Genomic DNA, 72,089 nt, shown 5'->3' with positions numbered 1-72,089 from the left:
CCAGCATTGAAATCTGCAACAGTTTGCGGATGGGCTGCGCTTCTGTCACGTTGAACGGTTCACTTCAGTCGTCGTTGGTCCCGTTCTTGTAGGATATTTTTCCGGTCACAGAGATGTTGGAGATTTTATGTTTTACCGGCTTCCTTTTAGTCACGGTACACTCTTCATCGCCACCTCGGAGATGCCGTGTCCCATCGCTCTTGCGCCAACTATAATACCACGCTGAAACTCACTTAAATCGTGATGATCTGCCATTGTAGCAGCAGTAACCGATCTACAGTAACAACTGAACCAGGCGGTTGTTCTCTTATATAGGTGTTGCCGAGTGTAGCGCCATATTCTGCCTGTTTACGTATCTCTGTATTTGAATAAAATGGTTCAAATGGCTCTGAGCACTATGGGACTTAACGTCTGAGGTCATCAGTCCCCTAGAACTTAGAACTACTTAAACCTAACTAACCTAAGGACAACACACACATCCATGCCCGAGGCAGGATTCGAACCTGCGACCGTAGCGGTCGCGCGGTTCCAGACTGTAGCGCTTAGAACCGCTCGGCCACCACGGCCGGCTCTGTATTTGAATACCTCATTGTAATACACAGACCTTTTTGCAAAATCTCTAAAATTCCTTCGTTTTGAGTTAGTGTAATCGTGTTGCAGGGAGCAGGAAAAAGAATGTCTGTCGTTGCGCAAATCGCCTTTCTAAATGGGTGGAGCATATACACAAGAACTTTCACAAGGCTTCAGTAGCAGCGTTCAGAAAATTCTTCTCTATACTTACTTGGAAGTTGTAATTGCGTTTTCCATCACTAAATAGCTAAACTGTTTACAGTAAAAGCACGTAAAACCCTCGTAATTTCGCCTAACGCTACAACACAAGTAAAGCTTCGTCTTACTCCTAGCATGTTACGCTACCAGAGCATTAGCCAATAACAGAGCGTTTTTGATCACGTGACCAAACATTGATACATGAAAACAGATATTTTGTGATAACCGCAAATGCTATTTATATGTTATAATCAACCAGAGTAACTACAATCCGAAACATATTTTTAACATAGAATAGCCTATTGATAATTTTACACCATGAACCACCAGTTGTATATGTGGTGTCACCGCCAGACACCACACTTGCTAGGTGGTAGCTTTAAATCGGCCGCGGTCCATTAGTACATGTCGGACCCGCGTGTCGCCACTGTCAGTGATCGCAGACCGAGCGCCACCACACGGCAGGTCTCGAGAGACTTACTAGCACTCGCCCCAGTTGTACAGCCAACGTTGCTAGCCATGGTTCACTGAGAATTACGCTCTCAATTGCCGAGACGATAGTTAGCATAGCCTTCAGCTAAGTCAATTGCTACGACCTAGCAAGGCGCCATTTATCCTTTGCTATGTATCTAATGAAGCATGTACAGTTAGAAGACCAATGTTCCCCAATTGTGGATTAAAGTTAAGTATTCCAGCAGCTACGTACTTTTCTTTATAGCATTCATTACGTATCCTGTTTCAGACCTCACGCCAGCCTGCGTGAGTTTAAGCGCGTGCCTTTCGGTTACCTGTCACTGTGGACTGGCTGTCTTGTCAGTCCACAACAGTATATTTATCAGTTTCCGTGGAGTGTTCATCGCATAACCGATGTTAAATCATTATATTGTCCTCCTATTTGGAGCTAATGTCATTCATCAACATCAGTATGAGGCATGACCCCTGGTACTGATATGCCCTTGAATTAGTTGTAGCATGCTATTAAACAGCTTCTGAACGTCATGGAGAGGAACTTATTGCCATTCGTTGTCGCGTGCATTCCACAGGGCGCTTGTGATGTGAACTGCAGTGTATGGTCTTGCGTTATCTTACTGGAATATACATCTACATCACACTCCGTAAGTCACCTAATGTTGTATGCCGGAAATCACTTCTGGAACCATTGACTGAGCCCTTTTGCTGTCGCAAATGGCGCGTGGGTAGAATCGTTGTCGGTAAGCCTCTGTATTAGATCTATTGCTCGGTTTTTCCCGTCGTGGTCATTTCACGAGATGTATATGCGAGAACTCTTTCCGAAAATTGCTCTCTCGAAATTTCAATTGTAAACCTCTCCGTGTTGCAGAACGCCTCTCTTACAGTGCCTGCCACTACAATTTACTGAGGATCTCTGTAACGCATCCGCGTCGACTAAACGATCCCGTGACGTAAAGCGCCTGTCTTCGTTGGATCTTCTCTCCCTCTTCTATCAGTGTTCAAATGTGTATGAATTCCTAAGGGACCAAACTGCTGATGTAATGGGTCCCTAGATTTACACACTACTTAAACTAACGTAACCTAAGTTACGCTAAGGACAACACACACATCCATGCTCGAGGAAAGACTCGAACCTCCGGCGAGAGGGGCCGCACGATTCTTGACATGACGCCTCTAACCGCGCGGCTCTTCTATCAGTCCCGCCTGCTAAGGATCCCAGATTGATGAACAGTACTCGAGATACTTCCTCTCTGGATGAATTATATTTGCTTAAGATACTTCCTATGATTCTGAATCTGGCCATCTGCTTTTCCTGCTGTTTGTTTTATGTGATCTTTTCGCTTAAGGTAGTACTGGTTGGTTATTCCATGACATTTTTCGGTGGTTACTGTTTCCAACAACTGGTCACAGTGGTGTTGTACAGAAGTGGATTTATTTTCCTCTGCATGCAGAATATCTTACAGTTACTTACGTACAGGGTTAACTGCCAGAGTCAGCACCATTCAGGTCATTGTGCGGATCGATGCTGCCTTCTGGTGTTTCTGCTCTCCCGTAGACGACCGCATCAGCTGGCAACAGAGAGCTTTCGACGCTTTCTACTAGTTCATTTATGTATATTATAAACAGAAACTTTCTTGGGGTACTCCGGAAATTACCTTTACGTCTCCAGTTTTCATTCCGTTAGGAACGACGTATTGAGTTCTGTCTGCAAGGAAGTCTTGAATTCTGTCACAGATATCTCAGTTGATCCAGTGTGGAATCGGGACAGCGACCAGTCAGACTTTTGCCAAGGAAAATCGCGAAAGAGCCGTATTTTTTCAGTAGCTCTTTTATTTAGATAACAAGTTTCGGTATCTCAGTAATGCCATAGGCAGGCCCCTGTGCAGTTTTGTGCAGAGAATCCGATATATCTATATTTGCATACTGGAGCTATCAATATCTGGATTCCATGAATTATGTCTTCGGTGCGTTTACTTGGAAGACAATTCCATCTGTTGTTGTCAAGTCTTCAGAGTAAACAGTCCAAAGACGAATTCACGGAACCCAGATATTGATGGCTCCAGCATGCCACTATCGATTTATCTGATTGTCTGTACATGGAATGCATTGGGGCCAGAAGATGGCATTATTGAGATACCGAAACTGGTTGTCTAAATGAAATAACTATTGATAACATACTTAGAGAAAGCTTTTGACAATGTTAACTGGAATACTCTCTTTCAAATTCTGAAGGTGGCAGGGGTAAAATACAGGGAGCGAAAGGCTATTTACAATTTGTACAGAAACCAGATGGCAGTTATAAGAGTCGAGGGACACGAAAGGGAAGCAGTAGTTGAGGAGGGAGTGAGACAGGGTTGTAGCCTATCCCCAATGTTATTCAATCAGCGTAATGAGCAAGCAGAAAAGGAAACAAAAGAAAAATTCGGAGTAGGTATTAAAATCCATGGAGAAGAGATAAAAACTTTGAGGGTCGCCGATGACATTGTAATTCTATCAGAGAGAGCAAAGGACTTGGAAGAGCAGTTGAACGGAATGGACAGTGTCTTGAAAGGAGGATATAAGATGAACATCAACAAAAGCAAAACGAGGATAATGGAATGTAGTCAAATTAAATCGGGTGATGCTGAGGGAATTAGATTAGGAAATGAGACACTTAAAGTAGTAACGGAGTTTTGCTATTTGGGGAGTAAAAACAAGTGATGATGGTCGAAGTAGAGAGGATATAAAATGTAGACTGGCAATGGCAAGGAAAGCGTTTCTGAAGAAGAGAAATTTGTTAACATCGAGTATAGATTTAAGTGTCAGGAAGTCGTTTCTGAAAGTATTTGTATGGAGTGTAGCCATGTATGAAAGTGAAACATGGACGATAACTAGTTTGGACAAGAAGAGAATAGAAGCTTTCGAAATGTGGTGCAACAGAAGAATGCTGAAGATAAGGTGGGTAGATCACGTAACTAATGAGGAGGTATTGAATAGGATTGGGGAGAAGAGAAGTTTGTGGCACAACTTGACTAGAAGAAGGGATCGGTTGGTAGGACATGTTTTGAGGCATCAAGGGATCACAAATTTAGCATTGGAGGGCACCGTGGAGGGTAAAAATCGTAGAGGGAGACCAAGAGATGGATACGCCAAGCAGATTCAGAAGGATGTAGGTTGCAGTAGGTACTGGGAGATGAAGAAGCTTGCACGGGATAGAGTAGCATGGAGAGCTGCATCAAACCAGTCTCAGGACTGAAGACCACAACAACAACAACGGCTGTTTATCGATTTTCTTTGTTCAAATGTCACAAATATGGTACAGTCCTCGATAAGCTCGTAATTTTTTACTAAACGGCAGTGGGGAATAGTATCAAGTGCCTTCTTGAAGGAACACAGCATCAATCAGAACTGGGTTAACAGAGCGAATTGAGTTTCGAATTATCTCTGTTTGCGCAATACATGTTTTTTCGTTCTCCAAAAACCTCATAATTCTTGAGCATAAAACATGTTCCATAATTATAAAACAGATTGACGGCAACGATATATGCCGCCGACACTCGTACAACACGGTTGATACTCCGCAAACAACTGACGTGAGTGTCGTTCTGAATGTGCACAGTATTGCTGTATCCATTCTGTTTACAACTCTACTTCTCAAAAATGTAAACAAAGCCACACGAGAGACCGACATGCAGTGTTTACACATAATCATGTCAGTAAGCGGGCCGGAGTGGCCGAGCGGTTCTAGGTGCTACAGTGTTGAACCGCGCGACCGCTACGGTCGCAGGTTCGAATCCTGCGTCGGGCATGGATGTGTGTGATGTCCTTCGGTCAGTTAGGTTTAAGTAGTTCTAAGTTCTAGGGGACTGATGACCTCAAAAGTTAAGTCCCATAGTTCTCAGAGCCATTTGAACGATGTCAGTAGTGGCTGGTAACCACAAAGTCGCAATTATGTAGCATATTCGGGCTTTTTTGCTTGTAGTTTCGTGTACTTTCAGTTGTATGCGTTTACGTCATTATTTATGATACACCCTGTACAACACTCAATATCTGAAAATAAGCTGATACCAGTGTGAACTTTCATCCGCCATCACCTTTAAATGGCCATGGCAGTATAAAAAGAGAACGTATAGAGTATATACAGATGTTTCTCACGCCCTATTCGCTAATGAAAGAGGAATCGGGAAAATGATAGTTGTGGCACTAGAAGTACCGTCTGTCACATATCATAATATGGCTAGCAGAGTAGGGATGTAGCTTTAGAATCATGGGAGTGAGCGTGGTTTATAAGGCTGCCTGCCCGGTTGCAGGACTTAACTCGTGGGAACGGCTTGACGCGGACAGGTATGTTTCGGCCGGTAACCGCGAGGGAGGCCGACCGTGTGCCTTGCGGTAATGAAGGCCCGGTAATCGCTCCCCCGCGTGCTGCGCCGCCTGCTCACTAATTAGGGACTCCGCCACGAGGCGCGCCACGGTCGAGTGGAGCCCAACGGGCATGCGCATCAAGCGATCCGCTTTCTCCTGGCGAAGCATCGTTCGGTCGTGCGAAGCTACCGAGCGTTCATGCATTCTGCCCTCCTCCTACCGCCGAAAGCTAAATAACGATGTACCACATCACATCTCTCCCGCCCCCGCCCCCCCCCCCTCTCTCTCTCTCTCATCCTTACAGACTCATCAACCACTCTGTCGGCCTCGTAGCATATGCACTACACAGGAAAACGTTACAGCCACATCATATGAACTGCTTTGCAAACTAAGCACGCCAGACAAAACATTAATGTGCGTTTACATAGGAGCATATTTTACAGCGTATCTGGTCGCAATAGAGACGCCCTCAATATTGCCACAATGTAGTTGAATACACAGCAGTTTTGGAGTATAGCCAGGCAATATAGCTGTGTTGCAGGCTGTTTTAGGTAGTAGCTGACAAATCGCTGAGGCTGGTGTCGACCACCAAAGGTGGGGAGTATTTTGTATCGATTTGTATCCTTTTCAGTAAATGTCACCCTCTCGCTCTTTGTTTCCTACTGCCCTCACCGACAGTGCTGCTTTGAAGTGCCTGAGTAAAGAGCAATATCGTTTCGCTTTTGTTCGAGAGTTTGCACTGGCTGTCGGTTTGTGTTAGCTTTTTATTGTGTACAGCAATGGAGAAGTGGACAAATGAGAGAACTATGAACTTCTGAAGTGCGATTCATCTGCTATCAGAGCTGTGGGACAACGATAGTAATATGTACATAAAGTCCGGTAATACTCCGTCGTCAGGCCACGAGTGGCCTACCGGGACCATCCGACCGCCGTGTCATCCTCGGTGGAGGATAGAATAGGAGGGGCGTGGGGTCAGCACACTGCTCTCCCGGTCGTAATGATGGTATTCTTGACCGAAGCCGCTACTATTCGGTCGAGTAGCTCCTCAGTTGGCATCACGAGGCTGAGTGCACCCCGCAAAATGGAAACAGCGCATGGCGGCCTGGATGGTCACCCATCCAAGTGCCGACCACGCCCGACAGCGCTTAACTTCGGTGGGCTCACGGGAACCGGTGTATCCACTGCGGCAAGGCCATTGCCCTAATTCCGGCAACACTTTCAATTATTTATTGCACAAGAACTAAACATTGTACGTTTGTCACACATATTGCATTTTGAAGAGAAGCTCTGAAAGTTTTTTTTATTTTTACAAACATTCGATATGCGAACCATGACTGACCCGGCAGACGTCAATACGGTAATCGAATTCTTGCCATAGCATCGAGATCTTTAATGAGTCCCCACAGTAAGAAGTCACACAGAAGAAGATCTGGTGATCGGGGAGGCCATTTTAGGAAACAGCTGTCCCCTTGTGTAGCTCCGCACCTGAACTCGCCATGTTTGCGACTAGCGCTGACTATCGGCAAATTAACAAACTACACTGTGGCGGTATACAAGGAAAAAAAAACTTTCAGGGTTTCTCTTCAGAGTGGCATATGTATGATATCTGAACAATGTTTGGCTCTTGCGCAATAAATAATTTAAAGTGTTCCTGGACTTTATGTGTAACCTGTACAAAGATCGCAGTCTCAAAAAGGGTGGTTGGTAACCTGGTGCCGATGAGCTCTGAATCACACTTGATGAAGCGTGCAAAAATACCGTAGTCTTAGAACCTGCATAGTATGAGTGGAAGCGCAGATGGCTCTTCGTCCACAGGGTTTTCATTTGAGGTCATGAGTTTCATACTGTGTCGACACAGGCCTGAAGCTGGGATTGCTAGTGTAAACAGTGCTGTGTGCTGGTGAACAAAAATTAAATAGAAATGAAAATTGTATTCTGATTTCAAACATACCTTAATGAAATTCTTGATTACTTTCACCAAAGCATTACATACTTCTGGTACCAAGAAGCTTACTGAAGAGGCATAATTCCAGTGCCAAAGAAAGCAGGTGCTGACAGGTGTGAATATTACTGAACTATCAATCAGTTTAATAAATCACAGTTGCAGAATACCAACACAAACCCTCCTACAGAAGAATGGAAAAACTGGTAGAAACTAACCTCGGGGAAGATCACGTTGGATATCGGAGAAGTGTAGGAACACGCAAGGCAATATTGACCCTATGATTTATTCCTGAAGGTAGATCAAGGAACGGCAAACATAAGTTTACAACATTTGTAGATTTGGAGAAAGCTTTTGACGGTGTTGACTAGAAGATGCATTTTGAAATTCTGGAAGTAGCAGGGGTAAAATACAGGGAGCGGAAAGCTATATAGGGTGGGTCACTAACTATTGCCACCAAGAATAACTCCGAAAGTATGATAGGGGCAGAAAAGTTTGTGGGACAAAAGTTGCATGGGACAACGGGGGCCATAATAGGACGTTGATTTTTTGTTGCTAGGTGGGATTGCTTCAGAGATATGGACAACCTTTTTTTTTTGGGATGCTATGGTTTGGTACTTATTTTCTGATAGCGGCTATCGAGACGAATCCGATGATGTGTAACAGTAAGGTCTTTGAAGATCAACGAAGGTCACAAAGGTGGCAGGAACGTCCATTTACAAAAGATGCTCGAAGTGATGACCATTGGTATCAACGCAGTGCTGCAATCATCTTCACATGGATTGAGTGGTATTCCTTATCACTTCGGCACTTACCGAAGCACATGCTCTGACAATTCTCTCTCGCATATCTTCAGATGTAGTTGGAATGTCTTTATAAACAATGTCTTTTACGAATCCCCACAAGAAAAAATTCAGAGGCGTCAAGTCTGGCGAACGAGCCGGCCACGACACATCTCCGCGTCCAATCAAACTATTCGGGAATTGTCTATGCAACTCATTTCTAGCCATCAGCGAAAAATGTGCCGGACACCCATCGTGTTGATACCACATTCTGTGCCTTGTTCCTAAAGGTAAAATGGAAATGAGAGTAGGGCGTCGTTGGCCGGGAGGCTCCTAGTCGGGGATGTTCGGCCGCCGAGTGCAAGTCTTATTTCATCCGACGCCACATTGGGTGACTTGCGCGCTGGTGATGAGGATCAAATGATGTTGGCCACACAACACCCAGTCCCCGAGCGGACTAAATCTCCAGCCGGGCCGGGAATCGAACCTGAGCCCGCTTCCATGGGAGGGTACCACGTTACTACCAAGCTAAGCAGGCGGACTTCCTAAAGGTGTTTCTTGCAATAACAGACCTAATGTTTCTTGCAGGAATGTGGTGTACTTCCTACCATTTCCTTCGATGAAATAGGGGCCTATAATTTTGTCCTCCAGCAACCCACACCATACATTCACCGACCACGGATTTTGGTGTGCAACTTGCCACAACCAACGTGGATTTTCATTTGCCCAATAATGCATATTATCCAAATTAACATTTCCATGGTTCGTGAATGTAGCCTCGTCACTAAATAAAATCATATTAGTAAATGTGTCATCCCTCTGAATCTGAAGTTTAGGCCATCGGTATACAATCCGTACAATGCTTGGTGGAGACTGGTATGGTAAGGATGATACTTATGGCGATGTAGAACACGAACAAAACTACTCTGGCTCATGCCAGATACGATTTGACGCGAACTAACACAAGGATCTCGAACCACATTGGCATAAGTACCAATGTCCGTTTCCTCGTTAGTAACTATCCTTTGCCGGGTATGCTTTCGATGCGTTAATGGTGCAGTTCTCAATTTATCACACACATTTTTAAATGTACGACGTGTAGGGTGAGTACGTTGAGGATATCTTTCAGCGTATAAGTCTCTAGCTCTCACTGAATTTCGTTGGCGTTCTCCGTAAATGAGAAGCATATCGACTTGTTCTTAGAAAGGAATACATCATTCACATTCGCTTGATTCGTGTTGTATTGCGAAACCGTCGAATCGTGTTTACATGTCAATGGCACGTTAGATGGATACGTTGTATTCGGCGAATATTTATTATTTTACGATGTACGAGAGAGAATTGACAGAGTATGTGCTTCGATAAGTGCCGAAATGATAAGGAATACACTCAATCCATGAGAAGATGATTGCAGCACTGCACTGATACCAATGGTCGTCACTTCGAACACCTTCTGTAAATGGACGTTCATGCCACCTTTGTGACCTCCATTGACCTTCAAAGACCTTATTGTTATACATCATTCGATTCGTCTCGATAGCTGCTGTCAAAAAATAAGTACCAAACTATAGCATCCCATTTAAAAAACAAAGTTGACCTTCATATCTCTGAAGCGACCCACAAACTTGTCAGCTACTATCATACTTCCGGAGTTATTCTTGGTGGCAATAGTTAGTGACCCATCCTGTGTATTACGGAGTAGGTCTTGTTAAGATATTGGGCTCTGATCGTGGTCAGCATGTCGTTCCCATATTTATCCTAGGATAATGCTGATGCTGAACAATACCAACACATTGTACAGTACCGTGTAGTGTGTACATTAGAGGGATAGTTCGTAAACAACGATCTGTTGTATCACCATGACAAAGTAGCATCTGTGAGGCAACGGTTTGAGGGCAGTAATATTCCTGGAATGGATTGGCGTGCCCCTCTACCTGAAGCCAAAGGGGCACTTTTGGGGTGAGTAGGGCGTCGACTTCGGCGTACCATCTCTGGTTACGACTCGTGTGGAAGAAAAGGCTGTCGTTCCTGAACATACATTCATACGCCTTCTTGAAAGTGTCCCCAGCAGAGATCCAGCCATCATAAAGGCCACAGTTTGACACACGCCGTATTAATGTCCACCCTTAGGAGCCCGTACACTTTTGATTTGACAGCACGACAGCACTGGGGAACAATTTGTAACTTAACTTCTGTTGACTTCGATTCTTTGGCTGTTTTCGAGGTAAATGGACATGCTGATTCCAAAACTGTAATTAGTTTTTATCCTATCACGTCAAGTTTAGTTTCTACAGTGTTGCGCATGCGATTACGCTTCTGACAGGTAACTTGTTTGTTACAGAAAGCAGTGCTGCACTCTGTCGGCGAACATTAAACCAGGGACGACTGGAGGGGATAGTGACGTCGTGCGACAGGTTTAGATTCATATTGTCTAGACTAATGTGGTCAGTTAAGCATGAGACGCTGTGGTAAACAGGTGTACTTGTCGCTCTGATATAGTGAAGCCGGTTTCCGACGCGTAGTGCAATAATTTGTATTTACACAAGATTAGCAGTATTTGCCTCTTATTTATATATAAACGAAGAGGTTTCTTTATGTCTGCCGCTGGTAGTTCGCGCCGTAAGTGCTTAAACAGCCCCGATTCGTTCTGTCATATATGTGGCAGTTTTACCATTCCCAGTCAACGGACAAATATCAGTAATTTTGTCAGGGAAGCCTATTTTGCTTCTTTTAAAGTAAAAATTGGCGACCAAGATAAATCACGGGCCCCTCACAAAGTCTGCAAGCAGTGTGTGGAGGGTTTGAGAATGTGGACAAAAGGAACACGCGATAAACTTCCGTTTAGTATACCAATGATTTGGCGAGAACCCAAAGACCACTCCAGTGATTGTTACTTTTGTATAGTAAAAACGTCAGGATATAACAAAAAAAGCAAATATAAAATAGATTACCCTACTTTAAAGCCAGCTATACGCTCTTTGCCGCATTCAGCTGAAATTCCAGTGCCCGTGTTTCAAGAATTACCCCCTTTGGAAACACAAGAAGATGCGCCGGGCGAAGATCGAAGTGACCCCAGCGACGAAGATTTTAAAGGTGACGATGATTCTGTTCGTAATCAGCATGACCGAGCGGGGTGGCGCAGTGGTTAGACACTGGACTCACATTCGGGAGGACGACGGTTCAATCCCGCGTCCGGCCATCCTGATTTAGGTTTTCCGTGATTTCCCTAAATCACTCCAGGCAAATGTCGGGATGGTTCCTCTGAAAGGGCACGGCCGACTTCCTTCCCAATCCTTCCCTAATCCGATGAGACCGATGACCACGCTGTCTGGTCTCCTTCCCCAAACCAACCAACCAACCGTAATCAGCATGAGTTAAATGACTTGGTTCGGGATGTGGGACTATCATCAAGACTGCACGAAAAAGACTTGTTAGAAAAAAGGGCTAAAATCACCTACTTCCAATCGAGAGAAAGTGCATTTCTGCAGTTCTTTCGGAGTGCTGATGGATTGGTGTATTGCCACAACAAACCTGGTTTAATGAAGGAATTGGGAATTTCAGACTATAACGCAACCGAATGGCGATTGTTTATAGATAGCTCAAAACGTAGCTTGAAGTGTGTTCTCCTCCACAATGGAAACTTATACGGTTCAGTCCCAATAGGCCATTCAGTTTTCTTGCATGAAAAATACGAAGACGTAAAGAAGGTCATTGATGTGTTGCAATATAACTTGCAGCAATGGATCATCTGTGTTGACCTGAAAGTGGTTTCTTTCCTTCTTGGCCAGCAACGCGGGTATATCAAGTGTCCGTGTTTTCTGTGTATGTGGGACAGCAGAGCTCGTGAGAAGCATTGGGTGCAGTCAGAGTGGCCGCCAAGATCTGACCCGAAACCTGGTGATCCAAACATTGTAAATCATCCACTTGTCGACAAAAAATATTATATTTCCGCCTTTGCATATAAAACTAGGTCTCATGAAGCAATTTGTTAGAGCTCTGTCAACTGAAGGGGGCTGTTCTAAGTATATCATTTCCGCATTTCCTAGCTTGTCATATGAGAAGATGAAGGCTGGTGTCTTTGATGGGCCACAGATTCGGCAACTTATTAAAGATGAACGTTTCATAGAAACAATGACCGAACTTGAAAAGAATGCATGGTTGGCATTCAAAAGTATTGTCAAGGGCTTTCTAGGAAATACACGAGCCCAGAATTACGTCGGAATTGTTCAACAACTCTTGTTGTTGTTGTTGTGGTCTTCAGTCCTGAGACTGGTTTGATGCAGCTCTCCACGCTACTCTATCCTGTGCAAGCTTCTTCATCTCCCAGTACCTACTGCAACCTACATCCTTCTGAATCTGCTTAGTGTATTCATCTCTTGGTCTCCCTCTACGGTTTTTACCCAACACGCTGCCCTCCAATACTAAATTGGTGATCCCTTGATGCCTCAGAACATGTCCTACCAACCGATCCCTTCTTCTAGTCAAGTTGTGCCACAAACGTCTCTTCCCCCCAATCCTATTCAGTACCTCCACATTCGTTATGTGATCTACCCATCTAATCTTCAGCATTCTTCTGTAGCACCACATTTCGAAAGCTTCTATTCTCTTCTTGTCCAAACTATTTATCGTCCATGTTTCACTTCCATACATGGCTACACTCCATACATATACTTTTAGAAACGACTTCCTGACACTCAAATCTATACCCGATGTTAACAAATTTCTCTTCTTCAGAAACGCTTTCCTTGCCATTGCCAGTCTACCATTTATATCCTCTCTACTTCGACCATCATCAGTTATTTTGCTCCCCAAATAGCAAAACTCCTTTACTGCTTTAAGTGTCTCATTTCCTAATCTAATTCCCTCAGCATCACCCGACTTAATTCGACTACATTCCATTACTCTCGTTTTGCTTTTGTTGAAGTTCACCTTATATCCTCCTTTTAAGACAATGTCCATTCCGTTCAACTGCTCTTCCAAGTCCTTTGCTGTCTCTGACAGAATTACAATGTCATCGGCGAACCTAAAAGTTTTTATTTCTTTTCCATGGATTTTAATACCTCCTCCGTATTTTTCTTTTGTTTCCTTTACTGCTTGCTCAATATACAGATTGAATAACATCGGGGAGAGGCTACAACCCTGTCTCACTCCCTTCCCAACCACTGCCCCTCGACTCTTATAACTGCTATCTGGTTTGTGTAGAAATTGTAAATAGCCTTTCGCTCCCTGTATTTTACTCCTGCCACCTTCAGAATTTGAAAGAGTATTCCAATCAACATTGTCAAAAGCTTTCTCTAAGTCTGCAAATGCTAGAAACGTAGGTTTGCCTTTTCTTAATCTAGCTTCTAAGATAAGTCGTAGGGTAAGTATTGCCTCACGTGTTCCAACATTTCCATGGAATCCAAACTGATCTTCCCCGAGGTCGGCTTCTACCAGTTTTTCCATTCGTCTGTAAAAAATTCGCGTTAGTATTTTGCAGCCGTGACTTATTAAACTGATAGTTCGGTAATTTTCACATCTGTCAACACCTGCTTTCTTTGGGATTGGAATTATTATATTCTTCTTGAAGTCTGAGGGTATTTCGCCTGTCTCATACATTTTGCTCACCAGATAGTAGAGTTTTGTCAGGACTGGCTCTCCCAAGACTGTCAGTTCTAATGGAATGTTGTCTACTCCCGGGGCCTTGTTTCGACTCAGGTCTTTCAGTGCTCTGTCAAACTCTTCACGCAGTATCATATCTCCCATTTCATCTTCATCTACATCCTCTTCCATTTCCATAATATTGTCCTCAAGTACATCGCCGTTGTATAGACCCTCTATATACTCCTTCTGCTTTCCCTTCTTTGCTTAGAACTGGGTTTCCATTTGAGCTCTTGATATTCATACAAGTCGTTCTCTTTTCTCCAAAGGTCTCTTTATTTTTCCTGTAGGCAGTATCTATCTTACCTCTAGTTAGATAAGCCTCTATATACTTACATTTGTCCTCTAGCCATGCCTGCTTAGCCATTTTGCACTTCCTGTCGATCTCATTTTTGAGACGTTTGTATCCCTTTTTGCCTGCTTCATTTACTGCATTTTTATATTTTCTCCTTTCGTCAATTAAATTCAGTATTTCTTCTGTCACCCAAGGATTTCTATTAGCCCTCGTCTTTTTACATACTTGATCCTCTGCTGCCTTCACTACTTCATCCCTCAGAGCTACCCATTCGTCTTCTACTGTATTTCTTTCCCCCATTCTTGTCAATTGTTCCCTTATGCTGTCCCTGAAACTCTGTACATACAACCTCTGGTTTAGTCAGTTTATCCAGGTCCCATCTTCTTAAATTCCCACCTTTATGCAGTTTCTTCAGTTTTAATTACAGTTCATAACCAATAGATTGTGGTCAAAGTCCACATCTGCCCCTGGAAATGTCTTACAATTTAAAACCTGATTCCTAAATCTCTGTCTTACCATTATATAATCTATCTGATACCTTTTAGTATCTCCAGGGTTCTTCCATGTATACAACCTTCTTTGATGATTCTTGAACCAAGTGTTACCTGTGATTAAGTTATGCTCTGCGCAAAATTCTACCATGCGGCTTCCTCTTTCATTTCTTATCCCTAATCCATATTTACCTACTACGTTTCCTTCTCTCCCTTTTCCTACTACCGAATTCCAGTCACCCATGACTATTAAATTTTCGTCTCCATTCACTATCTGAATAATTTCTTTTATTTCATCATACATTTCTTCAATTTGTTCGTCATCTGCAGAGCTAGTTGGCATATAGACTTGTACTACTGTAGCAGGCGTGGGCTTCGTGTCTATCTTGGCCACAACAATGCGTTCGCTGTGCTGTTTGTAGTAGCTTACCCGCATTCCTATTGTTTTATTCATTATTAAACCTACTCCTGCATTACCCCTATTTGATTTTGTATTTGTAACCGTGTATTCACCTGACCAAAAGTCTTGTTCCTCCTGCCACCCAACTTCACTAATCCCCACTATATCCAACTTTAACCTATGCATTTCCCTTTTTAAATTTTCTAACCTACCTGCCCGATTAAGGGATCTGACAACTCTTAGGGAGCTTTAAAAAGCTTGGCTGTAACATGAGTATCAAACTGCGTTTCTTACATAGCCATCTTGCTAACTTTCCAGAAAATCTTTGTGCTGTTAGCGATGAGCAGGGTGAGCGATTCCACTAAGATTTGAAGGTCATGGGAGCAAGGTATCAAAGTAGATGGGATGTCGGTATGTTGGAGCATCAAGCGAGAATGTCCCGAGATGGAACATTGCAGTAAAAGTTAGAAGCGAAAATTTGTACCCTAATATTTTTGTTTTTATTGTTTGTATAAACGCAATGTAACTTTGAATATTATAATAACCTTTGAATGAATAAATTATTGCAATATTCTACTACGTTTGGTTAGTACCCACTTCATTTTCCTTTCTATGCCCAGTTTAATGACTTGTAGGGTAAAGAGAGAGTATGCTGTAGTTTAAAAACTTGATGTGACAGAGAAAAAACTGCTAACAGTTTTGAGTTCAGAGACCAAAAATTACACTCCTGGAAATGGAAAAAAGAACACATTGACACCGGTGTGTCAGAGCCACCATACTTGCTCCGGACACTGCGAGAGGGCTGTACAAGCAATGATCACACGCACGGCACAGCGGACACACCAGGAACCGCGGTGTTGGCCGTCGAATGGCGCTAGCTGCGCAGCATTTGTGCACCGCCGCCGTCAGTGTCAGCCAGTTTGCCGTGGCATACGGAGCTCCATCGCAGTCTTTAACACTGGTAGCATGCCGCGACAGCGTGGACGTGAACCGTATGTGCAGTTGACGGACTTTGAGCGAGGGCGTATAGTGGGCATGCGGGAGGCCGGGTGGACGTACCGCCGAATTGCTCAACACGTGGGGCGTGAGGTCTCCACAGTACATCGATGTTGTCGCCAGTGGTCGGCGGAAGGTGCACGTGCCCGTCGACCTGGGACCGGACCGCAGCGACGCACGGATGCACGCCAAGACCGTAGGATCCTACGCAGTGCCGTAGGGGACCGCACCGCCACTTCCCAGCAAATTAGGGACACTGTTGCTCCTGGGGTATCGGCGAGGACCATTCGCAACCGTCTCCATGAAGCTGGGCTACGGTCCCGCACACCGTTAGGCCGTCTTCCGCTCACGCCCCAACATCGTGCAGCCCGCCTCCAGTGGTGTCGCGACAGGCGTGAATGGAGGGACGAATGGAGACGTGTCGTCTTCAGCGATGAGAGTCGCTTCTGCCTTGGTGCCAATGATGGTCGTATGCGTGTTTGGCGCCGTGCAGGTGAGCGCCACAATCAGGACTGCATACGACCGAGGCACACAGGGCCAACACCCGGCATCATGGTGTGGGGAGCGATCTCCTACACCGGCCGTACACCACTGGTGATCGTCGAGGGGACACTGAATAGTGCACGGTACATCCAAACCGTCATCGAACCCATCGTTCTACCATTCCTAGACCGGCAAGAGAACTTGCTGTTCCAACAGGACAATGCACGTCCACATGTATCCCGTGCCACCCAACGTGCTCTAGAAGGTGTAAGTCAACTACCCTGGCCAGCAAGATCTCCGGATCTGTCCCCCATTGAGCATGTTTGGAACTGGATGAAGCGTCGTCTCACGCGGTCGGCACGTCCAGCACGAACGCTGGTCCAACTGAGGCGCCAGGTGGAAATGGCATGGCAAGCCGTTCCACAGGACTACATCCAGCATCTCTACGATCGTCTCCATGGGAGAATAGCAGCCTGCATTGCTGCGAAAGGTGGATATACACTGTACTAGTGCCGACATTGTGCATGCTCTGTTGCCTGTGTCTATGTGGCTGTGGTTCTGTCAGTGTGATCATGTGATGTATCTGACCCCAGGAATGTGTCAATAAAGTTTCCCCTTCCTGGGACAATGAATTCACGGTGTTCTTATTTCAATTTCCAGGAGTGTACTTAAGAACAAGTCTCAGATCTAGGACAACAAAATGGCTGTTCCCCAGTGTAGTCACTTGAATCAGCAGTTGTCTTGTGACAGCCAGAGCGAGAGCACCAGCAGCAGCGAGTACTGTTTGTATAAAGCGTTTATTTTGCATTTTGTTTACGACCTTCCACTAAGGAAGGGATTCTATTTGTGTTTATCTGCTCTGCATAGTAACTAACAGTTCTTGATAAAACTTTACGTAGTTTTCGTGTTAGATTTCTTAGTGTTTTCTTGATCGTTTAGAACAGAAAGCGCCCTAAAACCGTCTTTTGTTTGTTTCGCGGCCGTTAGCCACTAGTCACTTGAATCAGCAGTTGTCTTGTGACAGCCAGAGCGAGAGCACCAGCAGCAGCGAGTACTGTTTGTATAAAGCGTTTATTTTGCATTTTGTTTACGACCTTCCACTAAGGAAGGGATTCTATTTGTGTTTATCTGCTCTGCATAGTAACTAACAGTTCTTGATAAAACTTTACGTAGTTTTCGTGTTAGATTTCTTAGTGTTTTCTTGATCGTTTAGAACAGAAAGCGCCCTAAAACCGTCTTTTGTTTGTTTCGCGGCCGTTAGCCACTAGTCACTTGAATCAGCAGTTGTCTTGTGACAGCCAGAGCGAGAGCACCAGCAGCAGCGAGTACTGTTTGTATAAAGCGTTTATTTTGCATTTTGTTTACGACCTTCCACTAAGGAAGGGATTCTATTTGTGTTTATCTGCTCTGCATAGTAACTAACAGTTCTTGATAAAACTTTACGTAGTTTTCGTGTTAGATTTCTTAGTGTTTTCTTGATCGTTTAGAACAGAAAGCGCCCTAAAACCGTCTTTTGTTTGTTTCGAGGCCGTTAGCCACTAGTCACTTGAATCAGCAGTTGTCTTGTGACAGCCAGAGCGAGAGCACCAGCAGCAGCGAGTACTGTTTGTATAAAGCGTTTTTGTACTTATTTGCTGCGCTTAGCTTTTAAATAGTTTTTCTGGGAAAACCTAGCGTAGTTTTCGCGTCTCGTATTTCAGTGAGTGTTTCTTGATTATCAGAGTAGCTCATCAGAAGATTATCTTGGGAATTTGTCACCGTATAGAGTAGGGTAAACATAGTCATGTGTAGGGACTGTGGTTGTTGTGAGCGGACGCAAGGAGAATTGGCCACTCTTCGGGGGCAGGTGGAGGCTTTGTCTGTTAGGCTCATCGAGCTCGAGGTGCAGGCGTCGGCTCGTAGTGGCGTTGGGGCAACTGTGGTGAGACCTATGCCTACTTCGGTGGCCTTGGAATCACATGGAACCCCTGATGTCGCTGCGTCTTCCGGCAGTGAGCATCTTACCGGTCAGCCATCACTCCAGGGTGAATGGCGGACAGTGGTGGGCTCGCGCGTGCCTGGCCGAAAGGCGAAGGTGGGATCTGGCCGCGTGGCAGCTGCCTTACCCCTTTCCAACAGGTACGGGGTGCTTCCTAGTGGTGATGACATCGTTTCCGAGCCACCACAGGATGCCTCGCTTGTTGGGCCAGTGGCCGATTCTCCGGCAAGGTCCCGACAGTCACAGAGGGCGGGCCTATTAGTTATAGGGAGCTCCAACGTTAGGCGGGTTATGGAGCCCCTCAGGAAAATAGCGGGTAGGTCGGGGAAGAATGCCAGTGTGCACTCGGTGTGCTTGCCGGGGGGTCTCGTCCGTAATGTGGAGGAGGCCCTTCCGGCAGCTATTGAACGCACTGGGTGTGACCGGCTGCAGATAGTAGCACATGTCGGAACGAATGACGCCTGCCGCTTGGGTTCTGAGGCCATCCTTGGTTCCTTCCGGCGGCTGGCTGATTTGGTGAAGACAACCAGCATCGCACGCGGAGTGCAAGCTGAGCTTAATATCTGCAGCATAGTGCCCAGAGTCGATCGCGGTCCTCTGGTTTGGAGCCGTGTGGAGGGTCTAAACCAGAGGCTCAGACGACTCTGCGACTATAATGGTTGCAAATTCATCGACCTCCGTTATTGGGTGGAGAACTGTAGGGCCCCCCTAGACAGGTCAGGCGTGCACTACACGCCGGAAGCAGCTACTAGGGTAGCAGAGTACGTGTGGCGTGCACACGGGGGTTTTTTAGGTTAGAGGGACCCCCCCTTGGGCGAAACGATAAAATACCTGACGGCTTACCAGAGAGGACATTATCATCGTTGATAAAGAACGTCCGTCCTCAGAGACCAAAAACAGGAAAAGTTAACGTAATATTGGTAAACTGCAGGAGTATCCAGGGCAAGGTTCCTGAATTAGTATCTCTTATTGAAGGAAATAGTGCGCATATAGTATTAGGAACGGAAAGTTGGTTAAAACCGGAAGTGAACAGTAACGAAATCCTAGACACAGAATGGAATATATACCGCAAGGATAGGATAAACGCCAATGGTGGAGGAGTATTTATAGCAGTAAAGAATTCAATAATATCCAGTGAAGTTATTAGCGAATGCGAATGTGAAATAATCTGGGTTAAGTTAAGTATCAAAGGTGGGTCAGATATGATAGTCGGATGCTTCTATAGACCACCTGCATCAGCAACCGTAGTAGTTGAGCGCCTCAGAGAGAACCTGCAGAACGTCGTGAAGAAGTTTCGTGATCATACTATTGTAATAGGGGGAGACTTCAATCTACCAGGTATAGAATGGGATAGTCACACAATCAGAACTGGAGCCAGGGACAGAGACTCTTGTGACATTATCCTGACTGCCTTGTCCGAGAATTACTTCGAGCAGATAGTTAGAGAACCAACTCGTGAAGCTAACGTTTTAGACCTCATAGCAACAAATAGACCGGAACTTTTCGACTCCGTGAATGTAGAAGAGGGTATCAGTGATCATAAGTCAGTGGTTGCATCAATGACTACAAGTGTAATAAGAAATGCCAAGAAAGGAAGGAAAATACACTCCTGGAAATTGAAATAAGAACACCGTGAATTCATTGTCCCAGGAAGGGGAAACTTTATTGACACATTCCTGGGATCAGATACATCACATGATCACACTGACAGAACCACAGGCACATAGACACAGGCAACAGAGCATGCACAATGTCGGCACTAGTACAGTGTATATCCACCTTTCGCAGCAATGCAGGCTGCTATTCTCCCATGGAGACGATCGTAGAGATGCTGGATGTAGTCCTGTGGAACGGCTTGCCATGCCATTTCCACCTGGCGCCTCAGTTGGACCAGCGTTCGTGCTGGACGTGCCGACCGCGTGAGACGACGCTTCATCCAGTTCCAAACATGCTCAATGGGGGACAGATCCGGAGATCTTGCTGGCCAGGGTAGTTGACTTACACCTTCTAGAGCACGTTGGGTGGCACGGGATACATGTGGACGTGCATTGTCCTGTTGGAACAGCAAGTTCTCTTGCCGGTCTAGGAATGGTAGAACGATGGGTTCGATGACGGTTTGGATGTACCGTGCACTATTCAGTGTCCCCTCGACGATCACCAGTGGTGTACGGCCGGTGTAGGAGATCGCTCCCCACACCATGATGCCGGGTGTTGGCCCTGTGTGCCTCGGTCGTATGCAGTCCTGATTGTGGCGCTCACCTGCACGGCGCCAAACACGCATACGACCATCATTGGCACCAAGGCAGAAGCGACTCTCATCGCTGAAGACGACACGTCTCCATTCGTCCCTCCATTCACGCCTGTCGCGACACCACTGGAGGCGGGCTGCACGATGTTGGGGCGTGAGCGGAAGACGGCCTAACGGTGTGCGGGACCGTAGCCCAGCTTCATGGAGACGGTTGCGAATGGTCCTCGCCGATACCCCAGGAGCAACAGTGTCCCTAATTTGCTGGGAAGTGGCGGTGCGGTCCCCTACGGCACTGCGTAGGATCCTACGGTCTTGGCGTGCATCCGTGCGTCGCTGCGGTCCGGTCCCAGGTCGACGGGCACGTGCACCTTCCGCCGACCACTGGCGACAACATCGATGTACTGTGGAGACCTCACGCCCCACGTGTTGAGCAATTCGGCGGTACGTCCACCCGGCCTCCCGCATGCCCACTATACGCCCTCGCTCAAAGTCCGTCAACTGCACATACGGTTCACGTCCACGCTGTCGCGGCATGCTACCAGTGTTAAAGACTGCGATGGAGCTCCGTATGCCACGGCAAACTGGCTGACACTGACGGCGGCGGTGCACAAATGCTGCGCAGCTAGCGCCATTCGACGGCCAACACCGCGGTTCCTGGTGTGTCCGCTGTGCCGTGCGTGTGATCATTGCTTGTACAGCACTCTCGCAGTGTCCGGAGCAAGTATGGTGGGTCGGACACACCGGTGTCAATGTGTTCTTTTTTCCATTTCCAGGAGTGTATATTTGCTTAACAAGAGTGATAGGGCACAAATCGCAGAATATCTGAGTGACCACCATCAAACGTTCATTTCTGAGGAAGTGGATGTGGAACAAAAATGGAAAAAATTCAGAAACATCGTCCAGTACGCCTTAGATAAGTTCGTACCGACTAAGGTCCAAAGCGAGGGGAAAGATCCACCGTGGTATAACAATCATGTACGAAAGGTACTACGGAAACAATGAAAGCTTCATCATAGGTTTAAGAGTAGTCGAATCATAGCTGATAAGGAAAAGCTGAACGAAGCGAAAAAGAGCGTAAAGAGAGCAATGAGAGAAGCATTCAACGAATTCGAACATAAAACATTGGCAAACAATCTAAACAAGAACCCTAAAAAGTTTTGGTCATATGTAAAATCGGTAAGCGGATCTAAATCCCTTATTCAGTCACTCGTTGACCACGATGGCAACGAAACAGAGGACGACCGAAGAAAGGCAGAAATACTGAATTCAGTGTTCCGAAACTGTTTCACTGCGGAAAATCGTAACACGGTCCCTGACTTCAGCCGTCGCACGGACGCCAAAATGGAAAATATTGAAATAAACGATATCGGAATTGAAAAACAACTGCTATCACTTAGTAGCGGAAAAGCATCCGGACCAGACGAGATACCCTTAAGATTCTACAGTGATTATGCTAAAGAACTTGCCCCCTTTCTATCAGCAATTTATCGTAGATCGCTGGAAGAACGTAAAGTACCTAGCGACTGGAAGAAAGCGCAGGTCGTTCCCATTTTCAAGAAGGGTCATAAATCAGATGCGAATAATTATAGGCCTATTTCGCTTACGTCAATCTGTTGTAGAATAATGGAACATGTTTTGTGTTCTCGTATTATGACGTTCTTAGATAATACAAATCTCCTTCATCATAACCAACATGGATTCCGCAAACAGAGATCATGTGAAACTCAGCTCGCCCTATTTGCCCAAGAAATTCACAGTGCCGTAGACACTGGCGAGCAGATTGATGCCGTATTCCTGGACTTCAGGAAGGCATTTGATACGGTTCCGCACTTACGTTTAGTGAAAAAAATACGAGCTTACGGAATATCGGACCAGGTTTGTGATTGGATTCAGGATTTCCTAGAAGAAAGAACACAACATGTCATTCTTAACGGTTCAAAATCTGCAAATGTAGAGGTAATTTCGGGAGTACCGCAGGGAAGCGTGATAGGACCTTTATTGTTTACAATATACATAAATGACTTAGTTGACAACATCGGTAGCTCCGTGAGGCTATTTGCAGATGACACGGTTGTCTACAAGAAAGTAGCAACATCAGAAGACTCGTACGTACTCCAGGAGGACCTGCAGAGGATTAATGCATGGTGCGACAGCTGGCAGCTTTCCCTAAACGTAGATAAATGTAATATAATGCGCATACATAGGGGCAGAAATCCATTCCAGTACGATTATGCCATAGGTGGTAAATCATTGGAAGCGGTAACGACCGTAAAATACTTAGGAGTTACTATCCGGAGCGATCTGAAGTGGAATGATCACATAAAACAAATAGTGGGAAAAGCAGGCGCCAGGTTGAGATTCATAGGAAGAATTCTAAGAAAATGTGACTCATCGACGAAAGAAGTAGCTTACAAAACGCTTGTTCGTCCGATTCTTGAGTATTGCTCATCAGTATGGGACCCTTACCAGGTTGGATTAATAGAAGAGATAGACATGATCCAGCGAAAAGCAGCGCGATTCGTCATGGGGACATTTAGTCAGCGCGAGAGCGTTACGGAGATGCTGAACAAGCTCCAGTGGCGGACACTTCAAGAAAGGCGTTACGCAATACGGAGAGGTTTATTATCGAAATTACGAGAGAGCACATTCCGGGAAGAGATGGGCAACATATTACTACCGCCCACATATATCTCGCGTAATGATCACAACGAAAAGATCCGAGAAATTAGAGCAAATACGGAGACTTACAAGCAGTCGTTCTTCCCACGCACAATTCGTGAATGGAACAGGGAAGGGGGGATCAGATAGTGGTACAATAAGTACCCTCCGCCACACACCGTAAGGTGGCTCGCGGAGTATAGATGTAGATGTAGATGTAGATGTATAAATTTGCTGTTTATGCATCGAAATAAAAAGAAAAATGTAAACTGCTGTAATGCCCTTAAGGTGTCTGTAAAGTTAGACCAGTGAGACCTTTACTGGACCCAGTACAGAACTGTAATCTGACTTCCCCGCCGGTTCATCTTTTGCACCCCAGTAAGTTGCATGACAGGGACCTTCGTTCTCATGACGTTCACCGAACAAGCACGCTTCCATCGGGTCTCCCTATTATAAATCGTGACTCATCATCTGTACCCAAGGCGGCCTACCGTCGTTCCGATCTCATGCTCAAGCGTCACACGAGGCACTGCGTCGATTACGGTAACTGCCCGGTCATGGATGCTAATATGACGCCTTACGCGCCGATTCACAATAGACGTCACGGTATGTCAGTCAAAACATTCCACGATGTATTTCAAATGGCGGCGAACAGTCGGCGGAAGCCGGCCGCGGCGGCCGTGCGGTTCTAGGCGCTGCAGTCCGGAACTGCGGGACTGCTACGGTCGCAGGTTCGAAACCTGCCTCGGGCATGGATGTGTGTGATGTCCTTAGGTTAGTTAGGTTTCAGATGGCTCTGAGCACCTAAGATGTTAAGTCCCATAGTGCTCAGAGCCATTTGAACCGTTTAGTCGGCGGAAGGGATCTTCAACGTCAGCGTCAAGGATTCTGTGCAGGAAAACTTCGACATTGACGGGACAGTGGCGTCGTGTGCTAACGTCTCGAGTCAATTTATTCTTGCTGGAAAAATAGGAAGGAGGTAACATTAGGGGTTAACGTCCCATCAACGAGGAGCTCATCAAAGGTGGGTCACGAACTGGCACTGAGGAGGGATGGGGAAGGTAACCGGCCGTGTCATTTGCAAAGGAACCATACCAGCATTCGCCTTAACTCTTTCAGTACCTGGCTGTAGCTGTAGGTTCCGCAGTAAGTCATAAGAGAAACCGTGGAAATTTGCTGCGTGTCGTTGCTTTGTACCTAGTCTAAAATTGCTTCGTGCAAAATCTGCTTCACACCGTAAAACATGTAGGAGGCTCGTTCGACTCTGGCTGAGACACTCGAGTTTGCATGTAATTATAAGGATCTTGTCGTATGGAAAAGTCTGCCGAAATGTTAAATATTTGTAACCAGGGAACCCGTGCTGCGATACTTGCGCACTTTTATAGTTTTAAATAATGGCAGTATTTGGAATAAGTCCGCGGCTCGTGGTCTCGCGGTAGCGTTCTCGCTTCCCGAGCACGGGGTCCCGGGTTCGATTCCCGGCGGGGTCAGGGATTTTCACCTGACTAGGTGTTGTTATGTCATCTTCATCATCATCATTCATCCCCATTACTGTCGAAGGAAGGCAACGGCAAACCACCTCCATCAGGACCTTGCCTAGTACGGCGGTGCGGGTCTCCCGCATCGTTCCACTACGCTCTGTCAAGAAGCATAGAAATTCATTTCCATTTGGAATAAATGTAATCGCTGAGATAAGGGTAGTTGTGGGAATGAAGAGAAAACATCTTTAAAAAACGAACCGAACGGCGTGACATAATAATCGTGAATTTATGATACATCCTTATATATAAATTTCGATACGCATAATTCTGGACAAAATACTTCACGGAAAATTACGATATTTGACATTAAAGAGTAATCTTAGTGTAGTCATACAATGTAGGCTTTCACGGTCGGTGTGTCTTAAGTTGAAACTTCCGGGCTGAGAGGCCGTGGTCGATGTATAAAATTTCCACCTGACGTCTCGTCTCCATCTATGGGAGACATCTTCTGAGGTCGTCCGGCTACTGCCTGAAGAATCTTAGTGTAGTTTTTGTTTTTCATATTCTTTAAGGCTTAAAGGCTGAGATAATGGACTACCGCAGTGGTGGTACCATCTATGACGTAACTGTGTACAAATTGTCCAGTTAATAAATACTTTAAAACAAATAAAATTATATTTGTAATAAGTTAATATGAAAAGAAGCTCTTTTATTCGTGAGTATTAAGTTAGCTTCGTAAAATACGTGGTATAAAATTGGGCATCCATGACGCCGTTTTTCCTACAGATAGTTAAAAGTCTTTTTCATGTTAACATTTTCCATAAATAGTACGTTATTGCGCGAAATCGGTATCCAGTGTCAGAAGCCCGTTAAAAAACCTTTCTAACGATACCGCATTAATGCCTCTACGATGAGTATATATACAGAAAAGGGGGCGTTGACTTGAGAACGAATACGACCAAAGTGCTTTTCTGAAAATACCTGCATCATAAGTGAAAATGCAGTACTATAATTCATTTCATTATCACTAGGAAAGAGTAGGTCCCGCGTAAAATCCCGGTGTAACCCATACATACCACCCCTCCATACGCTGGAAAACGAATCGGCAGGATTTTTTTTTTTTCAAAGTTTTACTTCTGACGATGAAATTAATTAAAATAACCGTACATTAATATCTCATTCCGAAAAAAAAATCGTAGTGAAAGTGTTAACCAGGTCAACTAAACCACGGAAAACACGAATCTGGATAAGCCGACAGGAGATTTGAGCTGCTGTGATCCCGTATATGAGTCCACTGTGTTACTACTGCGCGGCCCCGCTTGGTATGCGCTCGCCGCAGATACTCACGCTCTACAGGTTGTCCCTTTTATTTTGACCACTCCAAATAAGGCCTTGTCCAGAAGCAAAGTAAAAAATTTAGGTTTTCAGTGATTTTTCTGAGTCGTTCTAGGCAAATGCCGGGATGATTCCTTTGAAAGGGCACAGCCGATTTCCTTCCCCGTCCTTAAGCTTGTGCTCCGACTCTATTGACCTCGATGTCGACGGAACATTTACCCCAGTCTTCCTTCCTGAAGTATAAGTATTGTAATCACTGCGAAACTAGAAATCAGATACGGAACAGTGAAATTCCGTTGAATTCGTCTCTTTTATAACAACGATACTACCAATTTAAATTGCTATACTCTCTATTGATCTGTTGTGGACGTGGGACAGCGGCTGGTTAAATATTTAACCAAGAAATTCGCCAAATATCCGTGAAACTTGAGAACTTCTTTTATTTTATTTTCGCTGTCAGTTTTGGCAATTCATGATGCGATCTTCAGACCCCATACACACCTCTAAAAATAATCGATATTGGCATTACTAAGGCCACTCGTTTCTGGATGTAGTGAATTCTGAAGTGCATCCTTCCAAGACTTGACTGCCGGCCATTGTGACCGATCGGTTCTAGGCGCTTCATTCCGGAACCGCGCTGCTGCTACGGACACAGGTTCGAATCCAGCCTCCGGCATGGATGTGTGTGATGTCCTTAGTTTAGTTAGTTTTAAGTAGTTCTAAATCTAGGGGACTGATGACCTCAGATGTTAAGTCCCACAATGCTTAGAGCTATTTGAACCATTTTTTGAAGACTTGACTACAACATGAATTGCAGTTGATTTGTAGATTTTGAGAAAGCTTTTGAAGTGCTGACTGGAAAACACCCTTTGAAATTCTGAAGGTACCAGGTGTAAAATACAGGCAGTCAAAGGTTATTTACAATTTGTAAAGAAAAACCAGACGGCGGTTATAAGGGTAGATGGGCATGAAAGGGAAGCAGTAATTGAGAAGGGAGTGAGACACGTTTGTAGCCTATCACTGATGTTATTTAATCTTTACATTAAGCAAGCAGTAAACGAAACTAAGGACAAATTTGGGAAAGGAATTAAAGTTCAGGAAGAAAAAATAAAACATTGCGCTTTTATTCAATGACATTGTAATTCTTTCAGAGGTGCCAAGTACTTGGAAAAACAGTCGAACGGAATGGTTCTTGCTAATAGCAAAAAAATAATTTTTGAGAAAGAAGAATTTGTTAAAACCTTATATACATTTAAATTTAGGAAGTGTTTTGTGAAGGTATTTGTCTGGTGTATAACCGTGTATGGGAGTGAAACGGGGACGATAGGCAATCCAAAAAAGAAGAGAATACAAGCTTTTGAAGTATGCTGTTGTAGGAGACTGCTGAAGATTAGATGGTTAGATAGTGTAAGAAATGAGGAGGTAGGGAATTGAGTCGAGGAAAAGTAAATTTATGGCACAGCTTGACTAAGGGATTGGTTCATAGCGTACAATCTAGGCGTCTTGGAATTGCCAGTTGCTAAAGGAAGAAAGTGAGAGTGTGTGAGGTTTATAAATTGAGTACAGTAAGCAGGTTGCAGAATTTATGCAGAGATGAAGAGGCTTGCGCAGGTAAGAGTAGCATGGAGAGCTAGTCTTCGTACTGAAGAATACAACAGTAACAAAATAACATGAGCTTTACACTATAAAAGGTTCCCAAGAATTGCTGACCAAAGTAGTGCAGGAAGCATTATATGACCTGTGTCGTGCAGGATAATTACAAGGGTAGTACCCACCTATGACAACGAACACCTCAGATGGCCTCTGGGGCCATGCCGCTTCAGCCAAGACATGAAAACAGTCGACAGTTGCACAGGTCCATACTCTGGCCTTGAGGAGAAACAGTTGCGCACGTATCTCAGCTTTAGTACCACAGCTTGCTTTGTTGCATTGCATCATGGTCGCGTTGAGTTCGCAAAACGTGTATGACGTCTCTAGAGGCATAAAATATCCGTGGTCGTAACTGCAGGCTAGCAGATAAAACCATTTGATGAGTCAATTGCCAACGGCGGCTAATACCCTAATGGTTAAATTTATGACACAGTTCGTGTACTGTTTCCTATCCCATTTTGCACAGGAAATGAACTCAGAGCGTTCGACGTGTACTTTAATTCTACCTTGTTAAACACTTTGCGCTGAAACTAGCCAGAAAGCACGTACTTACTAGCCAGTTTTATATGGCAGGAACAGAGCGTTACTGGGAGATTTGATAGCGCGTTCACCGCGTCGGCTGACACGGGAAACTTCCCATCACAACCCCCCTCTTCTCAGATTTAATGATAAAATGGCCCAGTGGATAGCCAGTAAAAGAACTGAACACGGATCAAGCATGAAAATAGGAAAAAAGGTGTACTGAACTGTGAAAAAAGAAGCAAAATAGAAACTGAACGCTCCAAACTCAGGATGTGCAATTCCGAGGATCACAGCGTCGTGGTTGTGTGCTAACGTGTCGACTGCAAAGCGGAAGATCTGTGTGCAAATCTCCCTCATGCCCTTTTTTGTCATAAAATTATGAATATTCCATAGCCGTGTCTGTTCTCCTTCTGTAGTCTTGACAGTTACCGTACTATACAGTGGCAGACTATCCACAAGTTCATCAAGGCACTGTTGGTCCAGACTGGCCCATTCCTCAACAGCGATTCGGCATAGATCCCTTAAAATGGTTGATGGGTCACATCGTCCATAAACACTCCTTTTCAATCTATGCCAGTGTTAATGTCTGGAGAACATGCTGGCCACTCCAGTCGAGCGATGTCGTTATACTGAAGGAAGTTCAAAATGGTTCCAATGGCTCTGAGCACTATGCGACTCAACATCTGAGGTCATCTGTCCCGTAGACTTAGAACTACTTAAACATAACTAACCTAAGGACATCACACACACACCAATGCCCGAGGCAGGATTCGAACCTGCGACCGTAGCAGCAGCGTGGTTCCGGAAGGTCATTCACAAGATGTGGACGATGGGGGCGCGAATTGTCGTCCACGAAGACGAATGACTAGCCAATACGCTGCCGATATGGTTGCACTATCTATCGTAGGATGGCATTCACGTATCTTACAGCCGTTACAGCGCCTTCCATGACCACAAGCGGCGTACGTCGGCCCCTCATAATGCCACCCCAAAACAGCAGGGAACCTTCACCTGGCTGCAATCTCCGGACAGTGTATCTAAGGCGTTCAGCTTGACCGGGTTGCCTCCAAAGACGTCTCCGGCGATTGTCTGTTTGAAGGCATATGCGACACTCATCGGTGATGGGAACGTGATGCCAGTCGTGAGCGGTCCATTCAGCATGTTGTTGGGCCCATCTGTATCGCGCTGCATGGTGTCGTGGTTGCAAAGATGGACCTCGCCATGGACGTCGGGAGTGAAGTTGTGCATCATGCAGCCTATTGCGCACAGTCTGAGTCGTAACACGACGTCCTGTGGCTGCACGAAAAGCATTATTCAGCATGGTGGCGTTGCTGTCAGGGTTCCTCCTAGCCATAATCCGTAGGTAGCGGTCATCCACTGCAGTAGTAGCCCTTGGGCGGCCTGAGCGACTCATGTCATCGACAGTTCCTGTCTCCCTGTATCTCCATGTCCGAACAACATCGCTTAGGTTCACTCCGAGGCGCCTGGCACTTCCCTTGTTGGCCGGCCGAAGTGGCCGTGCGGTTAAAGGCGCTGCAGTCTGGAACCGCAAGACCGCTACGGTCGCAGGTTCGAACCCTGCCTCGGGCATGGATGTTTGTGATGTCCTTAGGTTAGTTAGGTTTAACTAGTTCTAAGTTCTAGGGGACTAATGACCTCAGCAGTTGAGTCCCATAGTGCTCAGAGCCATTTGAACCACTTCCCTTGTTGAGAGCCCTTCCTGGCACAAAATAACAATGCGGACGCGATCGAACCGCAGTACTGACTGTCTAGGCATGGTTGAACTACAGACAACACTAGCCGTGTACCTCCTTCTTGGTGGAATGACTGGAACTGATCGGCTGTCGGACCCCCTTCGTTTAATAGGCGCTGCTTATGCGTGGTTGTTTACATCTTTGGGTGGGTATAGTGACATCTCTGAACAGTCAAAGGGACTGTGTCTGTGATACAATATCCACAGTCAACGTCTCTCTTCAGGAGTTCTGGGAACCGGGATGATAAAATTTTTTTTTAATGTGTGTAATTATTTCGCAGCGCAACTTACCCTGAAACACGCTTACAAACGTTTCAGAGGGGTTCTGATCACCCTGTACAGCGTATGCGGTATGCATATAAAGATGTTTAAAAGCACCAGAATATTGAGGATCTCTCGAAAACGCGTCGTTTTGGGTACGATTTGTAGTAATAAAAAGGCAGTAAAGTACATATCGGTAGCTGAACGCATCTTGTATTCGGTACTTCTCGTGTTGTACTGTGGAAGTATACCATATTAGTGCTACGGCACAATTGTGATTTATCAGAAGCGCTTTGTGTATGGTACAATTTGTCCTAAATATGAAATGACATTTGCAGTTACAGCCTTTAACTCATTATGTACCGTGAAACTTAGTGCTTTTGTTTTAAAATTTTATTTTGTGGAAGTCCACATAACCTGAATGGGTTTTGAAAATGAAAACATGGCTCAAGTATGCTCTGTTCTTTTTATTTTCCGTCCACCTGGTCAATTTCAGTCGTGGGTCACCACGGTGGAAATTGGCCAATCGCTCGGGAAATAAAAAGGTCATCACGATTGTAATTGCCTAACTGCATGGAAAATAAAGAGAATGAAGCCTAATTGTACCTTGTTTCCATTCTCAGAACAGTGCTCTCACTCTGGTGTCGTAACGTGGTTGATAGCGTCGTAAACTAGAAAGAGAAATGTTGTATTGGAGTGCCTGTGTTATTCTGATTTACTTTGTAAAGTTGCTTTGGACAGTTTGCCTGGTAATTCACAATAACACAAGCACTGCAATGTAGTATTTATCCGCCGACAACGGGCAAGAGAGACTTTCAAGTAAAATGTCTCGCCTGTACGGACGTATGCATAACGGATGTACGAGTACATGGGAAATCCGGGTTCAAGTCCCGGTCGGATACCAATGTTCATTGTCGTCCCTAAAACATTCTGTGACTGTCCTGTTCATTTAATAGACGTATTGTCTCCAATAGACACTGTTATTCTTTATAAAAGACACTTCCCCAGGATTTTTTTGCTACTATGAAAAGATATACACTATGTGATCTGAAGTATCCGGACACCTGTCTGAAAATGACTTAAAAGTTCGTGGCGCCCTCCATCGGTAATGTTGCAATTCAGTATGGTGTTGGTCCACCCTTAGCGTTAGCTTCCACTCTCGCAGGCATTCATTCAATCAGGTGCTGGAAGGTTTCTTGGGGAGTAGCAGCCCATTCTTCACGGAGAGCTGCACTGACGAGAGTGAGGTCGGTGAGATGTGGCACGAAGTTGGCGTTCCAATTCAGGATTCAGGTCAGGACTCTGTGTCGTGTGACCATTCCGCCACAGAACGTGCATTATGAGCAGGTGCTCGATCGTCTTGAAAGATGCAGTCGCCATCCCCGAATTGCCCTTCAACAGTGGGAAGCAAGAAGGTGCTTAAAACATCAGTGTGCGCCTGTGCTGCTATAGTGCCACACAAAACAACAACGTGTGCAAGGCTCCTCCATGAAGAACACGACCACACCATAACACCACCGCCTCCGAATTTTACTGTTGGCACTACACACGCTGGCAGGTGACATTCACCGGGCATTCGCCATACCCACACCCTGCCATAGGATCGCCACACTGTGTACCTTGATTCCTCAGTCCACACAACGTTTTTCCACTGTTCAATGGTCCAATGTTTACGCTCCTTACACCAAGCGAGGCGTCGTTTGGCATTTATCGGCGTGATGTGTGGTTTATGAGTAGCCACTCAACCATGACATCCAAATTTTCTCAACTTCCGCCTAATTGTCATAGTGCTTGCAGTGGATGCTGATGTAGTTTCTAATTCCCGTGTGATTGTCTGGATAGGTGTCTGCCTACTACACATTACGACCCTCTTCAACTGTCGGCGGTCTCTGTCAGTCAACAGACAAGGTCAGCCTGTGCGCTCACGTTTTCACTTCACATGTCGGGAACAGTGGACCTAGGGATGTTGCGAAACAATTTAAATCACTTAAGAAAGACAAGTCTTCCGGTCCAGATGGTATACAATCAGGTTCCTTTCAGAGTATGCAGACACAATAGGGCCTTTCTTAGCAATCATATACAACCGCTCACTTGAAAGGCCTGTTCCTGAAGACTGGAAAGTAGCACAGGTCACACCAATATTCAAGAAAGGAAATAGGAGTAACCCATTGAATTATAGACCTATATCACTGACCTCAATTTGCAGCAGGCTTTTGGAGCATATACTGTACTCGAACATTATTAATCACCTTGAAGAAAATGACTTATTGATACATAGCCAACACGGATTCAGAAAATATCGTTCTTGTGCAACACAGCTTTATTCCCATGGATTAATGAGTGCTGTCGACAATGGATCTCAGATCGATTCCATATTCCTAGATTTCCAGAAGGCTTTTGATACCGTTCGTCACAAGCTACTATTAATCAAATTGCGTGCATATAGAGTACTGTCTCAGTTGTGTGACTGGATTCGTGAGTTCCTCTCAGAGAGGTGACAGTTCGTAGTGATAGACGGTAAATCATCGAGTAGAAAAGAAGTGATATCTGGTGTTGCGCAAGACAGTTTCATAGGCCCACTGCTGTTCCTAATTTACATAAATGATCTAGGTGATAATCTGAGCAGCCCGCTTAGATTGTTTGCTGATGATGCTGGATGCTGTAGTTTACCGTCTAGTAAAATCATCAGACGATTAATTCCAATTACAAAATGATGTAGAGAGAATTTCTGTATGTTGCGAAAAGTGGCAATTGGCACTAAACAAAGAAAAGTGTGTGGTCATCCACGCAGAAATCTATGCTTTGTTGGCAGAACACTTAGGAGATGCGACAAACCCACTAAAGAGACAGCCTACATTACACTTGTCCGTCGTCTGCTGGAATATTGCTGCGCGGTGTGGGATCCTTGCCAGGTAGGATTGACGGAGGACATCGAAAAAGTGCAAAGAAAGGCTGCCCGTTTTGTGTTATCGCGCAATATGGGTGAGAGTGTCACTGATATGATACGCGAATTGGGGTGGCAGTCACTGAATCAAACTGAAACAAAGAATCACAAAGGCGGTTTTGTTTGCGGCGAGATCTATTTACGAAATTTTTTGACACCCACCTACGTAGGTTCATCAGACGATTAATTCCAATTACAAAATGATCTAGAGAGAATTTCTGTATGTTGCGAAAAGTGGCAATTGGCACTAAACAAAGAAAAGTGCGTGGTCATCCACGCAGAAATCTATGCTTTGTTGGCAGAACACTTAGGAGATGCGACAAACCCACTAAAGAGACAGCCTACATTACACTTGTCCGTCCTCTGCTGGAATATTGCTGCGCGGTGTGGGATCCTTGCCAGGTAGGATTGACGGAGGACATCGAAAAAGTGCAAAGAAAGGCAGCCCGTTTTGTGTTATCGCGCAATATGGGTGAGAGTGTCACTGATATGATACGCGAATTGGGGTGGCAGTCACTGAATCAAACTGAAACAAAGAATCACAAAGGCGGTTTTGTTTGCGGCGAGATCTATTTACGAAATTTTTTGACACCCACCTACGTAGGGAGAAATGATAATCATAATAAAATAAGAGAGATCAGAGCTCGGATGGAAAGATTTAGATGTTCCTTTTTCCCACGCGCCATTCGAGAGTGGAATGGTAAAGAAGTAGTATGAAAATGGTTCGATGAACCCTCTGCCAGGCACTTAAGTGTGAGTTGCAGAGTAAACATGTAAATGTAGATATAGATCTTTAGGAGCGTGGGAATCTCGCGTACAGACGTATGACACAAGTGACACCCAATCACCTGACGATGTTCGAAGTCCGTGAGTTTCGCGGAGCGCCCCATTCAGCTCTCTCATGCTGTCTAATGACTACTGAGGTCGCTCGTATGGAATACCTGGTAGTAGACGGCAGCACAAAGCACCTAATATGAAAAAGCATGTTTTGGGCATGTCCGGATACTTTTGATCACATTAGGTATACCCACCTCTTCGTGTGGTGGACTGCTTGCTGTTTGTATCTTCTCAGTAAATATCTTTCTCAATGGTGGTGAGTAGCTTCGAAAAAAGATGTCCTCCTCCATTAGAGTTAAATTGCGAAACGTTTAAACTTGATGGAACAATTAACCACCATAATTGCGTGTACTGGGCCAGGGTGAATTCATATGTAACCGAGCAAAGGCATGTTAATCTACCAGGAGTAATCTTGAAACTTATGTGGTGAAATACATTAACCGCGCGGCCGCTACGGTCGCAGGTTCGAATCCTGCCTCGGGCATGGATGTGTGTGATGTCCTTAGGTTAGTTAGGTTTAAGTAGTTCTAAGTGCTAGGGGACTGATGACCTGAGATGTTAAGTCCCATAGTGCTCCGAGCCATTTGAACTCTTTGAAGTACATTACTTATGAGTGTTGGTACTGAGTACAGCATCGAGAATATGAATATTATGCATGCGCAAACTGACTTAAGCAAATATATTTCAGCTATATTCAGTTTAAAACCGAAATTGTAAGAGAGATTCAGTTGAGTTAACGTATAAGTTCTACACGTAGGAGTATGTATATTAGATCGTTGGGCAGCATATGTAGCGTTCCTGTATCAGCAATGCTCTGTTCAAGTCATCGACGAGCCCAGAACCTTTTTCAAGAATTTTGCCGCTCTTCTTCAAAAATCACTGACAGAAACGGCAGCTATTTTATGCGCGAAAAAAAAAATAAAAAAAATAAAAAAAAATTCGACGCCAGATGCAACCGGAAACTGCCACTGGAGAGCACTAAGATTGCAAATCGCGATGAGTAGCACGTTAGACGGATCACCCAGAACATTACGACCACCTACGTAATCGCCGGTATGTCGCCTTTTGGCGCGGCAACAGTGCCGATGGGTAGTGTTATGGAAGCAGTGAGGTCCTAGAGGGAGTTGGCACCACATCAGCACCTAACACCCATAAATTCTGGGGAGGCGGCCGATGAGCTCTGACACCACATTCAATCAGATGTATTCGATCGGATTCAGATCTGTGGAGTTGGGGGGAGGGGGGGGGGGCAGCACATCAATTGGATCTCGCCACTGTGCTCCTCGAACCACTCCATCACACCCCTGACCTTGTAACAAGGCGATTTATCTAGTTGAAAAAATGATACTGCGGTAGGGAAACATGAAGGGGTGTACGTGGTCTGCTACCTGTGTACGATACTCCTTGCCCGTCATGGTGAATGGCACGAGCTCCACTGGAACCACCGATGCCCACGTGGATGTTCCCCATGCAGCCGCCGCCAGCTTGTCTCCGTACCGCAGTACGGGTCTCAAGGACCTATTCCCCTGGAAGACGACGGATTCGCGCCCTCCCATCGGTACGATGAAAAATGTATCGGGATTTATCAGACCATGCAACGCTCTGACACTACGCCAACGTCCAGAGCCGATGCTGACGTGCCCATTTCAGTGGTAGTTGCTCATGTCGTAGTGTTAGCATTGGCACAGGCATTGGTGGTCGGCAGCGGAGGCCAATCGTTAGGAGTGTGCGTTGCACTGTGTGTTCAGACACTCTTGTAATCTGTCCAATATTTAAGTCTGATGTTATTTCCGCCACAGTTCGCCGTCTGCTCTGATTTACGTCTGCCCAGTCTACGACGTCCGACATGTATAATGAATGAGGGGTGGTCGCCTAACCCCACGACATCTGGACGTAGTTTTACTTGGTTTCGCCACGTGGTGAAGACACTCACTACAGCACTTCTGGAACACCCAAATCGCGCAGTTTCCGAAATGCCTCCAGGCCATCACAATTTGCCCTCGGTCAAACTATAGGTCGCGCGCCAGCCCCGTTCCACACACGGACAGCACGCTCACTGATACTACAGTACATGCACCTTGCGTGTGTCTCACTAGCAGTCATTTGTCACCATGTAACGTTGCTATCGCCTGGACGTGTTTATATATACAGAGTGTCCCAAAATAATGTATACATTCTTCGAAACTGAAGATCTCTTTATTGAAAGGGGTTATAAATACAGTTTTAGTAATGTCAGGTGCCTCATGGTCCGACTTTAGGTGGTAAACGTCCAAATTGGTGTCCGTCCATCGCAATACACCGTCGACAACGGCCTACGACTGAGCGACATGCCAATTTTCTTGTTGCAACGGAATAGCATCACAGGCTTGCTCAGTTTGCTCTCTAAGATCATCCAGTATGTGTGGTCTCGCAGCGTAAACTTTGTTCTTGAGATTACCACATAGTAAGAAGTCTAGAGGAGTTAAATCTGGAGATCGAGCGGCATACTGCACACTTCCTCTTCGTCCTATCCGTCTGGCAGGGAATGTACGACTCAGAAATGCCCTCACATCCAGATGATAGTGAGGTGGCGTCTCATCCTGTTGGAAGTAATAATCTTCATTTCCAAACACAACGCTAAGACCAGGACTTATCATTTCCAACATTTCCAAGTTCGAGTCGCCCTTGACTGTGTTGTCAAAGAAGTACGGCCCGATTAACCCTCTAGAAGACAGACCACACCAGACTGTTACTCCTGGTAGATTAACATACCTTTGCTCGGTTGCGTATGGATTCTCCCTGGCCCAGTACACGCAATTATGGCGGTTAATTGTTCCTTCAAAATTAAACGTCGCGTCACCTGACCAAAGAATTCGATCTTGGAAACGTTGCTCTTCTTCACATCTGTTAATGAACTACTCACAAAATTCGCTTCGCCTCTCAGCTTGGAGAAGTCTTGGTATGTAGGGCTTAAAGTTTTGAGACCGTAAAATTCTATGAACACTGCTTCTGCAGATCCCAGTCTCACGGCCGGCCTCTGTCGCCGAGCGGTGTTAGGCGCTTCAGTCTACGGTCGCAGGTTCGAATCCTGCCTCGGGCATGGATGTGTGTGAAGTCCTTAGGTTAGTTAGGTTTAAGTAGTTTCAATGTCTTGTAAACAAACGTTGGCGTTTTTATTTTTTTTAAACGCACGTTTTTATTTTTTTCTTACAGAAAAGCAATAGAAATGGATTCTAACTGTGAAAATTTACCATTTGTTATGGTGCGAGATGATGCTTTTGCTCTTTCAGACTCATGATGAACCCATACGCAGGACGGCAAGAGAAAGGCGCTAGAAGAATTGTGAAGAATTTTTTTGTAATATTGTAAGCAGTTTTTCGGTGTTTTAGAACAACTATGCACGTAAGTCCTGAAAAAGCAACATTAGTGACTTCTGCAACTGTGTCATTGCACAGTTTCCTTAGAAGAAATAAAGAAAATGCCACAGTTTACTCACCACTTGGCAGTTTTGATGTGGAACATCCAGAAACAGGCAGGGTTTCGGATGGCAGTTGGAGAATATCTCCGTAAAATAAATGTCTTCAGGGAAAGGGAGGTAACGTAGGAAGAACCGCAAAGAATATAACGGATGAATTTGCAATCTACTTTGTATCGGATGTTGGTAAAGTGGAATGGCGAGAGAAATATGAGTACATAAATATGGAGTGAAAAGACAAATATAAAAACTTCCGAACAAAACCCTTATAGCTTTAGTTATTAACAGTGTAAGACATTAATTTGCAAACTGCTTTGTATCAGATGTTGACAAATTGATATGACAAGAGATATAAATAAATTTCCGGTTAAAATATAGTTGAAATTACAAAATTTCGGACCGAAAGTCTTACAGCTTCAGTTACGCTACTGAATGACATTTTACTTACGATTGTAAATATTTTTCTCCCTGGCTTGTTCACGTCTTCCAGATACTTCATATGCTCGTAAAATATCTATTTCGGAACGTAAATCTCACTTGTTCCGGACCTACTTTTAGTTTTGACCATTTTACAAAGCTCACGATTGTACTGTGTTTTCATATTTGTCCATTTCCTTTTATATCTGCCTTTATATGCAGAATCAGAAGGACCATACAGAGGATTCCTAACTTCAGTTTCTAACAAAAACTGAATTGTTAGATCTGTTGACGACTCGTGAGTTGCCATTGTCGAAAGAAACACAGCAGACGAAGAAAGAAATACAGAAAATGCGCACGCGAAAGTCACAACTATGGCCTTGTTTTTTCACACTGACCATCAGCTATAGACCCGAGACCAAACTTCCCTCAACTAGTTGTTCAGACTCGCGACTTCGTACTACTGTATACAACAGTTGAAATCTAAGTCAAACTTCGAGTTGAAAACAGTTGTCAACCGAGTTTGTTGGAGCTGGTTTTCAGTGTGAATGTACCTTTAGAATAACCGGTAACAACTTTGAAGCAGTAATCGCTTTTTTCATAACACGTCCTGCTAAGATAATTTCTATTCCACAGTGTTCAGTAGGACTCGATAGTTATCTTCGCTCATCCTCACTGAATTCTGAAACAAGTATTCCTCCTCTAGAAGAAGTTGTTTTCGAAGAAATATCAAGTTTTCCCTCTGCTCCCATTTGCTCATCGATTTTTTCGCCCATAAAGACCGTTTACTTCTTTTCGTGTTGCTCACTTTCACGGCATATAACGCTGCAGCAGCAGGGAAAAAATAATTGCTGATTTTCCTTTAGCACTCGATGACAGCTTGCCCTCTGCGCGTGCGGTACTGATTTTCGCTTCGTGGAGCGCCTAACTACACGAGACTTTTCCGATCGCTTTAGCGCGCGATTTGTTGCGCACTTTAGGGAACGCATAAACGGCACTAAAGCGAAATTACGGTAAGACGTATTACGTTACAGCAAGAGAGGCGAAGGTTGTGTCGAGAGTACAGCGGTATCACAACAGTAAGTTGACTGACAGATATGAAGCCATCGACGATATCAGTTCCGCCATTGTCTCTACGGCGGTAACAGCTGTGCGATTAGCTACTGAATATACGCATCCTTTTTAACCTGTCCTACGGTATTCGATTTGCAAGATAGTGATGGCTTTATCACTTTTCTGCGCAATTCATTTGATAGCTTCGGACATCCTGTTGCAAAGAGAAGGAACAAATTCAATACGGAGAAACAAAGCACAGTACGAAAACAAATCACAACAGTTACGCCAGTGGTCGCAGTTATCGTGCGCTACTGACCGAGGTAGCAAACCGACATGCTAACTGTGAACCTCCCGAACAGGCCATGAAGGCCCACTGTTACCGACCAGCCCACAGGCGTCACTGGATGTGGATACGCTCTCCCGGCCGTATGTCAGTTTCCGAGACTGTAACTGTGGACACCTCTAGTAGGACTGAATACGCCAACGAAGTCTGTTATAGTTGTCCTGTAAACAATCAGATGTCGATGACATTCTGATAGTAGTGTAGCAGGAGGTAAAGAACCACCTCTGGCCTTATCTACAGCTTCCACACAGTGCACGTTAAACGCCTCATTAAGCCCTCAGCGCCTCGAAGACAGCCAAAGTAGCATTTTCTGTGCTGTGTGATCCACTGAAAACACGAAGCCTGTCGTGCCGCTCTGTGCAATGGCGTGTTGTGTGCAATCCGCCTGCAAGTGCCAATTCCTCGTGGCTCCCCTCGCAATATGTTCCGGTGTTCATTACGTGTTCCCATCTCTCACCATACGAGCCTACGTCCAGCATTTTAGGCTGTCCGTGTGTTAAAGTATAGGGAGGCATTATGTTGCACGAACCTACTGGCCGCGAAATCTTTGAATGCGGTACAATCAGCTGTCAACGTTATGAAATGTGCGTCATTTCAGAGGTACATTCGGCCCTGAGTTCATTTCTTGCGTTGCTTTCTGAGTGGACTATATTTCTCGAGGATTCTTCCACTGATTGTCAGTTTGGCATCTGGCTTACCTACGGCTATTTTTACTTGGTCTTTCTACTTTAAGCTGCTCTGTAGGCATACTCTATCCTTTGGCACTAGCATTTATGTCCCGTTTGCTGCCTCAGAAGTGTTTCGCGCTACAGTGGACATTACACAAGAAATTCGAGGAGTTCTGTATATGGAATAGGGAGCCGGAATCTCAAATAGAGCCACTGGCGGTTTGTGCCGTGTTTGCCCAGCTAAATTTGCAGGGAGATTACGGAAATGTGTCTGGCGTTGCGCTCGTATCTGACATACAACGAGCTTAAGATAAGATAGGGTAGGAACAGTATGTGGCGTAGAGTTGGTTTGTACGCCTGTGACCCAGAAGCGGCGAAAACCGAATAGAGACTCAAATATTGCCACTATCACCATGTTGACCACAAACCACGTAATGACAAACCGCTACATTATTTTAAGTTGAACGACGTATTTCTAGTATTCACCTACTGAACAAGCGATGTAAAACGATAGCATACCTGAATCAAGCCAATAGTATGCCTGGAAGTGCAGCGATGTAGTATGTAATTGTACCGTTATATTACTTTTGCTGTCATTTTGTGTCTATGAGTATCCAGGCCTACAACTACAACTGTCGTTTTGCCTTGTTTAAGCGCAGGGTGTGGTGTCACCGCCAGACACCACACTTGCTAGGTGGTAGCCTTTAAATCGGCCGCGGTCCGTTAGTATTAGAGATGGGGGATCCGCTCCCGAACTGATTCATAGAGTTGAATCTTTCAAAGGAGTGAACAATCAGTGATTGAGAAAAAAAGAACGGTAGCTCCAAACGTTTCCCACAGCAGAGAGAGAGAGAGAGAGAGAGAGAGAGACGGAGCATATCAGCGGGGTCTCTGCTGGTCAGAGCACACTACACGCCACACAACACAGCCAGCGCCGGCCTCTGCCCTGCTTCTACCTTGGCTGCCTGCATTGTGCAGTGCCCCATTGGGTTTTATGTTTCACATATGCCGTGCCGTCACTGTGCTGCGTGCAGTGTCTGGCGCAGCTTAACTTAGCATCGCACTCCGTCGGCGATCGTTTCAGTCGCACGTCCTGCCCTCTGGGCAGTTGATGCGAGCAACAGGACAGAGAGCTTCCTAGCGGAGAACATAAGAACTACTTGCAACAACCTGCTCGCAAGAGAACGGACGATTTGTCTCGGAGCGAGTGACTGGTGGCCGCTCCTCCCACCCTCGGAACTCGCCCGCTCAACGCTCACCCCACCGTTCTCGACTCTAGCCAGAGCGTTGAGCAAAGCAACTCAGGTGTCACTCTGGTCTCTGTGGTGTTAGCTGACGCAGTAATACAGCTCGCGGCTCGACCTGCTTGACTCAGCGCCTCTGCATCAGAGTTCGTCTCTACTGGATATTGTTCTCCGTAGTAATACCGCTATGTATATTACATTATTATGTTATGTATACATCATTTGTTTTTATTTTATTTTTATTTGTTTAAACTGATCAGATTAGGTTCCTGACGACTCCTCTTACTATAGGATTTTTATTATGGACACTCGAATTTACGCTTTAATTACGAGCGAACAGATAAACGTATCGCAAAATGTGATACACCAATATTTTCCTTTTCTTATTCTGCGTAAGGCTATATGCAACACTTTATTCTAACAGTCAATTTTTTTTTTAATTTCTGGTACGAATTTTGCGATTTTAGGCGTCTTCGAAAGGAAACGTTCACTTTAAAAATATATGGCTTGTGATGTATTTGTACGAGGTTAATGAAATTTTAATACATTCTAGCCAAATATATTGATAATGTAAATCTCAAGTTACAACATTTTCCGATCACCCAAAAAACCACGATAGTGCAAAATAAATCAATAATCAAAAACTTTGTCATATCGTGGAAATTTCAATAAACAATACAAAATTCTTACTCATTATCTGTGTTACTTCAAAATAGGATGAAATAAGATCAAAATAGAGGTATAGTACTGGAATAAACCAAGTTTAAAGGGCAATTTGCCTTCCTTTTATTTTCTATTGTGAATGAGTGGTGAGTCATGAAAAAGAGTTAGTTCATTTCAGGGAGTGAACAGTTCTGATCCGATCTCTGAAAAGAACAGTTTCGCCCATCTCTAGTTAGTATACGTCGGACCCGCGTGTCGCCCCTATCAGTGATTGCAGACCGAGCGCCGCCACACGGCAGGTCTAGAGAGACTTCCTAACACTCGCCCCAGTTGTACAGCCGACTTTGCTAGCGATGGTTCACTGACTACAGACGCTCTCATTTGCCGAGACGATAGTTAGCATAGCCTTCAGCTACGTCATTTGCTACGACCTAGCAAGGCGCCATTGCCAGTTACTATTGATGCTGTAAAACATGTACCGTCAAGAGCGATGTTCACCAATTATGAATTAAAGTTAAGTATTCCACCAGCTACGTCCGTTTTTCTAAAGTCTAATTTCCTTGTCCTGTTCCAGACCTCACGCCAGCCTGCGTGAGCTAAAACGCATGCCTTCCGGCTTCCTCTAGTATACCGGTGTTGGCTCTCCTGCCAACCCACAACACAGGGTACTTCTCGTAATATTATCGTTCCCCCCTCTTTCCTCTTCTATTCGCATACAGGTGTGGGACGAACTATTTGCCGTAACCTCCTGTATGAACTCTAATTTTTTCCATTTTCTCTACCGCTGTCATTTCACGAAATTTAAGTGGAAGAAAATACATCTGCATTTGGATTTACAAAATCACTCCGCAATTCACACTTGAGTGCGAACCCTGATGCATTTTTAAAATTATTATTATGGTCGTTCCTGCGTATGTAGGTGGGAATCAACAAAATATTTTTGCATCCGGAGTAGGAAATTGGTGACTGAAATTTAGTGAAAAGATCTCGCCTTTGCCACCTCAAGTCGCTTATCGTAGCTCTCTCTCCCTTATTTCGGGAGAATACAAAATGAGCTACTTTTCTTTGAGCTTCTTCGATGTTCTTCGTCAGTCCTGTTTGTAAGGATCCCCTACCGCGGAGCATCACCACGGAACAAAACGGACAATTGTAGTGTTGGCAGTCTCTTTACAATTTTTTCTATCTTTTAAATGTTTTCCCAATGAAGCATGTCTTTTATTCATCTTCTCGACGACATTTTCTGTGTGATGGTACTTACTTGAATTTGTTCGGAATTGTAATCCCCAGGTGTGAAACGAGAACCTTTAAATGTGTGGGATTTATCATTTAGCCGAAATTAAACATAATTTTTTAGTAATAATGTGGAAGACATCTCATCTTTTACTTCTTTCCTCGATCTACTCTTGTTTAGCTTTCTTCGTATTCGGATAAAGTGAGTTTATACTTAAAAAACACAGTTTTTCACTGCCGGCAAACAATACCACTTTGCCCTCTTGTGTACGAAGCCTGCTTGTGAAGTTGCAATTATCATCTCAAAAAAATGAAGTTAATTAATTTTTTGTTCGCCTGCAGGTACGTATGCAGCCCTGTAACGCGTGGAAGTCCTTGTACTGCCGAAGCATAACACACTCATACAGTAGGCAAAATAAAATGGCGAAGTCCACTGATAAAGTGGAGGGAGAAGCAAGTGTCTCTAGAAACTTAGTGTGAAGTGATATCGGAAAGACGTGTCTTCCATAAAACTCGCTAGCAGTCAACAAATGAAGAATTCAGGAGTCGCCGTATTAGATTTCGCCGTGCTCGTATTAGGACGTGCATGTTGAGAATGTATGCCGTTTCAAGACGATGGCACATTGAAGATTTATCACAAACACGCCACTCTTCTAACGATTTGTTATCATTAAATGTCAGTTTATGATACAGCGTCAGTAAAAGCCTTCAGGAGATCCTAAGATGAAAGACAATCCTGTTGGACGCTGTACGTGTTCATTGGGGTTTAATAGTTAGATACGCGGAGTCACAGAGTTACAAGAAAATGTTTCGCGACCTTCTGTTAAATTATTTTATGCATCTTCATATATGTGGAAGATACTGTCACATTCTTGTTAGTGAAATTACCTTAGCGCCCGCTGCTTCACCCGCGTAGACTGTATGGTCTGCATAGGTCTTTTTTTTCTTTCATCGAGTTTTTGCGTTGTTCAAAAATTGCATCATCTTCGAAACTTTTCACGATAATTAAGTCCATAGAAGCATGCTCTTTTTCGAATGTGTGATTGTGTATTGAACCGGGGACCTAGAAAAGACGGAGAGGCGTACTCCCCGCCATAGCCCTCAGTGGTTCAGAACCCCACAGCAGGCCACAGGAGTCCACCCACCCCACCGCCGCCCGACGCCCCACTCCCAACCCAGAGTTAGTGTGCGGTTCCGGCCGCAGTGGACAGTCTCGAGTTTTACACGGTTCCCGCGAGGTAGCAGCAGTGTGCGCCCGCTTCAGTTCTATTAAAAATGGTAATTGCCGTGTGGCTAGGGCCTCCCGTCGGGTAGACCGCTCGCCTGGTGCAAGTCTTTCGAGTTGACGTCACTTTGGCGACTTGCGTGATGATGAGGACAACACAACACCCAGTCCCTGAGCGGAAAAATCGTCGACCCAGCCGGGAATCGAACCCGTGCCGTTAGGTATGACATTCCGTCGCGCTGACCACTCAGCTTTCAGGGGCGGACAGTAAAAGTGGTGTCGGGACAACAGAAAGCGTTTAGTGTTCTACGTTTTGGGCAGTGCGGGTCAGCAATAACTGTTCAGCGTAAATTTCGTACTATGGATGGTGTACTCTTACTATGTATGGTGTACTCTTACAGCGCATAACATTAGACGATGGCATGAACAATTCCGAGAAACTGGTTGGTTGTGTAATGACAAATCACCGGGCCGTCCCCGAGTGTCTTAACACAGACGTTGAACGCATCCGCCATGGTTTCACAAGGAATTCGCAGAAATCCGTTCGCTGTGCAGCTCGACAGCTCAACATACCCGCGATGTTCGTCTGGCATGTGCTGCGTCGACGTTTACGCATGCAACCATACAGAATTCAGCTACTGCAAGCTCTCCGTGAAGGTGACAAACAACAACGTGTGGAGTTCTGTAATTTCGTTCTTGGTAAGATGAAGAATGACAGTTTCCTTCCAGGCTTAGTGTGTAGTGGCGAGGCGGCATTTCATTTAAATGGAGAGGTGAACCGTCATAATTTGAGAATATGGGGTACGCAACAACCACTTGAAGTTGTATAACATGAGAGAGACTCTACATAATTTAATGTGTTTTCTGCAGTTTCAGGGGAAAAGGTGTACGGTCCATTTTTCTTTGCCGAGAACACTGTTACAGGAAGCACATATCTCGATATACTTGAGAACTTTCTCTTCCCAAAGCTGGCTACTGTTTCGAAAGACTTCATTTACCGACAGGACGGGGCACTGCCACGCTGGCATCTGGAAGTACGGGAATTTTTAAATAAAGGGATTACTGAACGATGGATCGGTCGCACAGGACCAAGTGATTCACGCTTACATTCCTGGCCTCCAAGGTCACTGGGCCTGACTGTATGTGATTATTTGTGGTGGGGAGATTCTGTTTATGTGCCACTGTTACCAACAACAATGAACGAGCTGAGACATTGCATAACAGCAGCTGTGGAAGTTGTACGAGGTGCATTCAAGTTCTAAGGCCTCCGATTTTTTTTCTAATTAACTACTCACCCGAAATCGATGAAACTGGCGTTGCTTCTCGACGTAATCGCCCTGCAGACGTACACATTTTTCACAACGCTGACGCCATGATTCCATGGCAGCGGCGAAGGCTTCTTTAGGAGTCTGTTTTGACCACTGGAAAATCGCTGAGGCAATAGCAGCACGGCTGGTGAATGTGCGGCCACGGAGAGTGTCTTTCATTGTTGGAAAAAGCCAAAAGTCACTTGGAGCCAGGTCAGGTGAGTAGGGAGCATGAGGAATCACTTCAAAGTTGTTATCACAAGGAAACTGTTGCGTAACGTTAGCTCGATGCGTGGGTGCGTTGTCTTGGTGAAACAGCATATGCGCAGCCCTTCCCGGACGTTTTTGTTGCAGTGCAGGAAGGAATTTGTTCTTCAAAACATTTTCGTAGGATGCACCTGTTACCGTAGTGCCCTTTGGAACGCAATGGGTAAGGATTACGCCATCGCTGTCCCAGAACATGGACACCATCATTTTTTCAGTACTGCCGGTTACCCGAAATTTTTTTGGTGGCGGTGAATCTGTGTGCTTCCATTGAGCTGACTGGCGCTTTGTTTCTAGATTGAAAAATGGCATCCACGTCTCATCCATTGTCACAACCGACGAAAAGAAAGTCCCATTCCTGCTGTCGTTGCGCGTCAACATTGCTCGGCAACATGCCACACGGGCAGCCGTGTGGTCGTCCGTCAGCATTCGTGGCACCCACCTGGATGACACTTTTCGCATTTTCAGGTCGTCATGCAGGATTGTGTGTACAGAACCCACAGAAATGCCAACTCTGGAGGCGATCTGTTCAACAGTCATTCGGCGATCCCCCAAAACAATTCTCTCCACTTTCTCGATCATGTCGTCAGACCGGCTCGTGCGAGCCCGAGGTTGTTTCGGTTTGTTGTCACACGATGTTATGCCTTCATTAAACTGTCGCACCCACGAACGCACTTTCGACACATCCATAACTCCATCACCACATGTCTCCTTCAACTGTCGATGAATTTCAATTGGTTTCACACCACGCAAATTCAGAAAACGAATGATTGCACGCTGTTCAAGTAAGGAAAACGTCGCCATTATAAATATTTAAAACAGTTCTCATTCTCGCCGCTGGCGGTAAAATTCCATCTGCCATACGGTGTTGCCATCCCTGGGATGTAATGAGAATGAACGGGGCCTCATTTTAAAACAATGCGCGTGTTTCTATCTCTTTCCAGTCCGGAGAAAAGAGATCGGAGGCCTTATAACTCGAATGCAGCTCGTAACTGAAGACATGCTCGCTGCAGTGTGTGAACAATCTGAATACCGCACTGACGTATGCCGCGCATCTCAAGGGGGGCATACTGAACACCTATGAAAAGCAGTGAAAAGAAACCTCATTTAGTGTCCCGTTCATCGAAAAACAAAATTCATCATATATGTTTATTAGTTTCAGAAATACAGACGTGCCAAATCGGATGATTCATTTTGATGCACCCTGTATGTAGAGATAGAAAATACTGCGCAATATTCGATGTTATTTACATATAAGAGCGCTCTCACTCAGGAATGAGTTGTTCGGTTTTGTGATTCAGCCTGACTAAAAAAGACGAAAAATGAAATTGCTGCGAGTGAAACGAGCAGCAATGACATTTGTGTTATTTTTCATGATGAATAAAAGCACTCCACTTGTTTGTAAATTCGTGTAAATCCCATCTTCAGGCACTTGATTGCGTATGAGAATATCAGCCCAGTCATGTAAAAGAAAAACATCAAGTTCGCCAAGTAGCGTGCAAGATCCCGTGCAGATAAAGCACGAGAAAGATTTTTACGTCACTTGCCCGGGCTCTCGCATGCTACTTGATAAATTTGCTGGATTTTTTTTATATGACTGGTACCATTTTCTCGTGGGAAATCAAGTGCCTGAAGATGGACTTTACATCCTGAAACCCGGGTCGCGTGTCCAGGTTCATTTGTGATAAACCGTTCTGAAAAATTTTACCAACAGTTGCAGATATCCCCCAAAGAATACTTGTATTCTTGCTTATCACAAATGTTTAGCCGTATTTTCAGAATTTCACAATTCCGAAGGGCCTACCCACAGACCTTACTCCCGTAAAACTCGATGCGACGACGAAACTCGGTAGTTGTCGACAAATGTGGGCAAGTACACGTCATTTTGTAGTCGTTCCTCAGAAAGCTTCGAGTGAAGCTAGCTGCTCCCATAAAGGGAATATATGCTACCCCATATTGTTTTTGCCTCCTCAAAGGGCGTGCTACGGCACTGTGACGAAGGGTCTTCGGCGTGTACCAGTCAGGTATCTATGCAGGTATCTGAAAACAAAGTAACTTTTTTCCCCGAAGTGATAGTCCGCTCGTCCACTGTCGGTAGGTCCAGGATAAAGCCGCACGTAGTACACTGCCGCTAGCAGCTCCTCCCGTGATGGCTGTGAGCGGCGCCTGTGTAATGCTGAGAGGCCGCCTCCGCGTCAAGGTGAACCTCACGGACAGCGACCAGCTGTGTGCGGTCGCAGCCAACTTTCACAGCTGTGCAGCTGCTGCGTTTGTTCCCTCATCTGCTCACGCTGCCACCGTGAATGAAACATAGGCTGCAATAACTTTGCATCGGTGTACCGCGCTGAGAACTCCGAATAAACTCAGCTGAAATGTGCTTAGACGCTCCTTTTTGCGTTTTTTCAGTAAAAGATAAGATTTTTGGCAGCTGGACCATTTTAAAAGGGGCGTTCTAAGTAATATGGCACTTTTTTCTGAAAGCAAGATTGTTTTATTCAGAATTCCAATACACCGTATTGTATTGTATTGTATGGAACTGGGGATCTAGAAACGACGGAGAGGCTTCGTCCCCACCGTAGCCCTCAGTGGTTCACAACAGACTACAGCAGTCCACCCACCCCACCGCCGCCCCACACCGAACCCAAGGTTATTGTGCGGTTCGGCCACCAGTGCCCCCTCCCCCCCCCCCCTCGCCTCTGCCCCCCCCCCTCCCACACACACACACACGGGAACGTCTCACACCAGACGAGTGTAACCTCAATATTTGCGTGGTGGAGTAATTGTGGTGTACGCGTACGTGGAGAAAGTGTTTGCGCAGCAGTCGCTGCGCAGTAACTGAGGTGGAATAACCATCCAGAGACTGACCGGCACACCGGACCTAGACACTAATCCGCCGGGAGGATTCGTGCAGGGGACCGGCACGCCTTCCCGCCCGGAAAGCAGTGCGGCAGACCGCATGGCTAACCTACGCCATATTTTTCCCCACTCTTTTGCCTACAAAACCTTATTTTTCAGCATAATCTCCGTTCAGTGCGACACTTACTGGGATGGCCCGTATTTTTCAACATAATCTCCGTTCAGTGCGACACTTACTGGGAAGGCCTGTATGCCCGCATGGTACCACTCTACTTGTCCCCGGTCGGCCGGAGTGGCCGAGCGGTTCTAGGCGCTACAGTCTGGAACCGCGCGACCGCTACGGTCGCAGGTTCGAATCCTGCCTCGGGCATGGATGTGTGTGATGTCCTTAGGTTAGTTAGGTTTAAGTAGTTCTCAGTTCTAGGGGACTGATGACCGTAGAAGGTAAGTCCCGTACTGCTCAGAGCCATTTGAACCATTTTCTACTCGTCCCCGTCGGAGTCAACGTCTTGTTGCATCAATAACCTCCCCATCGTCCGCGTACTGCTTCTCGCGAAGTGCAGTCATCATTGGGCCAACTCTTTCGAGGATGGTGTGGCGCCACTCCATGGGTTGCCGTTTTGTGTCCGGTTCGAAGTGCCGAATCCATGTTTCATCATCTCTGACGATGTTAGACATAAACTCACACCTCGTAAAGCGCGCAAACAACGCAGCATGTCATTCTCAATGGAGAGAAATCTTCCGAAGTAAGAGTGATTTCAGGTGTGCCGCAGGGGAGTGTCGTAGGAACGCTGCTATTCACGATATACATAAATGACCTTGTGGATGACATCGGAAGTTCACTGAGGCTTTTTGCGGATGATGCTGTCGTATATCGAGAGGTTGTGACAGTGGAAAATTGTACTGAAATGCAGGAGGATCTGCAGCGAATTGACGCATGGTGCAGGGAATGGCAATTGAATCTCAATGTAGACAAGTGTAATGTGCTGGAAGAAAGATCCCTTATCATTTAGCTACAATATAGCAAGTCAGCAACAGGAAGCATTTAATTCCATAAATTATCTGGGAGTGCGCATTAGGAGTGATTTAAAATGGAATGATCATATAAAGTTGATCGTCGGTAAAGCAGATGCCAGACTGAGATTCATTGGAAGAATCCCAAGGAAATGCAATCCGAAAACAAAGGAAGTAGGCTACAGTACACTTGTTCGCCCACTGCTTGAATACTGCTCAGCAGTGTGGGATCCGTACCAGATAGGGCTGATATAAGAGATAGAGAAGATCCAACGGAGAGCAGCGCGCTTCGTTACAGGATCATTTAGTAATCGCGAAAGCGTTATGGAGATTATAGATAAACTCCAGTGGAAGACTGCAGGAGAGACACTCAGTAGCTTGGTACGGGCTTTTGTTGAAGGTTCGAGAACATACCTTCACCGAGAAGTCAAGCAGTATATTGCTCCCTCCTACGTATATCTCGCGAAGAGACCATTAGGATAAAATCAGAGAGATTAGAGCCCACACAGAGGCATACCGACAATCCTTCTTTCCACGAACAATACGAGACTGGAATAGAAGAGAGAACCGATAGAGGTACTCAAGGTACCCTCCGCCACACACCGTCAGGTGGCTGGCGGAGTATGGATGTAGATGGTCCTTCGTTGCTCTTTATGGCCTGCCGCTGTGGCCAAGCGATTTTTGGCGTTTCAGTCCGGAAGCGCGCTGCTGCTACGATCGCATGTTCGAATCTTGTCTCGGGCATGGATGTGTGTGATGTCCTTAGGTTAGCTAGGTTTAAGTACTTCTAAGTCTAGCGGACTAATGACCTCAAATGTTGTCCCATAGTGCTTAGAGCCTTTTTTTTATGGTATTCTGTTAGGCGGCGAGGAACCTAGCGGGCACACACTTTTGGGTACTCCAACTCATGGACGAATGTATCAGCACTATCAATAGAGACGTCCAGTTGTGCAGCGTGGTGTTTGTTTGTGATCCGTCGATCATCTGGAACGAGAGCGTCACACATTCCACTATCCCAGGAGTCACAGCTCTGGGGCTGGCTGGCACGCGGGAGATCGGACAGGTTTGCACGACATTCTTGCCATCATGACAGATGCCCTGCTTGACGACTTACCGTGCTTTTGTTCATTGTCAGGTCTCCGTAGACTACCCCGATGCCCAGGTTATCCGCCTGAAGAAACTCAGTAACAGCTCTGTGCTTGGAACTCACCTCCGTTGCAGATGCTATTTCGAAGGCTACGTACGAGGGCAGTTCAATAAGTAATGCAACACATTTTTTTTCTGAAACAGGGGTTGTTTTATTCAGCATTGGAATACACCAGGTTATTCCCCAATCTTTTAGCTACACAACACTATTTTTCAACGTAATCTCCATTCAATGCTACGGCCTTACGCCACCTTCAAATGAGGGGCTGTATGCCTGCACGGTACCATTCCACTGGTCGACGTCGGAGCCAACGTCGTACTGCATCAATAACTTCTTCATCATCCGCGTAGTGCCTCCCACGGATTGCGTCCTTCATTGGGCCAAACATATGGAAATCCGACGGTGCGAGATCGGGGCTGTAGGGTGCATGAGGAAGAACAGTCCACTGAAGTTTTGTGAGCTCCTCTCGGGTGCGAAGACTTGTGTGAGGTCTTGCGTTGTCATGAAGAAGGAGAAGTTCGTTCAGATTTTTGTGCCTACGAACACGCTGAAGTCGTTTCTTCAATTTCTGAAGAGTAGCACAATACACTTCAGAGTTGATCGTTTGACCATGGGGAAGAACATCGAACAGAATAACCCCTTCAGCGTCCCAGAAGACTGTAACCATGACTTTACCGGCTGAGGGTATGGCTTTAAACTTTTTCTTGGTAGGGGAGTGGGTGTGGCGCCACTCCACTGATTGCCGTTTTGTTTCAGGTTCGAAGTGATGAACCCATGTTTCATTGCCTGTAACAATCTTTGACAAGAAATTGTCACCCTCAGCCACATGACGAGCAAGCAATTCCGCACAGATGGTTCTCCTTTGCTCTTTATGGTGTTCGGTTAGACAACGAGGGACCCAGCGGGAACAAACCTTTGAATATCCCAACTGGTGAACAATTGTGACAGCACTACCAACAGAGATGTCAAGTTGAGCACTTGAGTTGTTTGATGGTGATCCGTCGATCATCTCGAACGAGTGTGTTCGCACGCTCCGCCATTGCAGGAGTCACAGCTGTGCACGGCCGGCCCGCACGCGGGAGATCAGACAGTCTCGCTTGACCTTGCGGCGATGATGACACACGCTTTGCCCAACGACTCACCGTGCTTTTGTCCACTGCCAGATCACCGTAGACATTCTGCAAGCGCCTATGAATATCTGAGATGCCCTGGTTTTCCGCCAAAAGAAACTCGATCACTGCCCGTTGTTTGCGACGCACATGCGTTACAGACGCCATTTTAACAGCTCCGTACAGCGCTGCCACCTGTCGGAAGTCAATGAAACTATACGAGACGAAGCGGGAATGTTTGAAAATATTCCACAAGAAATTTCCGGTTTTTTCAACCAAAATTGGCCGAGAAAAAAAAATGTGTGGCATTACTTATTGAACTGCCCTCGTATAACGCCGCCGCCGCCTATCGGAAATTCATGAAATACAGGGTGATTTTTTCCACCGTGTACAAACTTTAGGGACTGATGAATGAGAGGACACGGAAAAAAAGATATAATGAACTTATGTCCGGAAATGCGTAGTATCCATGCTAGAGACCATGTATTCAATCATACATTGCTACAGGGACTGTGGTGTAATACGCGCTGAACCGTGCAGCTACTGTTACAGTACGTGTTGAAAATGGTTTCCATCTGCATCAACGCATGCACTTACGCGCCGTAGCATGCTCTGTCTCATCGTTCACATCAACCAAGCTGCATCCGAACGGTGTCAAAGGCAATATGAATACTCTGCTCCAGTGTCTCCACATCTGGAATTGGCTCTTCATAGACGATACTTTTGAGATGGCCCCATAACCAGAAATCGCACGGGTTGAGATCCAGTGGACGAGCAGGCCATCCAACTGGATCCCCTCATCCGATCCACCGGCCAGGGGAGACACGATTGAGATGCGTCCGCACATTAACGGCAAAGTCGGCTGGGGCACCATCATGTAGCAGGCACATAACCCTTAGAATCGTCAGTGGCACTTCTTCCAGCAGGGGAGACAATGTTACCCGCAAGAAACGCCGGTAGTTCCGGCCTGTGAGACGACGTGGAAGGAAGACTGGTCCCAAAATACGGTCGCCAATTATCCCGGCCCACACATTTCGGCTGCACCGATGCTGAAGATTAGCTGTCACCATACCATTGCGGCTCTGCATACTCAACAAACGACTGTTACGAAAGTTGACGATACCTATCCACGTAAAGGTGGTCTCATCTGTGAATAGGCTGGATGACGCAAATCCCGGAATAGTCGTTGCCTGGTGAAGAAACCAGTGTCAAAACTGCTACCGATGTGGATAGTCGGTCGCTAGTAAGCCCTGCACTGTAAGTGTGGCTGCTTGGTGTAGCACGTATTAAACCGCAGTGTCTGTTACAAAGTACGATTGAATAAATGGTCTCCATGGAAACCATGCATTTCCGGAAAAGTTCATTAGACCCTTCTTGTTCCGTATGCTCTCATCGATCAGTCTCTAGAGTTTGTACACGGTGGAGAAAAATCACCCTGTATAAGGGCTGGAGTGGGAACATTCCAAGATGTCCCACAACAAATTCCGCATTGTAAAGGTTTTTTAAATTACCGCTACCAGTCACAAACTGTGTCAATTATTGTATTATTTATTTATTTAGCGGCATGTTTCTAGGGAATACCTCATCTTCAGGCCAAATGGCATAACAAAATCAATTTTCCAATAAGTTCATACTGATGTTACATAGTCTTTTTATAAATGCTGTGGTCATCCTGTGGAAGAAGAGAAAAATTAGTAAGAAGCTGGACTGGTGTTTGCACGAAAAGCTTCCAGAGTGACATCGCCTCTTACTAATTTTTCTTTTCTTCCACTGGATGACCACAGTATTTATAAAAAGACTTTGTAACATCAGTATGACCTTATTGTAAAGTTGTTTTTGTAATGCCATTTAACCTGAAGATGAGGTATTCCCTCGAGACAAGTCGTTAAATAAATAAGTAATACAATAGTTGACAAAGTTTGTAACTGGTAGCGGTAATTTAAAAAACCTTTGCATATTTCTTGAGACAGTCACGGTCGAAAAATAGTCAAAATGGCTTCAGATTATTAAATTGCGCATTTTTTCAACCAAAATTACCCGGCAAAAAAAGTGTTGCTTTTCTTATAATATTGAACGCTCCTCGTATCGATGCGAATACCTCGTACTAGCGTGTACCTCATCTGTGCAGCCTGTAGTCTGCAGAGTAGTTATTACCTGGATATACTCATCAGCGCAGACTTGTAGCTATACAAGTTCTGAGGACGATATAAAGGCCACAAACGTCTCCCTTCGAGCTGCCGTAAAGACGCCAGATTTATTTTAGCCGTGGTGAAAGGGAAGCTCTTTGTAACGGTTCAGTGGTTGGGAACCTCTGTGTGGAGAAGAATGGTTCCAGCAGGAGCGGCGCCGTGTTCCCAGCCACGTGGGCCGTGAATGGCCGTACCTGGCGGAGTTTTCCCCGGGAGTTAATAACGCCGCCGCGGGGCAGAAAGCAATTAAAACTTGTCATAAATCTGGCCAACCGCGGCGCGCGCGACAAAGGCGGCCGCGCAGGTCCGAGCTGGGATTATCGCGCGTCCAAAACTCGGCGGGGCGGCCTCCATCCCGACCCCGTGCCGGGCCGCGTAATTTCCCCGGGATCAGCGCGGCTCTCCGTGTTGTACATGGCGAGCCGTATGGCCGCGCGTAGGGGCGACGTGTAGCATCCACGTCTGTACCAACTTCTTCTGCGGCGCCTGGATCAAAAGTCTGGCACATACAAGGCTCAACTTCATAGCACAGTTCTTTATTAAACGTTCCTCATTTCAAAATTTCATCATCAGACGGAAGCTGTGGGATAAAGTGTACAAAGGAATTAACCATAACAGATATACACATCCTAACATACGCATGCATGTTAGTGGCCGATGTATAGACTTTTCAGTTAATATCGAACTTAAATTTAAACCAAACTTAAGTAATAGGTTCACGAAAGTGAGCATATAGACTGAATATAATACAGACCTCAGCACATATAAGCATATTCGACAGTGAAGCAGTGTCAAACTACCTGTGGCGATTGAGCTGTCTGAGAAGTAAATGAAGGCAGGTATGTGGCACTAGCATTGACCGTAGAAATGAAATCAAAGAGTAAATTTACAATGTAACCGTACATAGTGACGAACTACATGTCAGAACATCGTGGACAACATGACAAAGATACATTTGTGCAACTTGTGTAAAGAGAAAACTCCTATTGACATTAGATAGTGTGAATGACGTAACAGAAATACTCGTTAGTCAATAATCTAAACAGAAGATGTATTTGTAACCGCTAACTTGTGCAGTACAGTGTAAACATAAAACCAATGTGGATTACAAAATAAAATAAAAGTTTTGAAGGACCGAGTTTTCAACCGTCACGAGCTAAAATGTTACATGAGTATGACAAAATGCAGTGATATTACAATAGTCAGACATATAATAAATGACATACACTGTGTGATCAAAAATATCCAGACATCACCCAAAACATATCTTTTTCATATTAGGTGCACTGTGCTGCCACCTACTGCCAGGTACTCCATATCAGCGACCTCAGTAGTCATTAGACGGTCTTAGAACGTGGTCAGGTGATTGGGTGTCACTTGTCTGTACGCGAGATTTCCACACTGTTTCCGATGTGATAGTGAAGTGGAAACGTGATGGGGCACGTACAACCCAAAAGGGTACAGACCGACCTCGTCTGTTGACTGACAGAGACCGCCGACAGTTGAAGAGGGTCGTAATGTGTAAATAGACAGACATCTATCCAGACCATCACACAGGAATTCCAAACTGCATCAGGATCCACTGCAAGTACTATGACAGTTTGGCGGGAGGTGAGAAAACTTGGATTTCATGGTCGAGCGGCTGCTCATGAGCCACACATCACGCCGGTAAATGCGCAATGACGCCTCGCGTTGTGTAAGGAGCGTAAACGTTGGACGATTGAACAGTAGAAAAACGTTGTATGGAGTGACGAATCACGGTACAGAATGTGGCGTTCCGATGGCTAGGTGTGGGTATGGCGAATGCCCGGTGAACGTCATCTGCCAGCGTGTGTAGTGCCAACACTAAAATTCGGAGACGGTGGTGTTATGGTTTGGTCGTGTTTTTCATGGAGGGGGCTTGCACCCCTTGTTGTTTTGCGTAGCACTATCACAACACAGACCATTGATGTTTTAAGTACCTTCATGCTTCCCACTGTTGAAGAGGATTTCGGGGATGGCGACTGCATCTTTCAACACGATCGAGCACCTGTTCCTAATGCACGTCCTGTGGCGGAGTGGTTACACGACAGTAACATCCCTGTAATGGACTGGCCTGCACAGAGCCCTGACCTGAATCCCATAAAACAAATGAAATGGCTCCAAGCACTATGACATCTGAGGTCATCAGTCCCCTAGACTGAGAACTACTTGAACCTAACTAACCTAAGGACATCACACATCCATGCCCGGGGCAGGATTCGAACCTGCGACCGTAGCAGCAACGCGGTTCCGGACTGAAGCGCCTACAACCGGCCACAGCGGCTGGCTTCTATAGAATACCTTTGGGATGTTTTGGAACGGTGACTTCGTGCCAGGCCTCACGAACCGACATCGATACCTCTTCTCAGTGCAGCGCTCCGTGAAGAATGGGCTGCCATTCCCCAAGAAACATTCCAGCACCTGATTGAACGTATGCCCGCGAGAGTGGAAGCTGTCATCAGGGCTAAGAGTGGGTCAACACCATATTGAATTGCAGCATTACCGATGGATGGCTCCACGAACTTGTAGGTCATTTTCAACAGATACTTTTGATCACATAATGTACAATGGAAGCAATTACGTAAACGTAGTTTAGTGGCCACTACTTGAATTAAAATAGAAGCTAATATTGCAATAAAAAAGATTTTAATTTTTGGGGGTATATTTAGCAGTGTAATATACAGTATTTGATAGTATATCAGCGTAGCTTGAAATAGATGCTCGAGGACAACCAACATCCAAACATACAGTGTAGAGTGGGCCAAGCGGAGACACCTCTGCATGAAGTTAGGGTAGCTGTTGGAAACCAGTAAAGCGTCTTTGACACTAGTAAAACATTATTAGAGTTCAATCATTTACTCTCAAAGTTTACAAGTAATCCTTCATCCGCACCAGTCTCAGCTGATGCTGCATCCAGCTGCACGTTGTATTCCAGTTGACATCTGTTTAGCCGGCTCAGAATCGGCGTGTCCAGGCAAGGCGCCACGGCGAGCAGGTGCGGCCGTTGCCCAGCGCGAAGTGGTCTCGTGCTGGCTGCTGGAATGTCCCCAGTTCCACTCCGAGTTTTATGATGACCTCATCAGTTAGGTACCTGTGTTTGTTGATCGCCGCACCACCGCCTGGTAGGTTTCTGCACCCGGAGGTGTTGAATGGAAATGTGGACCCCAAGAGCCCCTCGCTGGCTTCCGTGCTTAAGTCAGTGGTGGTGCTCGGAAGCAGCATGACGTTCACCAGTTGAGGACAGTCATCTGAAGTACATCGTTAGCTAGTTCACGGGCTGTGCTGGAGCATCTGTGACAGAGATTCACTACACTGTCGTTGTCATGGAATCGAGTGCTATTGCTGTGAATGCCACCAATCCCAGTGATTGGCACATGGTGAGAGCTGGAACAATGGAGTACTTTATGGGAGCTAGCATGAGGCTGTGACCCGAGGTTCTTAATGACCGCATGTGTCGTCCATACTCTACTATATTCAGCTAACAACCGGTTAATAGCAGTTCCTCGCTACGTACTCTTGTGTAAGAGACAGAGTTTCTTGCACCATGTCTTGCGAGCTAACGAATATGCTTCTCTCATTTCCTTTGCTTTTCTGTTGCAGTCTTCTTTCTGCTGAATGCGTATTCTTGGTTGGAAGACGGTGTCATAATGTGTCGAGGGCTTGAGCCACTTGCGACGTACCGTGTCGTTTCCTGCTTCCATCTCTGTCTCTGGCATGACGTTATCTTACCTGTAGGAATGTTAGTGAACTTAAATAAAAATTTCCAAATGCCTGTCCCCTATTATTAAGTGCCGTAATGAGTGGTTGACAATGCAGAGTTAGTGGTGTAAAGCCTGTTTTTCACGAGCGAGTTTGTGGTCAAAATCGACTACTTGTGATCGCGATTCGCGTGCTTGTGTGAAAATCATCCGTCAACCACATTGCAAGTGTTTGTCAGTGTTCAGTTGACTGTGTGTAATGGGGAACTCTAAAATCTTTCGGATATCACCTGCTGACATCGGATGTAACGTATTCTCGCAGAACTGACTCCTTTTAGGTTAATGGATTTCGCGCTTTTGTGTCCTCTTATTGTATTTATTTATTTATTTATTTTGCTTCCGTGACACGTTGAAAAGGTTGCACATAGTCATAGCATTTTTCCCACCAGTGTTCTCCCACAAGGCAGACGAAATGTAATTAAAAAGTATTTACATTTCACAATGCCTTCACAAAAAAGCATATACTATGTATAAGTAAGAATTTAAATAGATAATTGTTATTAATAAATATTATTTCAATAGTGAAAAGTCATATTTATGTAATAAGAAAAATAATTGTCGATATTATTTGCCTTATAGGTACAACGAGGTATATACAAGTGCTAAATTTACTGCTTTCGAAATATTGTTTGATGTGTTTGTAAGTATAAAGTGTGTCCCAGGAGAACGGTAAATATTCAGTGATATGACAGGAACGAAAATTCGAAGCAAAAAACTCCAGTAAAAATGACTAAAATGCATACCTTAATAGCTATGAGCACTACTTCAACCGAGCGAGATGGCGCAGTAGTTAGACACTGGACTCGCATTCGGGAGGACGACGGTTCAATCCCGCGTACGGCCATCTTGATTTAGGGTTTCCGTGATTTCCCTAAATCGCTCGAGGCAAATGTCGGGATGATTCCTTTGAAAGGGCACGGCCGACTTCCTTCCCCATCCTTCCCTAATCCGATGAGACCGATGACCTCGCTGTCTGGTCTTCTTCCCCAAACAACCGAACCCAAAACACTCCTTTATCTTCGATACTGTGAAACAAATCTCTTCTACTGCGGTCTCCTTTCTTTCCATATTTTGGGACGAAGTAGTATGGACCAAAACGAAGAAAAGTCCCGTAAACAGTGTTCTGAAATGCGTATCTTAAGAGCTATGAGCACTAGTCCAATACAAGAGATGTGTTTCAGCGCATCGAAGATGAACATGTGGTCATAGCTGTTAATCTTTGGACTTTAGACCCCATGTTTACTGCAGGACATTTTTTCTTCTTTTGATGCATATTTTCCTCTCAAAATATGGAATGAGAGCTTGAAGTAGAAGAGATTTGTTTCACAATATCGAAGATGAAAATGGGCTCATAGCTGGTAAGGTACGTATTTTACACCCCAGATGTGTTGGACATTTTTGCTTAGCGTGATCGTTTCCCTCATATCCCCGAATATTGACCATGGCTCCTTGAACATGTTACACAATTTCTCAAGCAAATAAATGTCGATGTTCTGAAGTATTCAGACGACGTTGTTCGTACTCTTTCAATTCTCAGGAGTGTGGAGAACTTATCATACTACCTTTGTCGAGAGCATACACTATGAATTTTGCTTTGGTCGTTAATCGTTGCTTGTTCCTACATTCTGTTACTTTATTCGATTTTTTTGAAGAGGATGGTCCCTCGTAACCTCAATTCCCTCGTTTACATGCCAAATAGCATAGCATAAAGTTCTCGAAACACAAAGAATTGTTGGCACTGACCTGTAAACGGAAACGATGCCTGATGACAGGCGAGACTCAGTACACGAATAAAACGCCAGCAGCGCTGCAGTTGACTCGTAACGAGTATTTGATTGAGGCAAGAGAGTCACCCTCGTAAAAGGCGATTTAAGAGGATGTAAAGAACAACATCTTTGTAGCTCTTGTTGCCGTTTTTTCCGTATTCTCGAATTACTTGTGGCTTTTTACTCAGTCATCTGCAAAAAAAAAAAAAAAACTTTTTCCATTTTAGGGATCGAAAAGTCATTTGCAACTTGTACAGAAACCACACTGCACTTATGTGAGACGAGGGACGTAAAAAGGAAAAGGAAGCACTGAGTGACAATACTGAGACAGCGCAGCCTATCCCCGATGTTGTTCAACCTGTAAATTGAGTTGGCAGTAGCCGGCCGGTGTCGCCGTGCGGTTCTCGGCGCTTCAGACTGGAGCCGCGTGACCGCTACGGTCGCGGGTTCGAATCCTGGCTCGGGCATGGATGTGTATGATGTCCTTAGGTTAGTTAGGTTTAAGTAGTTCTAAGTTCTAGGGGACTGATGACCACAGATGTTAAGTCCCATAGTGGTTGGTTGGTTGGTTGGTTGTTTGGGGGAAGAGACCAAACCACGAGGTCATCGGTCTCATCGGATTAGGGAAGGACGGGGAAGGAAGTCGGCCGTGCCCTTTCAGAGGAACCATCCCGGCATTTGCCTGGAGCGATTTAGGGAAATCACGGAAAACCTAAATCAGGATGGCCGGACGCGGAATTGAACCGTCGTCCTCCCGAATGCGAGTCCAGTGTAGTCGCATAGTGCTCAGAGGCATTTGAACCATTTGAGTTAGCAGTAAAAGAGTCCAAAGAAAGATTTGGAAACTGAATTTAAGTTCAGGGAGAAGAAATAAAAACTTTGAGGCTTTGCCGATGACATTGTTATTGTGTCAGAGACGGAAAAGGACTTGGAAGATCAGTTGAACGGAGTGATAGTGTTTTGGAAAGAGGATATCAGGTGACCGTTAAGTGAAGTGGAAAGATTGTAACTCAATGTGATCGAAATAAATCGGGCGACGCTGAGGGTATTAGATTAGGAAATGAAACACTAAAAGTAGCAGGTGAGTTCTGCTATTTGAGCAGTAAAATAACTGACGATGGTCTAAATAGAAAGAATATAAAAAGCGGAATATCAACAAAACAGAACCATTCCTGAGAAAGAGAAGTTTATGAACATCGCAGTCGGACAGCCACGTCACATACATTGAGGCAGAAATGTGCCTGTTTGCAAGACAAGTATCCACACAGCCAATGCGGCGAGGTTTGTAGCAGTACGGACTGTCAGCACGACCACCTTTGTTACAGCTTCCCGTGATGCGACAGTAAAGAGTGATGGTCTGGGCACCAAACTCGTCTACTTCAAGAATAACCTTGGTTCTGCGTGCAGTATATCTGATGGATGTATTCGAATGTGGTGACTGAGAAGAAACAACGCAGCCATATTCCATTCATCACCGTCATATGTTCGTGGCTTCTCTCGTTAAAGAAAGGAGGTGACAATGGGTACACAAGACGATCGTGATCGTCTCTGGTTCGCATAGGCGGTAACGTATAGAGCAGCCATTATACACTTGTAAGCCAAAAACATTATGACCACTCCCCACCGCGATGTTGAATCCTGCCTGATGGCGTTGCGGACACGGGACGCGGTAGCAAAAGTATGTCAGCATAGCAGACATGCACGAGGGATCACCCAGCGAAGATGTGGTCTGCGAATGGTTCAAATGGCTCTGAGCACTATGGGACTTAACTTCTGAGGTCATCAGTCCCCTAGGACTTAGAGCTACTTAAACCTAACTAACCTAAGGACATCACACACATCCATGCCCGAGGCAGGATTCGAACCTGCGACCGTAGCGGTCGCGCGGTTCCAGACTGTAGCGCCTAGAACCGCTCGGCTACTCCGGCCGGCACGGTCTGCGAATTGGGAAATTCATTGAGATAATCGACTTTGACAAACAGCAGATTATTATAAACAGAGCCTGTGAACGAGTATCTCGCAAACGGCGAAGATTGTCGAATGTTCACCAGCTACTGTTGTGAGCATCTACAGAAACACCTAGAACGACATTGAAACTTTTATTTTCACAAGTCCGTCTTGATCACATTAATTTCTTTACACCTTATGATCTGTTTCGGCTTATCGCCATCTTCAGATCGTTAAAATATTCTGCATAAATCATAAAGTGTAAAGAAATTAATGTGATCAAGACGGACTTGTGAAAATAAAAGTAATAAAAATAAAATGATCGCGGACTAATACACAGACTTCGTGTCTTCAGTTGACATGACATTGAAACTAACACTGGGCGCCCGCGACTCTTCACAGAACATGCGGTTCGGCGCGGATTGTCTGCTCAGTAAAGTAGGATAGAAGGTGGTCTGTGTCATATCTGCCGAAAGAGCACAATGGTGGTGCACGCAGAAGTGTCTCGGAGCACGCCGTTCATCTTCCATTGTTAAACATAGAGCTGCGCAGAACATCTCTACATATTCACATTTTGATTCAACGACACCGACTGCATTGGGCACGTGACCATCGAGATTCGACCGTCGATCAATGGAAACGTGTCGGTTCTTCGGGTGAACCGCAGTTTTCCTACATTAGGTGTACAGTCGTCTCCACGAATGCCGCAACTGGGATGAACGGCATTTACGCGAAATACACTCCTGGAAATTGAAATAAGAACACCGTGAATTCATTGTCCCAGGAAGGGCAAACTTTATTGACACATTCCTGGGGTCAGATACATCACATGATCACACTGACAGAACCACAGGCACATAGACACAGGCAACAGAGCATGCACAATGTCGGCACTAGTACAGTGTATATCCACCTTTCGCAGCAATGCAGGCTGCTATTCTCCCATGGAGACGATCGTAGAGATGCTGGATGTAGTCCTGTGGAACGGCTTGCCATGCCATTTCCACCTGGCGCCTCAGTTGGACCAGCGTTTGTGCTGGACGTGCAGACCGCGTGAGACGACGCTTCATCCAGTCCCAAACATGCTCAATGGGGGACAGATCCGGAGATCTTGCTGGCCAGGGTAGTTGACTTACACCTTCTAGAGCACGTTGGGTGGCACGGGATACATGCGGACGTGCATTGTCCTGTTGGAACAGCAAGTTCCCTTGCCGGTCTAGGAATGGTAGAACGATGGGTTCGATGACGGTTTGGATGTACCGTGCACTATTCAGTGTCCCCTCGACGATCACCAGTGGTGTACGGCCAGTGTAGGAGATCGCTCCCCACACCATGATGCCGGGTGTTGGCCCTGTGTGCCTCGGTCGTATGCAGTCCTGATTGTGGCGCTCACCTGCACGGCGCCAAACACGCATACGACCATCATTGGCACCAAGGCAGAAGCGACTCTCATCGCTGAAGACTACACGTCTCCATTCGTCCCTCTATTCACGCCTGTCGCGACACCACTGGAGGCGGGCTGCACGATGTTGGGGCGTGAGCGGAAGACGGCCTAACGGTGTGCGGGACCGTAGCCCAGCTTCATGGAGACGGTTGCGAATGGTCCTCGCCGATACCCCAGGAGCAACAGTGTCCCTAATTTGCTGGGAAGTGGCGGTGCGGTCCCCTGCGGCACTGCGTAGGATCCTACGGTCTTGGCGTGCATCCGTGCGTCGCTGCGGTCCGGTCCCAGGTCGACGGGCACGTGCACCTTCCGCCGACCACTGGCGACAACATCGATGTACTGTGGAGACCTCACGCCCCACGTGTTGAGCAATTCGGCGGTACGTCCACCCGGCCTCCCGCATGCCCACTATACGCCCTCTCTCAAAGTCCGTCAACTGCACATACAGTTCACGTCCACGCTGTCGCGGCATGCTACCAGTGTTAAAGACTGCGATGGAGCTCCGTATGCCACGGCAAACTGGCTGACACTGACGGCGGCGGTGCACAAATGCTGCGCAGCTAGCGCCATTCGACGGCCAACACCGCGGTTCCTGGTGTGTCCGCTGTGCCGTGCGTGTGATCATTGCTTGTACAGCCCTCTCGCAGTGTCCGGAGCAAGTATTGTGGGTCTGACACACCGGTGTCAATGTGTTCTTTTTTCCATTTCCAGGAGTGTACATGACCTATGCGTAGACGAACTGTCGGATCCCTGATACGCAGAATCAGTGAGGTATTTCGTTGAAAGGCGGAAAATCAACCTATCAAGCACGTGGTCATAATGTTTTGACTCAGCAATGTGTTTCTGACCTGTTAAGACCTGGGGTTGTTGCCCATTTCAGAGATCTCCGTGACGTTATCTTTTCTCAAGATAACGCACAATCGCATGTTGCCCCCGTTGTCCTGCCCTATCTCGATACAGAGGGTAGTTGAGTGTAACCCTAGTCAGCACATTCTCACCCACTGAAAACATCTGATAGTAGGTTGCCGAGACACTGACATGCCATCTCCCGCCAACCAATGCATAGAACCAGCAGCAGGGAATGACATATCCTTATCTGTCATCCACCTTAACTTCGACACGATTCCCAGCTGAGTTAGAGCCATATCATGTGCAAATTTAATCATATATTATTCATACCTCTGGATATCACCACAGTAACAGATCCGTCACGCTCATTTCAACCCATCTGAAGCTCCGATGTCGACTGCTAGTGATGTGATTGCGACGTTGAAACGCGAAAGAACAATTACAACTAAACCAAGATCAGGCAGACCTCACGAGTTGAAGGACAGGAGCTATCGAGCCATAAAAAACTGTGTGAAATCAGCGGAAGGAGGTAGCCGTGAATGTCAGAGTGTTACTAGCAGTTCAAGTATCACAGTGACAGTGCGTAGAGAGATACACTCCTGGAAATGGAAAAAAGAACACATTGACACCGGTGTGTCAGAACCACCATACTTGCTCCGGACACTGCGAGAGGGCTGTACAAGCAATGATCACACGCACGGCACAGCGGACACACCAGGAACCGCGGTGTTGGCCGTCGAATGGCGCTAGCTGCGCAGCATTTGTGCACCGCCGCCGTCAGTGTCAGCCAGTTTGCCGTGGCATACGGAGCTCCATCGCAGTCTTTAACACTGGTAGCATGCCGCGACAGCGTGGACGTGAACCGTATGTGCAGTTGACGGACTTTGAGCGAGGGCGTATAGTGGGCATGCGGGAGGCCGGGTGGACGTACCGCCGAATTGCTCAACACGTGGGGCGTGAGGTCTCCACAGTACATCGATGTTGTCGCCAGTGGTCGGCGGAAGGTACACGTGCCCGTCGACCTGGGACCGGACCGCAGCGACGCACGGATGCACGCCAAGACCGTAGGATCCTACGCAGTGCCGTAGGGGACCGCACCGCCACTTCCCAGCAAATTAGGGACACTGTTGCTCCTGGGGTATCGGCGAGGACCATTCGCAACCGTCTCCATGAAGCTGGGCTACGGTCCCGCACACCGTTAGGCCGTCTTCCGCTCACGCCCCAACATCGTGCAGCCCGCCTCCAGTGGTGTCGCGACAGGCGTGAATGGAGGGACGAATGGAGACGTGTCGTCTTCAGCGATGAGAGTCGCTTCTGCCTTGGTGCCAATGATGGTCGTATGCGCGTTTGGCGCCGTGCAGGTGAGCGCCACAATCAGGACTGCATACGACCGAGGCACACAGGGCCAACACCCGGCATCATGGTGTGGGGAGCGATCTCCTACACTGGCCGTACACCACTGGTGATCGTCGAGGGGACACTGAATAGTGCACGGTACATCCAAACCGTCATCGAACCCATCGTTCTACCATTCCTAGACCGGCAAGGGAACTTGCTGTTCCAACAGGACAATGCACGTCCGCATGTATCCCGTGCCACCCAACGTGCTCTAGAAGGTGTAAGTCAACTACCCTGGCCAGCAAGATCTCCGGATCTGTCCCCCATTGAGCATGTTTGGGACTGGATGAAGCGTCGTCTCACGCGGTCTGCACGTCCAGCACGAACGCTGGTCCAACTGAGGCGCCAGGTGGAAATGACATGGCAAGCCGTTCCACAGGACTACATCGAGCATCTCTACGATCGTCTCCATGGGAGAATAGCAGCCTGCATTGCTGCGAAAGGTGGATATACACTGTACTAGTGCCGACATTGTGCATGCTCTGTTGCCTGTGTCTATGTGCCTGTGGTTCTGTCAGTGTGATCATGTGATGTATCTGACCCCAGGAATGTGTCAATAAAGTTTCCCCTTCCTGGGACAATGAATTCATGGTGTTCTTATTTCAATTTCCAGGAGTGTATAAATAATGGGATAGGTGGCCGAGCAGTTCCTTGTAAGCCACCCATTTCAGGGGTCAGTGCTGAGAAGCACTTGGGTTTGCCACTGGACAGTGGATAACTGGAAACGAGTGATGTGAAGTGATGACTCACTCTATACTCAATGCGATGGAAAGGTTTTGGTTCCGTAAGTGCCTGGAGAACATTACCCGCCTTTATTTCTAGTGCCTAAATTTAAGTACGGAGAAGCTTGGTGTTACGATATTTTTTGTTGTTAGGATGTGGTCCTATTATTGCGCTTGATAAAACGCTAAATGCGGAAGGATATGAACACATTTTACAGCGTTATGTACGAGAGGGGAACGATTGGCAGACGATGATTATGTCAGCATGGTAACATACCGTCAGAAGGCAGCATCTATGACACAATGATTCGTGGTCAGTAACATAAGATGTAGATCAACAAAAACAAAACTAGGATGATGGAATGTAGTCGAATTAAGTCGGGTGATGCTGAGGGAAATAGATTAGGAAATGAGAAACTAGTAAAGGAGTTGGGGTGCAAAATAACTGATGATGGTCGAAGTAGAGAGGATATAAAATGTAGGCTGGCAATGGCAAGGAAAGCGTTTCTGAAGAAGAGAAATTTGTTAACATCGAGTATAGATTTAAGTGTCAGGAAGTCGTTTCTGAAAGTATTTGTATGGAGTGTAGCCATGTATGGAAGTGAAACATGGACGATAAATAGTTTGGACAAGAAGAGAATAGAAGTTTTCGAAATGTGGTGCTACAGAAAAATGCGGAAGATTAGATCACATAACTAATGAGGAGGTATTGAATAGAATTGGGGAGGAGTTTGTGGCACAACTTGACAAGAAGAAAGGACCGGTTGGCAGGATATGTTCTGAGGCATCAAGGAGTCACCAATTTAGCATTGGAAGGCAGCGTGGAGTGTAAAAATCGTAGAGGGAGACCAAGAGATGAATACACAAGCTGATTCAGAAGGATGTAACTTGCGCTAAGTACTGGGAAATGAAGAAGCTTGCACAGGATAGGGTAGCATGGAGAGCTGCATCAAACCAGTCTCAGGACTGATGACCACAACAACAACAACATCCTTGAACTATCGTACCCAGTGTCCCGACCTGAACGCGGTGGAACAAGCTTGGGATGAGTCAGAAAGTCGAGACGCAAACGTCCATCATTACTACCGCTTGTGGTTTAACTCTTGAGGAGGAATGGGCTCCCATTCCTCTACAGACAATAGCCGACCGCTGTGGCCGAGCGGTTCTAGCCGCTTCAGTCCGGAACCGCGCTGCTCCTACGGTCGCAGGTTCGAATGCTGCCTCGGGTATGGATGTGTGTGATGTCCGTAGGTTAGTTAGGTTTACGTAATTCTAAGCCTAGAAGACTGATGACCTCAGATGTTGTCCCATAGTGCTTAGAGCCATTTGAATCTACAGACAATAGGCAGGAGAGTTCAAGGGGTCTTAAAGTCGACAGGTGAACACATACCATATTAACGTCCACTGATAGGGGCTCAGATACTTTAGAAAGACGTCGAGCGAGTGACGCGTCATAGGGTTTTTCTGCGGCTTGTTATGGCTGTCCTCTGACACATCACTCGTGGAGCCGCCCCTGGTAGCGTCCGTCTCCACGTGATGTGAGCTGCGGCTGTGGCCGGCTTTCCCCGCTCCATCTGGCTCACTGACCTGCTCCACATACGGCCGCACACACCGCATGGCGCTCTCACGGCCTTCCGCTGCATTTACGAAGCAACTACCACTCCGTGGGCGAAAGAAAACCCTGCGCCACACACTGAGGTAACAAATATCATGGGATAACGATATGCACATGTACACATGGCAGCAGCACCGCGTACAATGAAGCGCCAAAGAAACTGCTATAGGCATGCGTATTCAAATACAGCGATATGCACACAGGCAGAATACGGCGCTGCGGTCTCCAACGCCTTTATAAGAAAACAAATATCTGGCGCAGCTCTTAGATCGGTTAGTGCTGCTACAATGGCAGGTTATCAAGATTTAAGTGAGTTTGAACGTGGTGTTATAGTTGGCGCACAGCATCTCCCAGGTATCGATGAAGTGGGGATTTTCCCATACGAACATTTCACGAGTGTACCGAGAATACCAGGAATCCGGAAAAACATCAAATCTCCGACATCGCTGTGGCCGGAAAAAGATCCTGCAAGAACGGCACCAACGACGACTGAAGAGAAACGTTCACCGTGACAGAAGTGCAACCTTTCAGCAAATTGCTGCAGATTTCAGTGCTGGGCCACCAAGTGTCAGCCTGTGACCATTCAACGAAACATCAGCGATATGGGCTGTCGGGGCCGAAGGTCCACTCGTGTACCCTTGATGACTGTACGACACAAAGCTTTACTCCTCGCCTGGGCCCGTCAACACTGACATTGGCGTGTTGATGACTGGAAACGTTACCTGGTCGGACGAGTCTCGTTTCAAATTGTTTCGATCGGATGGACGTGTAGGGGTATGGAGACAACCTCATGATTCCATGGACTCTGAATGTCACCAGGGGGCTGTTCAAGCTGATGGAGCCTCTGTAATGGTGTGGCGCGTGTGCAGTTGGACTGATATGGGTCGCCTCATACATCTAGATACAACTCTGACAGGTGACACACATGTAAGCATCCTGCCCGATCACCTGGATCCATCTATGTCCACTGCTGATTTCGATGGATTTGGGCAATTCCAGCAGGGCAATTCGACACCCCACACTTCCAGAATTGCTACAGAGTGGCTCCAGAAACACTCTTCTGAGTTAAAACGCTTCCGCTGGCCACCAAACTACCCAAACATGAACATTATTGAGCACATCTGGGATGCCGTGCAACGTGTTGTTCAGAAGAAATCTCCACCCCCTCGTGCACTCACGGATTTATGGACAGCCCAGCAGGATGTATGGTTTCAATTCCCTTCAGCACTACTTCAGACATTAGTGGAGTCCAAGCCACGTCGTGTTGCGGCACTTCTTTATACTCGCGGGGGCCCTTCACGATATTAGACAGGTGTACCAGTGTCTTTGGTTCGTCGGTGTAAAAGGGCAATGCGTTGTCGCAGTGTGTCATTTGTGCGCAGGTGCTTCATGTGAAAAGGTTTCAGACGTGATTATAACTGCACGACGTGTATTAACAGACTTTGAACACGAAATTGTAGCTGGAACTAAACATATATGACATTCCATTTGGAAAATCGTTAGAGAATTTAGTATTTCGCGATCCACAGTGTCGAACAGTGTGCAAACAATACCGCATTTCACGCATTACCTCTCACCAAGGACAACGCAGCGGCCGACGGTCTTCAGTTAGCGAGAGCAGCGGCGTTCGCGTAGATTTGTCAGTTGGTTGGTTGGTTGTTTTGGGGAAGGAGACCAGACAGCGTGGTCATCGGTCTCTTCGGATTTAGGGAAGGATGGGGAAGGAAGTCGGCCGTGCCCTTTCAGAGGAACCATCCCGGCATTTGCCTGGAGTGATTTAGGGAAATCACGGAAAACCTAAATCAGGATGGCCGGACGCGGGATTGAACCGTCGTCCTCCCGAATGCGAGTCCAGTGTCTAACCATTGCGCCACCTCGCTCGGTGATTTGTCAGTGCTAATAGACAAGCAACACTGCTTGAAATAACCGCTGAAATCATTGTGGGAGATACGACGAACATATCCATTAGGACAGTGCGGCAAAACCTGTCGTTAATGGACTATGACAGCAGACGATCGGCGTTAGTGCTTTTGTTAAGAGCACGACATCACCTGCAGCTCGTGGCCATATCGGTTGGACCTTCAGACGATTGGAACCATGTGACCTAGTCACATGAGTCCCGATTTCAGGTGGCAAGAGCTGATGGTAGGGTTCGAGTGTGGCGCAGACCCCACGAAACCGTGGACCCAGGTTGTCAATAATGCACTGTGGAAGCTGGTGGTAGCTCCATAATGGAGTGGGCTGTGTTAACGTGGATCGTTGACTGGAAGTGATTGTTCGGCTGTTTGGAGACCATTTGCAGCGTTTCATGGACTTCGTGTTCCCAATCAGTGATCAAATTTTTGTGGATGACAATGCGCCCTGTCACCAGGCCACAACTGTTCGCGATTGAGTTGAAGAACATTGTGGACAGTTGGAGAGTATGATTTGGCCAGCCAGATCGCCCGACATAATCGAGACGTCAGTTCGTGCGGAACATCCTGCAGCGGCAACACTTTCGCAATTGTGGATGGCTGTAGAGGCAGCGTGGCTCCATACTTCAGCAGGGAACTTCAACGATTTTCTGAGCCCATACCACGTTGAGCTGCTGTAATACGCTGGGCAAAAGACACTCCTGTACGTTATTAGGATGTATCCCACGACTTTTGTCACTTCAGTGTAGGTCTCGAACGAAAGCTAGCGATACTTTATCAATATTATCGTAAGAAAAGTATCACACTCATTAGTATTGATTGATACTTCTCTCTGATAAAAAAAAACAGATCGCCTCTTTAGCAGAGGTCGCTACCGGACGCCTGTGTGATGACTCTCAACTCAGAGGTAACCAGGTTCGAATCCTAGTGGTGGTTGAAATTTTCACTGCCAGTATCTGACCTTGAAGGTGGAGATGTGCTGCCGTAATGTTCCTGATCACCTGACTTCACGCCAACGTTCTGGTTGAAATTCCCTACTTATCTTCAAAGTCTTATGAAGTGAGACCATGTGACACTGTCGATGGTGAACCGTCCGTCACCAACGGTTTTCACCTTCTCCCTTATCCCATCATCATACAATACAAACTAAACACCACAATGTTCACGCATTTGTAACGCTCACCGACACTCAGAAAATACACGTTAGACACATGTCTCACATTCTGCTAGGAGAGGAGACATTGTGCTTGCCGTAAGAACACCGTTTCCGACTAGCCGGCTGATCTCACCCCTTGGAATAATGTCCTTGCTGTAATGCCATACGAGTTTACTGAATTTTTACATGCAGTATTGTTATTGTTTTCATTATACCTGTGAATTAAAATTTTCAAATATTTGGAACTTGAAATATAAAATTACAGAATAGTGCCCAAAAGTAATCTCCTGGCATCTGGTGGTCAATTCCACATTACATAGGGGGATCCGGATACTTCTGATCAACTAGCGTATAAGTACGAGCCGGAACTAACCCGCAGTCAACTGTTTGGATATCCTGAGGTGAACCAGGCCAACGATAGTTACAGACCACTAAGTATGTGAAGTTATGGAATTATTCCTGGCCAAAAGAAGTCTACTACAGTACATGCGGCTGGAGTACAGCGAAATTGAATCTTGGACGGTGGGAAATACGGAAAAGAAGAAAACCGAAGCGTTTGATTTCATTCATATTTTGCAGCTTCAAACACGACTGTACTCAGTACACAGGAAGTATGAATTAAAAAAAAAAATGGTTCAAATGGCTCTGAGCACTATGGGACTTAACATCTATGGTCATCAGTCCCCTAGAACTTAGAACTACTTAAACCTAACTAACCTAAGGACAGCACACAACACCCAGTCATCACGAGGCAGAGAAAATCCCTGACCCCGCCAGGAATCGAACCCGGGAACCCGGGCGTGGGAAGCGAGAACGCTACCGCACGACCACGAGCTGCGGACTATGAATTTAAAAACACCTTCAGTCACAAATTGTGATGTTTTATTAAATACACGACGCATTTCGAACCCTGTGAGTTCATCATCTGGTGTAACTTTGTCATAATACATGTTTTATTTTTGCTCTTGAATGAGGTGAAATGTATATTACTGTCATGAAACGGCTTGATGTTAGGTTATGAATTTCGTCAGTCAA

The sequence above is a fragment of the Schistocerca serialis genome, chromosome 10, assembly GCF_023864345.2.
Source record: "Schistocerca serialis cubense isolate TAMUIC-IGC-003099 chromosome 10, iqSchSeri2.2, whole genome shotgun sequence".
In the NCBI taxonomy this organism is placed as follows: Eukaryota; Metazoa; Arthropoda; class Insecta; order Orthoptera; family Acrididae; genus Schistocerca; species Schistocerca serialis.
The sequence above is the reverse complement of the archived record's forward strand: the minus strand, read 5'-3'. Positions refer to the sequence as shown.